At 36.1% G+C, this 61,352-nt stretch overlaps 2 protein-coding genes and 1 long non-coding RNA gene across 6 annotated transcripts; 1 reads left to right on the forward strand and 2 right to left on the reverse strand.

The window, feature by feature from the left end:
- Nucleotides 1–2,575: 2,575 nt before the first annotated feature.
- LOC120541850 lies at nt 2,576–3,398 on the reverse strand. The gene is made up of 2 exons (XR_005636102.1): nt 3,332–3,398; nt 2,576–3,015 (listed from the first exon to the last, which is right to left on the reverse strand). It is a non-coding gene; the product is annotated as an uncharacterized LOC120541850 (long non-coding RNA).
- A 2,209-nt stretch (nt 3,399–5,607) lies between these two features.
- LOC120541849 (heterogeneous nuclear ribonucleoprotein A0-like) lies at nt 5,608–7,824 on the reverse strand. The gene has a single exon (XM_039773744.1). It carries the CDS (start codon nt 7,719–7,721, stop codon nt 6,810–6,812), a length of 912 nt encoding a protein of 303 aa, XP_039629678.1. The 5' UTR covers nt 7,722–7,824; the 3' UTR covers nt 5,608–6,809.
- Nucleotides 7,825–18,418: 10,594 nt separating this feature from the next.
- spdl1 (spindle apparatus coiled-coil protein 1) lies at nt 18,419–58,806 on the forward strand. Of its 4 annotated transcripts, none has more exons than XM_039776494.1 (12): nt 18,419–18,517; nt 24,791–24,965; nt 26,612–26,788; nt 38,845–39,039; nt 39,120–39,269; nt 39,756–39,854; nt 40,015–40,125; nt 46,651–46,791; nt 47,430–47,521; nt 48,020–48,207; nt 48,575–48,836; nt 58,244–58,806. In XM_039776494.1, the coding sequence occupies exons 2-12, from the start codon at nt 24,798–24,800 to the stop codon at nt 58,395–58,397; spliced, it is 1,737 nt and encodes a 578-aa protein (XP_039632428.1). In that variant the 5' UTR covers nt 18,419–18,517; nt 24,791–24,797; the 3' UTR covers nt 58,398–58,806. The 4 variants fall into 4 exon arrangements, with proteins under 4 accessions (XP_039632428.1, XP_039632431.1, XP_039632429.1 ...); XM_039776497.1 differs by having other exon boundaries at nt 18,438–18,517; nt 24,796–24,965; XM_039776495.1 differs by lacking the exon at nt 18,419–18,517 and adding an exon at nt 18,822–18,993.
- Nucleotides 58,807–61,352: the final 2,546 nt, after the last annotated feature.

Below are 61,352 nucleotides of genomic sequence, written 5' to 3' on the forward strand. Positions count from 1 at the left end.
AAGGTGTGCCAAGTAGCACCTCTGGGGGTCTTTTCTGCCTATTGGTATAAGGAAATTAATTGCTTACACCAAAGTACTTGTTAATTGTATTTTACTTATCAATTGATTGATTTGGATATATTCTGTTTTGCGAGTCTGTGCATGTTTTGATGTTTCTGCTACTGTATGCAACTGAATTTCCCCATGGGATTAATAAATTTTATAATTCTAATTTGTTGAAATGATAAACATATTAAACCTCAAAAGTGATTAATGATTAATAGACTATACCGGTTGCCTTTAAATAGGGCTAATGCTATGTAGATGGGCTTAACAGCGGTTTTGTTTACGCCTCAGCTACCAGTTTTCACCTCAGAATTAAAAATCAATGCAATTATTTGTTACCAGTAATTGAATTAAAGTAAAACACAGGTGTGATTCAGGCCTAGAGTACAGAACACTATAAATACAATTGCACTCAAAATTATTTAACCTCGTTGCAAACTAGGTTTATTAGCAAAATAAACTCACAGGACCAATTTAAATACTCAACGCAACTATTAAAAGTGGTTGCTCCTGATTCAACAAAAAATGCTTCTTTTAATGACTGCCGCAGTCTCCAAATTATTCAACCCCCTGAACAGAATTCCCCATAACAGAACATATTTCCAAATTAGGTGTTGTATCAATCACACCTGGCTTAACTAACAAAGGGCCTTATAAGCTACATCAGATATGCTTGAGAAAGAACACCTCAAATGTCTGGACGAGCCAGGAGTGTATTCATAGCGACGTTTAACTGCACGTTAGAAATATGGGAAAGGCAAGAGAATCGTCCAAAGTTAAGAGATCAATGCCTTGCACACAGAAAGGAAAAGGATATGAAAAAGATACCAAAGGGAGTGAATGTTCTTAGAAATACCATTGGAAGCACACATCACAAATTCAAAGTTAAAACGAATACTGGCTACACAACTTGGATATGGCAGAAAGAGGAAGATAAACAGCAGCCACCAGATTTCAGAGGTGACCAAAAACCCTCAAATGACTGCAAAAGACCAGCAGCAAGCACAGAGGTTTCAGTTTCCACAGTAAGGCACATACTAAACACTGAAGGTCTCCACTATGGACCCAAAAACAAGTCTGCTCCAATATGCTCAACACCATAGAAAAGCCGCAGAAAATTTGGGATTCTGTTGTGTGGAGCGATGAAACAAAACTGGAACACATCAGGCCTATGAATCAGCAGTACATCTGGGGAAGGAAGAACAATGCATATGCTAAAAAGAACCACCTGTCTAGAATGAACCATGGTGGTGGCTTAGTGATGCTCTGGGGCTGCTTTGGTTCTTCTGGCACTGGAAACCTGCAGTACGTACTGGACAAGATGAATTCAATCAAATATTGAGAAATCCTAGTAGAAAGTGTCATGCCATCTATGGAGGAAGCTGAAGCTTGGGCATCACTGGTCGTTCCAACAGGATTCTGATCCCAAGCATACCTCAAGCACTGGAAAATTCTAGAATGACCATCACAGTCACCTGACTTGAAACCAACAAAATATCTTTGGTGGGATATTAAACAGTTGTAGCATGCAAGCCCAAGAATATAAGTGAGCTGGAGGCCATAGCAACCGAATGGACACAGACAGACAATTTTCCTTTTATTAAGGTAGATTTCTAAGACTGTCTGCTTGTGAGGAAGGTACTTCTGTGTTGAAGTATTTTGGATAAACGTTCAAGATTCAAGAAGTGAACCAGAGCAAAATTTCACTACAGCAAATGCCAATGGCCACTTCTTGTAGAAAGTGCAAAACAGAAAAATCAAGACTTGATACATTTGTATAAAGTTAAACCAAAACTTACACAACACAAAATCTACCACTCAAGACAGAAACAGACCATAACACTGTACACACAATGCATATATTTTATCAGAAACAAAATATGCTGCACTGCAAGATACCAAAAGTATTTTCAAAACCAGTCTTTACATGTACCGTGAGTGCAGTGAACAGTAATGAGAAAGCAACAAAAACCAATTCTGCACAAGAAAGATAGCAGCCATAGTCCTGTATAGTTCCAAAAGTATCCAAGATTAGAACAGGACAAAACTTCAAGTCAAATTGTGTAGTAAATTTTCATTTTGGTCTTTTATTAGTTTATTCATATTGTATATGCTGGTGTCTATATATTCTTGCTTAGTAGACTGAACAAAAAGCAGCATTTATTATGCACACCGGTTAAATGAAGTCGACCACCATCCTTCACTGCATAGTGTCACTTCTAAAAACAGTGGGTAAATTCACACTCTACATGGCAAATATTATCAGCCACTGGCACATTTACGTTTAAAACTACTAAATCCACTTTAATCCTTATGAAATACTCCAAACTTTATATACATTTAAAAAAAAAAAACCCCAAGATGAAGAAACAACTTTACATCAGCTTAAAAATAGTTACCTTAAATTGTATAATGCAATGATAAAGCGCACTAATTAAAATCCAGGAAACCACTGCATAATCAACATAAAAAATTTTATTTATACAAGTAACAACTCGTTGCAAATTTAATAAATCAAACTGGCCACTTATTGGTTTAAAAATATATATTTTTATATTTTCAAAATTTATATAAAACAGCACAATCTATTAACATCTTAAAATGATTCCCATCACTAAAACCCAGATTAAAATGTTAGACGCAGTTTAAGCCTTTAATTCCAGTAATTTGCTTTAAAAAAAAAAAATTTACAACAAAATTTAAAAGAAAAATGTTAACACAAGAAAATCAGTAGCTTGAATAATTAACAGGTATAACTGCTACAGTTTATAAGCTTACAAAAAGACCTATTTACACTAAATTATTCCAAGGAGGACATTCTATGTGCAAGCGTGCAAAGTCTGCCATGTCTGCTGTTGTAACTTTTCAAATCGTGCTTAAAAATGTCCTAGGAGGCCTAGACGAGAACGAAGTTGGAACACAATGCTATACTGAAATCTGCTCCAGATGGAACTGATGTGCAACAATTTCCTGGAGGGGAAAAAAAAAAGCAAAAATCTTCAAATCAATGATGGTCAGTAAGGTAGCTACCAAAAAATCTCTTTAAGGGTAAATCATGAAGCAGTGCTATTAGCAAGAGCATCAATCTCCCTCCATTCTTGAATGACAGACAAACTAATACACTACTATTTAGGACTATCTAGCAAATACTTAAAACAGTAAGCATAATTTAAAAATTAAGCCCCAGTCAGTTGTGCCAACTCAAAACATGTCTGCAATTTACCAAGAATGAAACTATAACAACCATGAATGGTTAGAGAAATCTATTGAAATTATCCATTCTTACCTCATTTCTTATGACTCGAGAAAGCAGCTTTCTTGGTTGATTGTTCAAGTATTCAGTCAAAACTAAAATAAAGATGGGCATAAATTAGTGGAGACTGATATTAAAGAGCATCAAAACACGGCATTCTAACAAAAATGCAACTACTTGATGTATAATTCATATCATTCCCTCTATGTCGGCATGTTCTCATGCCATAAAGGAGTATGACCACGGACATTAGACTTGCCTGTGCATTCTTCGAAGATGGAAATCTGGTTACTTCTCACCACAAAGCTGTTGGGTAAATCCCTGGTGACAAAGAAAGCATATTAGTCCAGGATAAATGTCTTTTCCAAGAGAATTACATCACACCCAATTTAAAACAATTTTAAAAAGGTCAATTTTCTCAACAAAGCCAAAAATAAGAATTATACAGATATGAGATTTCAGGCAATTCCTTTAGTGGTGGTTAAGAAATAAAACGCAGCACTAGAACTAATTACACCCAAGCAGATCAAATACAGCTATTTCATCAGATTTGATCAGACAAAAACCAAATGAAGTCTAGGCTGACATTTGATTTGTTTGTCAACTCAAGATGGCAACTAATCTCAAACATACTGGAAAAAAGTTGCCACAAAAGTTTTTGTTTTTTGTTTTTTTTTTTTTTAATATAAATAAAAAGTGCTATTACCATGAACAAAATGCACTCGCAGACCCAACAAAGGGCCATTCTTACCCAGAAAATAAGAAGCTCTTCTATAATGTGCCAATTACAAGTCTTCATGGGTTCAACCAGATTCAACAAATCTAAAGACATCTGACATGATAGGAAATGGGGAATGAAAAAAAATACAAGCAGCAATACTTTAAATTGAAGAAAGCACTAGATATTACAAGGTATAGATGGGTTCCATTTGCATTGCATAGCCAATTACTTTCAATATTTAACAATTAAGTACTAGAATTTAAGCTATCAAGTTCAATCTTCATTTTTTTAAATTTTTAATAATTCTTACTATGGTTAGTAATTGTGTGAAGTCTAGCTTCCCATCTACAGATTCAGTAATAAAACTTGAACACTATTACTGCAGGTATCGCCTGTTGGGGCATCAAATAAATATGGTGCATATAAACGAACATGGAGGTGAAGATAAGAGTTTAATTTACATACCTAGAGTTGCAGGATCCTAATCAGAAACTTTTCAGTTCTATCACAATCTCGACCCCAGGTACTGAACAGGGTCCCAGTATAAACAAACTTCTACAGCTATTTGTGAAGTACCAGGCTTATAAATGAATACCTAAATATAGGAATCAGAAATAATCATGAACCCCAAAATCCATCCATTCTTCCACGAGTAAACATCGTAAGGAATTGACAGCACACTAATGCTTAAGTTGACTCTGAATATTTCATTAAAGACGCTGCTTATTCAGGTGGATCACATAAAACACCCCAATTCACTGCAGCAAAGTGTTGAAATACTTCACACATGAAAGAACTATTAAGGGCAAATGCCCATAAGCCAGAGACAACCTTGAATAAAGCTGCTAAGCATCACACCCAGGCATGTTAAACATGAGGTGCTTGTAAACACAGTACTGCATTTAAAAACCTTACAATAAACCTAAGCAGTGTGGGGAGATAAGGGCTCAAAAACCATTAGTAGTGAAATAAAAACTCATGGACCGGGTCTAAAAAGATTTAAAGCTTCACTGTTCTAGACAATGGAGCCAAATAAAAATACTCCAAAAATGCTGGTTATGAGGGAGTCCTCTGTAGGATTGAGAATGCCAGTGAAATTAAACAGCCATTAAGTTGGAGACCTGCCATCTTGTAATTCAGTAAGAAAACTGGTCCTGGATCTAAAGGAAGCAATTCTGGAGTTCTCTTTATTTCATTCTAAGAAGGCTAAAAAATAATAATAATAAAAAAAAAAAAACTACTTCTCAATTCTTGACATATAAAAAAAAAGACACCTTAAAAAGATTGCAGCAGCAAAGCCTCAAAAAAAAGGGGGAAAAAATTATAGCTCATCATTTACTACTGGATAGTATGATAAATTTATGCCACTTCAGAAAATTTGCATGACTTAAAAGTCCAATTAAGGCAACATTAAAAGTAATAAAAATTACCCAAGCTTTATCCAACGATTACATTTACCAAATAACCAAACAATTCGACAAAACATGCACATTTCAAAACCTAAAAAATTAGACCTTACCTTTCTTTACATATAAGCGACTCTGCCACTCGCTGTCACTAAACCAGCACGAAATTAGGATAACCTTGATTGGTTTCATTATGAATATTTATTTAAAAAAGGAAACATACAATTATACCAGTTTTAACAATGCTGAAGTTAAACTGTGCACCAAGAAAGTACAATGAAAAGGCATCAAAATAACTAATCTGAAACTCGTGTCCGTGGTCGCCAAAGTCCATTTTTGCAGGACATTTACGGGAAAATAGCAACCTTGGAGAAACACCTTAAATATAAACGAGTTTTATATTCACATTTGCTATCAACATAAACCTTTACAAGATTCATTAACGGTTACAAGCATACATAACTTACGTACATCGTACACTAATGTATATATCCGGAGTCAATACACCCACCCTCCCCCAAGTTACCAGTCAATAACCCTTACAAGATCCTGGTGCAGGTTTTTTATATATATCCTAAACACCGTCCTCTTCAATAGATCGCCCCTTTAGATCAGCATGGTCATGAAATGTGTCCATTGCAATGAACATGTAGGACTCCACTTCCACTCCCACCCAAAGGAAAAACGGCCAACAAATTCAAAAACCGTTCAAAAAGATACAATACTGAATTAGACAGATGGGAGGGAGTTGCATAAAGCATCGGAGCATTTCGTTGATCTCCATATCAACTACATGTTCACTGCATTTGACACAATCCCGGACTAAAAAAAAAAAAGAAACCAACATTGCTCAATTGCGCAACAAAATTAAAATTAGACAAAGATAAAACTAATACAAGAACATATGCTAAAAGAAAACCTAAACAGGACTTTCACTACCAAAAAATGCAGTCAATGTATACTGATACGGAATCATAGAAACAATTCTCATCCGACTCCAAACTAAAAATGAAAAGAAGAAAAAAAAAAGTTTGGAGTGAATTAGAAGGTTTTGGAAGGATAGAAAGGACATCTAAATACCTATTACTCCGTAATGTTTAACTGTGGTAATGCAACAGTTAGATGTGGCGTAAGGCAGGGTTTGCTGAAAAAAAGATCTTCCTACCTATCCGAACCAGCGTGGGTCTGAGAGGCCGACTTTCCTAGATAATAGATTGAGATTCACAGTGTCCATAATTCTGCGAAATATCTGAGCGAATGAACTGAAGTGCTGCTGCGAGTTCTGCTTGCGGGATTCCAATAGGATCATAAATTTCTTACCGGCTAAGGAGACGGAGATGCTCGATGCACGGCTGTGGACTGCAGAGGCGGTGTGGATCTCGACTTAGTAGGAGCCGCCATAGCCCCCCCTACTGTAGCCGCCACCTCTCGAATATGGAGCGCTGCTTCGGCCAGAGAAGCTGCCTCCTTTCATCGCTCCATAGCCCGAGGACTGCTGCCCATAGCCGCTACCAAAGTCACTGTAGCCATTTCCATAACCTCCCATTTGGCTGTCGCTGTAACCGCCGCCATAGCCACCGCTGCTCCCATATCCACCACCATAACCGCCATCACTGCTGCCATAACCGCCACCGTAGCCGCCGCCATAATTGTTGTAACTGCTGGCTCCTCTTCCACCGGCGTAGCCATTTTGAGACCTTCCCGCTCCGCGTCCACCTCTGCCACGACCACCTCCACGAGTGGCTGTGGACGAGGCAGCCTGCATCTCCTGCTTAGACAGAGCCTTCTTCACTTCCACCTTATGTCCGTTGATCGTGTGGTACTTCAACACAACGGCCTTATCTGCAGAGTCGTGGTCATTGAAGTAGACAAAGCCGAAACCTCTTTTCTTCCCGGTGTTTTTGTCACTGATTACCTCTGCTTTCTCGATAGAGCCGAACTGAGAAAAGTAATTATTCAGGTGTTGCTCATCCACATCTTCTTTTAGGCCCCCGACAAAGATTTTCTTCACTTTTGCCAGGGCTTCTGGTTTACCGGCATCTTCACGTGCAACAGCTCTCTTCAGCTCTACGTTATTACCGTCTACCACATGCGGACGGGCCGCCATAGCTGCGTCGGCCTCAGCTGGAGTCGAGTAAGTGACAAAGCCAAAGCAACGAGAGCGCTTAAGCATCTGATTTTGGACCACCACACAGTCGGTGAGTTTTCCATACTGCTCAAAATGCTTTCGCAGTCCATCATCAGTAGTCTGGACATTCAACCCACCGACGAAGAGCTTGCAAAGTTGGTTTTCCATTGTTTCCGTTATTTCCACAGATACCCTGCGCTAAATTCCCTCTCTACAGCGTTGGCAGTGTAGATCGTCGAGCAGCTTCGTTTTTGTCTATAAATCGCAGCCTTGCGTGACGTAAGATCTCGTATCTTGGACCACCCTCTTTTAATTCCCGCGGCATGTTCCTGCTATTTGATTGGACAAACTTACGTCATTTGCTTAGGCCTTTACAGCGAGGACTTTTGTGAAATTTGAACCGTTTTGTTCTGCTTTTTGTTGCAAGAAATTAATTTCAGCCATTATCTAAAATTATAGTTAGGTTTCTTTTAGTGGAGATGTTATAACATGAGAAGGATAATACTAACGTAATTTATTGCGAATTGTTTTGCCATTCAAACATAATTGTAGAACTGTGTTTATTGGCGCTTTTGTCATTTTTAGAACGATCTTTCAAGTTACATGGTGGCCATTTTTTCTCAGTCGTTTCAGTGGGCCTGCCAGCGGCACCCTGTGGAGATGAGCGCTTTATAAAACAATTTTACATGAACGCATGAGCAAAACTCTAAATGGACATTTTCCAAAAGTCTGGAAAATGAAACCCATACAAATTGTTTTAATTGTAAAAAATGATTTTTATCTGCATGCCGGAATTGAATTTAAGGGTATACCTAGAATGTTTCCACCACTTCACATTTAAGTGCAAAATTGGAAAGACGTTTAATATTTAACAAATTACGCAATATTTATGTATACAATATGTCTCCAAATCAACATACAAATATTTAGTCGATCTTATTTTTGAACATATATGTAAAGAGGAAAAAAAAAACATTTACTGCCTTACATAAAAGTTCTGTAGTTTTTGGCACTTGTTAGTTTTTTCCTTTGGTGGCTTGTTGTGTATGCACTTTTTTTGCTGCGTCCCTATGTAGTCCAGCAGCATACTGACATCCCAACGCCACTGTGGCCTTCTTTCAATGTGCTTGATATCCTGCTGGAATCTTTCACCCTGCTTTTCACTTACCACGCCCAAGATTTTCATGTAAAAATTCCACATACAAAGCCAAAAAGTGCACTCTGAGACCCATGTTGCTACCCAATTCCTTAATTCATAATTTTTTCACAATTTATCACTTTGATCTTATTTTTACCTATTAACTTAGAAATGACTTCCCAAGCCTCTCATCCTAGGTTGTTCATTGCACCATTAATATCTGCATCAGATATTCGTTTTCAAATATCAAAACCAGCAAAAATTTAGCCACAGACAAACCCGGAAATGTTCATCACAAATTCATAAACTAGGCTGCATCTTTTGATAAGGTTTTGACAAATTGCTTCAGTAATCCAAGGTTAATATGAAACAGTGATAGTAGCACTTTATCTGGATCCACCAAGCTAGGTCTGATGATGTTTTTGGCACCTAGCTGTAGTTTTTTTTTTTTCTCCTAGTTGGCCATTCCTTCTGAATCCAATGCAAATTCTGGTCTCTGCTTTCCCACTCACAGAGAAAACATGGACATTTTGAAAAATGGCTTCAAATGCTGTTGCCTGCTGCTATGAGTCATCACCGTGTTTAATTACAGCTATATTTTGCCCTTATTATCATAAAAACTTTTTTGCTTAAACATTGATTTTACTTTAAAAGAATATTAAATTCAAACAAATGATCATAACATAAAATACTAATATTTGATTAATTATAGTGCAAAAACAACAGAAAAACTAAAATAAAAACAAATGTTTTTAATTAAAGAATGTTGCGTGGTGGAGGGAAATAGTTTTCATTTTTTAATTCAGTACTCACAAATATATACAAATACATGAAATAATCAAAACAATTTTTCAATGTATACCTTTGTACATTATAATCTGTACTTATACAGTACAAAATCACAAATGATCTTCTCCGGGCAGCTGATATGGGACTTTTATCAATTTTTGTGCTTCTTGACCTCAGCTCCGCATTTGACACCCTATCCCATCAGATACTTTTGAAATGACTAGCTAGTTTTGGAGTCTGTGGCCTTGTTCTCCAGTGGTTTTCTTCCTACCTCACTAATAGGAGGAAACTTGTTCAAATAAAGGGCTATAAATCTGAGAATACAGTCGTTTTTTAGTTCTGTTTTGGGGCTGCTTCTTTTTCTCATTTATATCTTGCCAACAGGTAATATCTTCCGGCACCATGATATTAAATTACATTGTTATGCAGATGACACACAGCTATATCTATCCACTAAATCCACTTCTGTTTTCCCTCCAGATACTCTTATGGCATGTCTTCAAGACTTAAAGACATGGATGACTCACAACTTTCTCCAACTGTACAGCAATAAAACTGAGGTGCTTCTCATTGGTTCCAAATCCACACTTGCTAAGGTTAACCAGTCTTCTATTTTAATTAACAATATTAACACAAACATCTCTACCCAGGTGAAGAGCCTGGGTGTCATTCTTGACAGTACTCTCACTTCTTCTTCTCATATAAGTAATGTTTCTCGGACTGCCTTCTTCCATTTCCAAAACATTTCTAGACTTCGTCCTGTTGTTATCCAACACAGTACTGAAGTATTGGTTAGTGCCCTAGTCACTTCACATATAGATTACTGTAATGCTATTTTATCTGGCATCCCACAAAAACATATCCATAGTTTACAACTTATTCAAAATTCTGCTGCCGGGATAATAACCTGCTGTTCTAAATCCACTGAACATATTACACCTATTCTCTCTCAGCTTCACTGGCTCCCTGTTAACTACAGAATAAAATACTAAATACCACTCTTAACATTTAAAGCTCCCCACAACCTTGCTCCCCCCTACCTCACTGATCACCTACAGATTTACACTCCCTCTCGCTCCCTCAGATCCTCATCTGCAGCTCTACTTTCTGTACCTCACATCAAACTCAGTTCTATGGGAGCGCGAGCATTCTCTCATAGTGCTCCTCAATTCTGGAATTCTTTTCCCTCTCATATTATTCAACTTGATTCAATATCACATTTTAAAACTATCCTCAAAACTTATCTTTTCAAACTGGCATACCAATTGTGAATTTTGCACTGTTACTGCCTGTTATCTTTGTTTGTTTGCTAATTATTGCTTTTTAATTTATCATTCTCTTTGTTTTTATTTTACTAATGTTGTTTAATTTCATTGTAAGGTGACCTTGAGTGCTAAGAAAGGTGCCTATTAAATAAAATGTATTATTATTATTATTATTGCTATTGTTATTATATTAGAGTTTGATGTATTGGCACAAGTTGCTTTTAAATAGTGTTTATTAGGAAATTTGACAAGATTTAAAAATAAAAAATTAATATTATAAAACATAAGACTGCTAGAATGTTTTGACAATATTTTTAACCAAAGGGTAGCTCAGTAGTTTAGTCATTTTATGTCAGACTAGACTATGTAATACCACTACCTCGATCTCAAATGTATACATGTATATGTTGTAAAGTGCATTTTACTTTGGTTTCTAAATAAATAGCACAATGAAGTATTGGTTATCACTGCTACTTTTAGTCCCAATGTCCTGGGATTAAATATGTGGCATAGATGAAACCTGTGCACGCTTCGCACATCTTAGTATCTTAATTACCTGAGACATAAATGGCCTTATTTTCTTAATATCTGTATGGATATGAATGGATGAGTGACTGAATAAATGAATAAGTGAATGAATAAATGAATGGATGAGTGACTAAATAAATGAATAAGTGAATGAATGAACGAATGAATGAATGAACAAACTTTTTATCTAAATTTAATGCTGCAATAAAACTTAAAGAAGAAAATATTTTAATCTGGGTCTTCACTTTCTGTATCTGAATTTATTTTATGGAAGTCACTAAGTATTTGGACCTTTAGAAATTTCTGTATATTTCAGACAACTTGTAATCTTCCAGTAGCCAGTGTCGGTGATAGTTTTTTTTACACCCTGGGCCAAACCTATTAGTGCGCCAAACAACTGTTTGGTAGCTAACCCGTTATGACCCGCGATATAGGTGAATGCCTAATTTGCTTTAAGGGTGCTGCCGGCCCTGCCAGTAGCACACTACTTTTTTATATAAACAAGCTAGAAACTTCATCAAAAGTAACCTGCACAACTTCCCTCATCTTTCATCAGTATCTATCCCCAAAGAATTATTTGCAAATATTGATGGGAATGCAGTTAGTATTTCTAGACTCTACTTAGATGTGATCTATTTAAGATATGTTGATAATCTTAAAAGACAATAGGAATGGGATCTATCAATTACAATTTCTGATAGAGAATGGAATTTGGTCATCCCTAAAATGCATTCTTTTTTTATTCTGTCAAAACATGCTGTAATTCAGGTAATATTGTATGTCATATGCCTAGAGGGAAGTTGTGATACAATTTGAGGAAGTCGGAAGTGGCAGAGAGATATTTAAGAGTGGTACAGGATATGTACAAGGTATTGATCTATTTTAGTCATGCTATATATACTGTAAATAGTAAGTGCATTATGCCATTGTGACATTCTTTTGAGTTAATAAAGTTAATAAAGCTATTGAATTAATAAAGCTATTATAATAATCCTGACCTGCATGTCTTTTTCTATATGAACAACTGTAAACTTACTTTTGCCTACCCCTGTATATATACTGTGGATACTAGAGAGCGTCTTGCACCCCAGTCCTATCTAAACAATACAAGTACTGGGTTTAAGCAAGACTCTTATTTTTCTTTTAAACAGGCTTTACTTAAAATAAATCACCATTATTAAGGCTATGTTACCTAAGGTTACTAGAGCCAGCAATATTTAACTGTCTTCTTGAGCATGCTTTAAATTGCTAGTGTTTATTTATTGTATCACTCCTGAAATGCCCAATTATGTTGTTCTGTAATGAGCAGGTGGATATGACATTGCCCCTTAAGACTGTCATTTGCATGTGTATCAGAGCTTTGTGTAATTTGTTATCTGAATGCATTTAATTAAGCAAAGTCAAGGAAAAAGTAAATTTAAAATTAAATTAAAATGAAAAAACATATCCTTATGTTCTCCCCGTGTCTGTGTGGGTTTCCTCTGGGTGCTCCGGCTTCCTCCCACAGTCCAAAGAAATGCAGGTTAGGTACATTGGCGATCCTAAATTGTCCATATTGTGTGCTTAGTGTGTTGGTGTGTGTGTGTGTGTGTGTGCCCTGCGGTGGGCTGGCTCCCGGCCCGTGTTTGTTTCCTGTCTTGCACCCTGTGTTGTCTGGGATTGGCTCCAGCAGACCCCCGTGACTCTGTAGTTAGGATATAGCAGGTAGGATAATGGATGGATGGATGGAAAGCATAATTATTAAAAGGGATTGTCATAATCTCTTCTGTGTATTTTGGATTTTTTTTGTGTATCATTGCTCCAGGGGAGCTGTACAATGGCTGACCCTGCACTCTGACCTCCAAGGGTCACATAAAAAGATAGCTTTCCCTCAGGGATTAATACAGTGTACCAAATACCAAAATTATGATATTTTATTATAACAGTATTTTGAATAACTAATGCAACAGCATTGTTTTAGCAATACATCACTTTTTTGCTGGGTTTTGTCATGGGCAACAGCATTTAACTTATTGTTGCCATGTACAGTTGCCAATCATTTCATACATGCCTTGTGACCTCATATCACAACACAGTCACTTCAAAACAGCATCCATCTCTCTCTGTGTCAAAGTGTTATGGTACAGCCAGACTTGCTGCTCTGGCTCAAGGTTATGCCTTGTTTATTTAATCTTTTTTTTGTTATTTAAATACGTTTTCATATTTTGTTATTAATTCTGTTATTGTTTGATCTTGTCTTTATGGAACGTTATGATTTTAATTTATATTTTATTGTAGTTTTTCTTTATTTTCTATTTTGTATTATGTTAAGAATTATGTTGTTTGTACTCTGCCCTGACTCCTGTATGTGGACTCTAAACAGGTAGGGTCAATTAATTAGGCAGCTAATGTACTGACCCCAGCAGTATTTAAACCAAAGAACTGAGATCAACACCTTAAGCATTGCGTCTTTGTGTTGTGCATCTGAAGATCCACTTCAGTTTGTTTAAACAATTTTTTTTTATTCTCAAACAATACATTTTTCTAATTGATTGTATATTTTTTACATTTTGTGTGCATTGTACAATTATGATACTTTAATTTTGCTAATACTTAAACAATAAAATATTACATATGTAATAGATAATCATTTGTTATTCTACCATGACTCCATCTTTGTTTTGAGATGCAAGTGTTGTGCTTCTGACAGCGTTCCCCATCCCTGACTGAGGTTCAGATGCTGTTTTTATGTTAATTCTGTTTATTTTGTTTATGTTAAAGTATTAATTATTTAGTTTCTATATGTCCATGTGTATTCCGTTCTGTTCCATGTGGGTTGTTGGTGGTCCCCCAAGAGGTGGGGCCACCTGCTCATCACTGTCAAGGGACTTCCATCAGCCATATAAAACTGGGGACAATCCACAGTCACTTACAGTTCATTGAATGTGCTCATGGTAGGGGTAGCTCTCCTGTGTAGTTTGCTATTTAATTGTTTTGTGAATGTTTGTATTTTTTTACCTTAGTGCTCTGTTTTTTAATATACTTTGGATTTGTGATTGGGACTTATTTACTTTGGATTGCCTTTGTCTTTTCAGGCATTTCCTGCTGAGTCTTTAGTGCTCTTCAGAGCTTCACTGTTTAAAACAGGCAATAACAGGGTTATTGGTGTGAGAAACCTTACCAGAATTGGGTGATGTTAATAGTGGTGTCCCTCAAGGGTTAGTGCTAAGACCATTTCTATTTTTAATATACATAAATGATCTGGACACAAAAATAACATTGTGTACTGTGAGAGAGCTGAACAGCCCACAGTCTTAGAAATACAGCTGCTGAGATTTTAACTTTAACAGAGCTAAGGAGACCATTATATTAGAAAATATTTTAGAAAATTTAAAATGTATGTATCAATGCTTTTTAATGAGGTTAAAGTACAACATGTTGAATTAGCTAGCTTTAAGTTATATAAGAGTTAATTAGTAAAGGCTTGTACCTGTACAATATTTTTATTTCTCCCAAACAGCTAGAAAACTGCCTGTACTTATCAGCTCAAGGCCACTTTCTTTCACTTGCAGCATCCTGGCCCCTGCTTGCTCAGACACTAGCATGGGGCGAAGACAAGCCAAGAATATTGTCTAATCGAGTGTACTAAGAAAGAGAAAACTAAGTGTTATTGTCTTAGAAATGCAGCTGCCTGAATTTTTCAGCCTTGAGGAATGCTGGTGCAACAAGTTACTTTTCATTTCAGTGGCCCAGTATATCATGTGTGGGTCCTCCTGATTCCGACTTAATGAAAGGAATTGATTGATAAACAAGTCTGACACACCTGCACAGAGTAAGGAGTGATGTGGGCAAGTTTCGTTTAGATGATGGACATTAGTGGTCTTTGACATTAGGTAATGATGAAAGAATTAGAAGGAGTATTTTGCATAAGAAGTAAGAAATGTAATATATATCGATGCACTTTCTAGTTTAAGCACTTGTACCACGGTCAATTCTCTTTGTTATATTGCTGTGTAATAATGATGTTTTCTGCATCCCCATATGGACTCTGAAACTGCCTTCTATAAAGAGAGTGAACATTTCTCCATGACACTAGAAAGAGTAGTTGTCACCTTTTCCTCCTATAAACATTCCATCCACTGAAGTACACCACTCACTGAAAGAGTAAAAGGTTTGAATACTATACTTTAGGTCAAGGCAGTCATACAGATCTGTGTAAACACTCATAATATATACTTTAAACTAATAATTTCTCTGTAAATTGATACGCAACAAAATCATTAAGGTACTATAAGTACAAAAAAGACTTTTTTACTCTTTCTTGTCATCTTATAAATATTATATGAAGAACACTATTTCTTAATAATGGAAAGTATGGAAATCAGCATGGCAGCCCAGCAGTTAGGCCTGGTGTCTCACAGCTTCAGAGTCATGGGTTAAAATCTTTTGCACATTCTCCTGTGCCTGTGTGCCCTTTTACACCTCATTTTCTAAAGACATAGGTGTATTAGACGTAATTGGAGATTCTAATCTGGTTACTTATGACTGACTGTGGGTATATACTTTAAGTGAGTGTGTCTTGTGATAGATTGGCATGACATCCAGAACTGTCTCATGTCTTGTGCTGAGTTCTGCCAAAATAGGCTTACATACCTCTCAAACCTGAATTGGATTAAGTGGGTTCAACAACAAAAAGAAGAAAAGTTGGAAATATTTAGTCACTGCTATTGAAAAAAAGGCTTTCGTGGAAAGTGATCAGTAGTTCTACTGCACCAAAGATGTCCTTATAATCAAAATTACACTAAGTAGTTCTACTACACTAAAGATGTCCTTTTAATCAGAATTATACTGTACATCGTGTAGCACAACCAGACACATATGAATTTAAGAAAAATGCAGAATGTGTAAACATTTTCAAGCAATCTACCATTTAAAGGATTTTGTAAACTGAACATGCTATAAGAATTTCTCCTTTTATGTTCATGGATGTCCATCTTATTTTTAATATCCATGGCTTTAGCATTGCAAATTTTGTCACAAACTTGACTCAGAGACAGAACGTTTTGGGGCAGCCACCTATGTAATTGGTATCCTGGCTGCAAAGTCGTAAAATTGTATACAGCACTGGTCCAAAACAGAACTGAGGGATTAGGGAAAAGGTGGAGGCTTTTAAAGGGGAAGGCAGGAAGTGAGATCAAAGAGGTCGGGCTCATGAAGGTCTTCAGCCATAGGTTCGAGCCCGGACATGACATCACAGGGGCCGGAGCCGGCAAGGACTCCATTCATAGGCTCGGTCTCAGAAGTGACATCAAGAAGACCAGGTAGAATCTCCCGTGAATTGTCTGCAGGAAAGGGAGAAAAAGAGTCAGTGCACTCTGCCACATCCTGGTATGACTCGGAACTGCCCTTACTCAAGCCCTTTAGCTGCCTCCCATGCGCACATGTGTAACAATATAAAAACATTAATACTGTATTATCATTATGGTCTCAAAGGGGTGCTAAACACACACAGACATGCAACTTGTGTCAACCAATGACCACTTAAATTCTAAACAAGCTACATTGAATAAAATATTTTAATATTAATAATAATCATTATATAAAATAACATATGGATGTTCACATGACTACAACATTTTTTAGGTTTGTAGAAAATATCTAATTTAACTAGAAATTGGCAAAGCAAACTTTTATGGGACCATAGAGTTTAAGATCACTTAACACATTTGTAAATGTGACATAGAAATTATCCATCTTTCCAACATGAAACGTGTGTAATCCACTTAAGGGACATACATGTAGATGTTGTAGCTTATCCCAGTAGCACAAAGCACAAAATAGGGGTACCAACTCATTTTCAGGTAAATACATGTTTACACCCGCACTGACTCATATGTGGCCAATTTAAAATTGCCCAATCTAGCTTGTATGTTTTTAAGAAGTAGGAGGAAAACCATACCTGAAAAATATCCATACAGACAGTGCCTGGAGCGGAAATTCTATCCTACAACTCCAGATCTATAAGATGAAATCTAGACAAGGAAATTATGTTTTTAACCTAGACTTTTAATACAGAAACCAGTTCTTAAGGCATAAAATATCAATTCACTGAGTTTGACAGGATGGCATTAAAGGTCACACCTCTTTGTGCTTATATCTATTTTTATTATATTTTATTACAACATATTCATATATTAATATTTACTGTATTTTATTTGTTCATTTTTGCACATATTTATTTCTAATTTGTTGTTTTTCCTTTTTTCTTGTAGTTTTTTTTCTTTAACTTCTTGCAAAGCACTTTGAGCTACAAGCCTTGTATAGAAATGTGCTGTAGAAGTTTTACTAAGGGAAGCAGTCCTCTCAGTCCTTCTAGACAAGACATTCTCTAGTATCTTAACATCGTTATTCAAGAGTGAAACTGGTCCCTATGATGCACATTATAGTAAGTCTTAATTTGTCTTTGGAAAAATAGTTAGTAGCACTTGGTGGAATGTTTGGGTTAGAGTTTTGCTTTCTTTAGCTTCTTCAAACATTGTTAATAATAATTGAACCAACGTAGTTGAAAATCTTCTATCAAACTCATCTGGGTAGCCATCAGGGCCTGCAGTTTACCCACTTTTGAGTGACTTTGTGGCATCCTGTATTTCTTAAAGAGTCTGTGTTTTTTCAAGTTCTTCTGCTCTGAGTATAGTGCTGTGATATTTCTATTTTATCAAAATACTGCCATCTATCTCAAGATTCACTAGGCCAAAAGTTTTGAGCATAGTCACAATTATTATTTATTTTGGACAAAAATAATAGATCTCAGACAGCCTGGGTGTTATAATCACCCTTAATCTATTAATGGTAATATTTGGTGTATATTATTTAAAAAAATGGCATTAAAGTACATAGGGGTAAGTTGCTTGATAACCTGTACCACACTATTAAATTACTATATTGTGCTTAACTGGAAGAATTACAGACAACCTTCTGCAACTCAGTGGGTAAGTCATGTCATTTTCAAACTGTTTAATTCTAGTTAGTATAGGGTGCAAGGCAGGAATAAACTCTGCAATTAACAATCATGATATAGTAAAAAAATAAAACTCGTACGACATAATTAGACCGACTGACATTCTAGCAAGACTACAAATCCCATGACGCTCCGCGACAGAGTTTGAGTTTTAAATTGTAAATCTCGCGGTAATTTGCCGCGTGCTGGAGCTGAATTCAAATTCGTCGGCTGTTTGTTTGAATAGAGCGTGGAAAGTTAGAGAAAGGTAAAATTAAGCATTTGTAAAGTAAGTTTTGATGTTAGCATAGATATGTACAATTGCATCAGCTTAGACCTTTAGTCAAATATAGTTGTTAAGCTTTTTCTTAAATGTTATTGTTAACTTGGTTCGTTTGCTTTTGTGTCTGCTCTTATTGCTTTCAGCTCGTGATTAGTGGGGTGGGGTGGGGGTTGGGTGTAATTAGATAATGTTTTGATGCGTGTATAAATGATATCTAAATTTAACGCTACAGGAATAGCACTGCAATTGTCGCTGACATTTGAGACATATGCCTTGGAAGTATTTGTATATCTGATTGGTTTTGGGTTGTTTTGTGTCAACCTATTTGGCTTCTGCGATCGTTTGTAAAGTCGTCAGCCGATACTTAAGTGTTATTTTTTACCTACAACAACTGTGAAATTTTAACTCATCCATCTGGTTTTAACTCCACTTCCTCCATCAGAGAAGTACTTGAAGCTGCAGTATGTACCGATATCGCCGAACACAGTGCACCCTCACGGGGCTAAATGAAAGAGCATAATTAACAAAACATACACGTCGTGGGAATCTGAGAAAACCACAGCACCCGGAGAAAATCAGCGCGCAGCGCATAGCGATTAGAACCATCTACTAGGCGAGCACTAACTATCTTTCTTTAATTTTTTTTTCCAGATATTTTGTCTCGTTAGCTTACAGCTTGTTCCAAGCTGAAGTTTTAGGTATTGTTTAGTGCCTGTCTTGGAAGATTGGAGCATAGAAAAATGTTTTTATTCTCCTTTATTTGCTTTTTAATTTACTATACAATGAAAACTAATACTAATAATGTAATAAATTGATTATATCTTAGGGTGTTGTTTTGCACTCCGTACTGTCCTTATTTAGCGCCAATGCCTGCATACATCATCATCAAACATTTTCCAGTATCACAATGGAATATCAAAGTGACACTTGTTTTAATGCTAATCTACTCACAAGTGTTACTTCCCATAGTGCAAATTATTACAGATCTAGATGAATACACTGTATGGTCTAGAGAACGGACAGTAAATAAGATGCAATAATGGAACAGATTAAACGTAACATCATTTATTAGATGTCTTTACTCGACTTATTAAATGTATGTACAGACACACTTATACTTAAAGAGCAAGCTAAACAATTGCTCTTAATTTGTGTAATTTAAGATGATTTGCATGCTAGCATAGTTTGCATGTGGTTTGTGTTATCTAGGAGAGAGTTGTACTTTGCAGTCTTAAGATGCGGTCTTCCTTACAATTTATTTTTAATAAAGGCATTTTGTTTCCAAATTTAGTCTTACTTCATTAACTGACAAAGATGAGTCAATCCTGACTAATGTAGTTTTGTATAATATATGATTAGTTTAAAATACATCAGTGCAGTAATCTTTCATCATGCTGATTTATTGAATAGTTGCTTCTTGTGTCGCTCTTTTTTTTCCTCCCAGCGCATTTTTATCATCAGCAAAGCAGTTTCTTTCAGATAACATTTTGGGTTTTTCTTTAAAAATGCTTTTTTTTGTGTGACAATTTTATATCTAGTACATTAAACAATTAATACATAAGCATGCATTTTTCCTTGAAGTGCTTATCTAACATAATGAAGAAAAAAATGTGTAAGTATATAAAATATAACGACAAAGGACAATATTACACCTGTTTTTAACTTTTGTGCAGAAGAATACGTTGGTAATGCTGTAGCAGTTGTGGACACTATCTTCTCAAATCTTAGTGTGACAGATGCTAATTTGATGACATAGACAGATGGTCTGAGATTACTATTGCCCTGCCAACAAGAGTGGATATATTCCAAGTGTCTGATATTGTGTTTTTTTTTTTCCCCTTTAGCTGTTTCATTGTGCAATGATTAATGTTTTGAAGACAGTTGATGTTTTATTAAAATGTAAACAACACATTTTAAAAGTGAGGTGGTATTTTTAATTGTAAGAAAGGCCTCTTTAGTGTAAAACAAAAGAAATGTTTTGGTATCATGCTATCCGACATTTCAGTTTTTTAATTATTTCAGATGTGTGTCAGTAAGGATTTCAGGAAAATTGGTTATAATTAGGCCAGTATTAATTGGTGGTGATGATGATGTGGTTTTTGGACTTACTGATCACACCTTGCTTTACAAAGGCAGACCTGTGTCAAAGGTAATGTTTACACCAAATGACAACAGTTATCGCTCTTCCAGTTATTTGGCTCGCAGACATAGTTAATTAATAATTGTCATCTGGATGCAAATGAACGTTGATTGTGTTTTTAAAGTACCGTATATAGATCAGTAGTACTGACTCCAGAAAGGTGCCATATCTAGCATTCAAATTCTGTGATAATGCTTACAATCTATCATTTCTGTGTACCTACAGTATCAATTTTGGTAATGTTGCTTCTGTAGAACATGACATTCTTATGACTTGTGTATCATTGCTTTAAATATACATGTGAAATTTATAGCTGCAATAGATGTTATACATAACTAAAGTGAGACCAATATATATATTTTTCTCCATTATGCCTCATTGTTTTAGACAGTCCGTGTCATGTCAGCAGCCTGCTAAAAGCAGGCTGTGTATAAAACTGTTGCATGAGAGAGCCTCAGATGGCTATAACAAACACTGCAGACACTGAAAATGCTTTTTAAAACTTTAATGTTAAAGCCAATTTTAACAACAAAAGGATAATTTGGAAATATGACAGTTATTTTCCATTGTGTTTAATGTGCAAAGAAACCATATTTTGCTTGCTGCGATAGCTGCTGATCAGTTTTAACATTAGGTAGCAGCAGTAAGTGAAGGATTTCAAGTTCAACAGTGCATTGGAACATGACTGGAAGAATTGTTAACAAATGTGGTCTTAGTGCAGCTGTAGATCAAAGAGCAGAGCAATGGGGTAGGAAAAAATGTGTGAAGGCATTGCGAAGAGATGTTTCCAAGAAACAGAAAAATTTTCATTTTACTAATGTTGAAACAAATCGCAAATTTGAATCTGCTAATCCTGGAAATAGATCAGCACTGCATAGCGTCTCTAGAATAACACAATGCTGAAGTTAGTGCAAGGTGGAACATTAGCTTTACATTCAAAAGGTTTGACCAGTATGCAGAATATATTGTTAGTTTCTTAAGCTAATGCTGCAAAGATAGCCATAGGGCTGTTTATATTTTTTCTCACCACTGTTGGCATCTATTTTCCTAAGGCATCACTGTGTTTTCTTGGAAAAGTTAGTTGTACTTATCAAAGAGGGTGCATGTACCCTTGTCATCCATCTTAGCCTTTTTCTCTTATTAACGACTTGTGGGTCTCTTGTTTCAACATTTTGTTTGCCACTGAGTTTACCTCTGCATCAAAATAATGGTCCTTGCATCTGGGACACTGTTTCTAATAGTGGCAACACAATATGTGGTCAATCCCTCGGAAATGATTGTTTATAACTTCTGAGAGACTGCTTTTGATAATTTTGACTATGAAGTAGTAGTGACCAATGTTCCCTATAAGTTGCTTACGTCTGGGGGTGCACAAGCACACAAGATTTTTCAAGTAGTGTGCAAAGGAGTTAAAAAATCCACTTTAGACAGCCTTCCTGGAAAATGTATTGCAGCAGTCCTCAAGAACAGGAAAGGAAAGCATGGATTTGGACAGCTGATGAAGGCAGTGATTTCCACAAGAAAGTTCCAGCCTTTATTGGTCTTATAGAATTCCAGTAAATTAGGGATGTTTCAAATGCTTTAAAGGAAGAGTTTCTGACATCCAATTGGACCAAGTTAATATTTTAATCAGAATATTCTGAGAACCGGCAGTACTTACCCTGTCTGCTTCAAAAAACCTTTTCTAAAATAGAGCATTCGTAAGAATAGAAGGTTGCAAAAAGCCATATAACCTGCAACACATGCATTGGGATGACTTAATGTGTTTATGTACTGCTGTACACTGAATTAGTCCGAGTTCAATGTTCTGTTGCAAACAGCGTTTTCATTGCAAAATAATTATGTACCGTCCACTTCATGATAGTTAGATAATCCAGATTTTAAAAAGATGTGGGTAATATGTAGAGACAAATGTTCTGTTGCAGTCGGCCTTTTCAAAGCAAATTGATTATTTACTGTCTAGGTCATGTTAAATAGCTGAATGATGCAGACTTTAAAATATCCAGGTAATTTTGTTTGTTTACACAAACATTGAAGTCAAAATAGTAAAGAAAACAAGATTGTCCTACCTTCTACTTCTGGATCAGTACTCTGGGACTGTGGTTTTCAGATGGGCAACCTAGGCAGTCAGCTTCTTCTCATCCTGGTCTACAGGGTACCCAGTTTGATCATCTACTTCTCATCCTGGTCATTGGCATTAGGTTGAGGAATTTTGGGGTGGTACCTTTAATATGTAAGGAAATATGTTTTTTCGTATTTTCCTTTAAACATGAATATTGGCTTTTACAGATCTGGAACTCCTAAGTAGCCTTTGGGTGCAGTGTTATAATTTTATATGGATAAGTCCCATATTACATCCAGAATAATTGCTGAATTTTCTAATGCAGTGTTTCCCAACCACTGGGTCATGACCCACTTTTGCGTTGTGTGCTGCTGCTGTTGGGTTTGTCAGTAAGTTGCAGTGTGTTGTGGTTAGGACCTCAGTGGCCATGCTGAGCTGCCCTGACCCCCATAGTGCTTTGCAATATTTATCTATCTGCGCTTATGCTTATTCCCAACTCCCCAGTTATGACATTTGCGCATCTTTCACCACAGGGGAACTCCTCTGGCATTCACACTCTCTTCACTACGAGAGACCACCCCGCTTGTGAATTATGAATAAAACAACTGGGCCGCAAGACCGTAAAGGTTGAGAAACACTGGTCTAAAGTCGTACACAAGCTGTTGCAATAATTCACCTTCTGTCTATTATAATTTCACATGTAAAATCAATGAGCCTGAATTTACCATTTCCATTTTTAAAAATGTATCTTTATTCAGATTGCGCTATTGTCTGTGGTTTTGCAAGTGCTTCAACACCTTTGGGCAAGATATCATTTACTTCTGGGAATGATAACTGTGCAGCTCTGCTTGTCAGAGATTCACTCATATCAGATTCCTCTCCATGCCTGTTCCTACTTTGTCCAATCTCCCTGCTGTTTCATGACCATTATTTTGGTAGACTTCTCCTGGTTCATCTTGCATCTCTCCTTCCCTTGGCAATGTCATACCTAGGAGTAATGAAAGTATCCAAGGCCAGCACTTCTCTGGTTCACTGCTAGCACTGAATCATGTCTTATTTTAACTTATTGCAAACTGCATTGCCTTTGCATTTAGGCATCCCAGGTAGTGAACTGAACGTTTTTAATTTTGGGATTGTTTTCGCTACTGCTTAAAGTAGTATTTTAAAGTGGGTGGTATTTAAAGCCCGCAAAGTTTCCTCTAGCGAAGGGTACTCGCAGAAATAGTGCCTGGAAACCAGTTGAGAGTTATAGAACGTATGCTGATCACATCTTTCTTGAATATATCACCCAGTGTCTTTTTCCTGTGCAGGATTCTTCCTACTCTTCACGCAGCAGCATCCCTGTTTGTCCGTTATTACCTATCAGCACTGAGCTGATATAAGGATGCATGCACCATGTTAGCATAGCCTACTATGTAGAGCATTATTATCAGTAAATAAAAAAAATATATATATGGGTCAGCTAATATTCTTTTTCTACAACATCACCAAATTTCAATCAATTCAGTCAAAGCGTTTTGAGATTTTTCCATGAATCATGTCACCTAATTTTCTTTGCCCATTTTCTTTTGTCTTTCCACTCTGTGAGGCTGTTCTGATGGTGTTGGTCATTTGCATAAACTGGCTACCCCACTTCTCTGAGCAATCACTTATTAATGCTGAGCTGATAAAGAGATGCTGTGTGTTAATATGCTACATTATTGTCAGCAAATATAGACCCAAAAAAGGTGCCTAATTTTCTTTTTTCTATAATGTCACCAAATTCCAATCAGATCGGTCAAATCGTTTTTGAGATTTTGGGGTAATTAGTTATTTTTCTGTTTTGTGGGGGGTCAGCTCTGAAATATTCATATCTAAAAATGTCCACTTTGAAATCCATACATTAAAAATTTATTAAAATTCTATAAGAGAGAAAATGAATTTGTTATAAAAAGAATCCATCTTTAAAGTGAAAGATTCATCTTTATAATACCATTTATTCTATATCCAGTTGTGGTTTATCAGTTCCTCTTCATATGTATTTAACAATTTAATTTTTAAAGTTTTTTTTTCCCAGCATAGAAATGTCAGCAGAGGAGCTGTCAGAAGTGCAGCGACTGCGCTGTAAACTAAAAGAGACGGAAGAAGCATTGGAAAAGGCAGCACAGTATGGCTTACAACTGCTTGAGTCGCAACATGAGCTGCAGAATCAGTTAGAGGAACAGCGTGCAGAGATGACCAACAGTATTGAGGTACATTATGCTATGTTTGACAATTTTAGACACATTATTTTATCCAGCCACTGAATCTGCTTAATTCTTTTTTAGGTTTGCATGTTTTTTTTTTATTGGTAACTATTTTATAGCTAAGTATTTTGTATTTTTGAATCTGTAGTATAATAGTTAAGCTAAAGAAAGATAAGTACAGAAATAGAGCAGGAAGACTTAAAATGTACTGGCATCTAGGCATGATGGAAAACTACTGTAGAATCCAGTTGAGTTTGTTTGTGTGAAAAGACTGTACACTGTTGTAGCATAAATTGAACACTCTACAATGTACTTAAAACTGTTTGGTATCACAGTAGCCAGAAATGCATTGGTTACAAGACAAAAAACAAATCTTGATAGATTGTTGGTCCATTCCATTACATTTTCATGTACACATTCCTACTTTCCTGTATAGAACCATATTAGACCTTGCTGGTTGACCTAAATTGCACCTGTTTGGTATATAAGAAAAGAACCCACATAGAGTGTGCCCAGGCTAGGATTTGAACCTGGGACACTTTGAACATTTGGCACACATTGTGCAGTATATGGAAAAATTAAAGATGTGAAGCATTCCTTTGGTGTTTATTTGCTCTTAGTTTAATAAAACATAGGAACATTGCATCAAAGTCATAAAGAAAATGTCATATTTTTCTGGGCAAAGTGTAAGGTGAGTCCTAATTTCTCTCATATACAGCATAAAGTCATTATGCAAATAACTTAAACCTTTAACAGAAAAGCACTTCATAAACCTTTCGTTTTAAAGTTTGTATACAGAAATAACTCGGTGAGTTATTTGGTGAAGCAATTGGAAGTGCCATTTTTTTTTTATATAGTTATGCTGGGATTTACTTAGTTGATGTGGACAATTCGTAGAATACAAGACAAAAATATGGCCTTGTATATTAAGAGAACATGATTACTAATTTAAAGTTAGTTTTCAAAAAATATTTTCTATATTTTTTGTAATTCTGCATTGTTAGTATTTAAATACCATGCTTAAATCTTTTTTTTTTTTTTTTTTTTAAGAAAAAGTTCTAATGGAATTTTGAAGTATTTAAAATGTTTTTGACTGCTGAATTTTACTCTGTTGTATTTTTTTTCCCCTATACCATTAATATTTTGGTTTTGAATATACCAGCTTCTTGTTCAATTTCACTGAAACCCTGCGTAGCCCTGCAAAAAATATCAAAGGTATAGAAGTAAAACATAAATGTGTTTGACTTCAAAAAAATAAAATGTGACTCAGTGACTCCCTGCAATAATTCGGGGATGTGGAGTGAACAGTGAGGAATGATGGACATTCTGGACATTAAAGGATTGAGGCCAGAGCAGTTTTAGATTTATCAGCATGGTTATTATGGGCTCCACTTTTAATGATTCCCAAGAAGTTTAAAAAGGGGGGATCAAAAGAGTTTGGGGACAACCAGCATACTTAAGAAAACCACAATAATTGTAATTAAGCCATTGCTGCGTGTCTTCTGACTAAAATGTTTGATTGTATTAAAAAATAAATAAAAGGTAAGCTATGGAGTGAGTGGAATCTTACTGTTCCGACGCTTGTAATTGTACAGTAATTGGTAATAGAGTGCCTTTATGTAGTTATCCTGACTCATCTTGTCTCCTTGCAGGTTCTAGAGCAAGACAAATATTCTTTTCAAAGAGAAGTTGAGCTGAAGAATCGAATGTTAGATAGTATGGCATCTGAATGTGAGAGCTTGAAACAACAACAAAAGTTGCTCTGGGAGCAGCATGAGACACAGTTGAAGATGAGCCATATAAGAGAAATTGATGAGTATAAAAATAAGGTAATTTTGAAGTATGCATGAATTTGGTAAACTGAAATTTACATTTCTAGTGCTATACTGGTGCAATCTTTTTTTTTTCCAAAGATAGAAAATATGTTCTGCTAGATGTCAACCATTCAAAGTGAGTAAAACCTTTTCAAGGAGTAGATTAAGACAAACCGCTGGTTTTGAGCAACACATGTTCTCAAAATTTCTGGTTAACATTTACATGTGTGTGAACTATTAATTAAATTCACCAACAAACTTTGCCATAGCAGGTGAAGTGAGACCTGATTTAAGGCCATAGAAGTGAATTAGGTAATCATAACACATGAAGTCCAAAAGATTTTAGCACTAGAAACCACCAGGTCATCCTGGGACTGATGTCTGCATTTGTGGTCAGTCACTGTAAGGCTGGGTTTATACTTCACACCATCCATACAGACATGCTGCTACACAAGCAGTGTACTGTTTATATTTGTGTGTGTACTTACTGTAAATCTGGAGGATTCCACTAAGTGACAGTGTGAGGTATCACAGTGAGAAAACAATGTTCTGCTTTGCTGTATTGAATTGCCTGAAACATCCATTTAAATTCCTAGGACACCTTGCCAGATATCTCTGAAAAAGATGGATGTTTAATGATTGCATCCATCAGTACAGGGACATGCCCATTACAGCAAACATTGGGCATGAGGTAGAAACAATCCCTGGACGGGGCATTAGCTCATCGCAAGGTGAATACCAGCACATACATACAGTACACTAGTGTCATTTTAACATCACCAAATCCTCAGACGTACATGTCCTTGGAAGGAAGCCTGAGGGCACTGTGGAAACCCACAAGGAAAATATGCAAACTCTAGGCTGGGAATGCCAAAGACGTGACTCCCTACTGCATGGCAGCAGCACTACCACTCCTTCAATGTGCCGAGCCCCTTGTGCAATTATTAACAGTATTAATTATTTAAATGAAATTAATGATTTATCTGTAAAATATATGCTTTGACATATTTCATCATGCTAGTGATATCAAGTATAAATCTAATCATTCTATATGTGCAGAGAGCTGGAATATAAATTTAGTGTGTTTTGTGTGGCAATCACTGCCTACCTACAGGAGGAAACCCCAGAAGCATGTAGCGATTAACAACTGTGTCAGTTTTAAGATGTTTACAACGTTCTACTTTAATAACAAAATAACTATGAGATTAAAGTTGAAATTTCCATTTTAATCATGAAGTATACCTTTTTTCTTCACTGTGTCCCTAATTTTTTTTTTCCCTTGGCTCAAATATACTTTTGTACATTCTGATGCTGTTGTGAAGGTACAAAAAAAAATGGCACAGAAGATGGTATGTGAGACTTTTAAATATATTACAATGGGGACTATGCAACACTTGTATTGTCTATGCGAGAAATAGATGAAGAAAAGCATCATGAATACATTTGTATTTCAGCATTTGTTTGATGATTTGCTTCGCCACATTGAAGTATTCATCAAACATTGAAGCACGCACATTAATCCTGTAGGATCTCCAAAGTGGCTTGCTGTCGCATGTTGATAGTAAACAGAGACTCTGACGTCATGTTCCAACTTGAACACACTGCGCCCCCTGATTTTTATTATTTTATTTTTTTTAATACACTGGTACTGCAGTTTGCTCACCTATCGTGTTAATTTATGAGGGTGTACTCGGGTTATGCGTCAAATGAACGCTGGGAATGCGTAGCAGCCATGATGCGTGTGCATACACGTTCTGAGTGTGAAGTATAAACTGGCCCTAAGAGTCCTGGTCAGTGACCAAATGGATTACCTACTCATTAGGTTATTCTTGTGGTGTTTCACAGATTACTTCACATAGAGTACCTTTCATTTCTCTGCTGTATAACATGGGTTATTCGGCAGCTTTTAACTTAAGTAAATTAAGTGTTCCAGTCCTCTGTTTGTTATTGGTGCTCTGTCCTGTCTCAGATGCATCTGTACAGAGAAAACAAAGATACAAAGAAATATAAGTCAGTTATATGTATATCAAATGATAGATACCTGCCTCATGGAAATCATTTTGATGAGATATAATATCCCACTAATCTTTGGAGGTTTACTCTTGTTTTGATACCTCAGTCTATTTATGGATGAGCCTTGGACAGCTGTGTGTTTAACTTGGCTTTGATCCAGAAAATACCCTGAATACTTTAGCTTCTAGTTCAGAGTCAAATATATAGCAAGAGTTCTATAAAGGCCAATTTATTTTAGAGTATCATGTCATGTATTTGGAACAACCAGCTTAGTACATTTACATTGATTTTTATTTTCACAAATATACCAAATCTTGGCTTTTGTGTACGTTGAGTAGGAAGTCAACTGGGAAGTTGGGCCTTGCATATAAAACGTACTTACACACCTAGAAACATTTGTAAGCCGTTCCTTACACAAAAGTCAGAATTTATAAAATATGAACTTGATGTGAAAATTGGTTTAACCTTACTGTAAATTTTGACCATCTAGAAGTTCTGCACAGACTTTTTTGGTGTTGGAATTTTAGTGACATCAGGCGGCTGGATTGTGAATACAAAATCTTGTTTCATTGTACATTTTAATGATGAGTCATTCACTGTTTATATCACAGCCAACTGACATGTCCTCTAACTACTGCTGTCTTCAATTATGGTACAAATGCCTAATGCATTGCTTAATGTTAATTGCCTTAGTGTGTAGCCTGCCTATGTTGTCTATACCTGTAAATAGATGCTTCTCTGTTTGACATAAGTGGCAATTGTAGCAGTATAAAGGAGTTGGCCATCGCACAATATGACCTTGAAGTCTACTACCCACGCTACTATTTGATAAAATAATGGAATCATGGGTTCAGCTAGGCCAAGTCGCAAAAACATTAAGACACATTTCAGCATGACATTATTATCAATATATATATAAACAAGAACAGTGGTTTAGAGAAGGCATGTCAAACTCACTACCATTGGTGGGCCGCTTCGACTGCCATACGTGCGTCAGTGGGCCGCACTGTAACAAATACTATTATACAAAGTTACTGTATCTTTCCAATACTGAAAACTTTAAAAAATGTAACAAAGTTTAAAGAAAAGCAATTTATTTCCATACAATCTCTGTACAACAGCTTACAATTAGCCTCTTAGCTAAGTCCTTATCATTGTTATATTCGTTATATTATATTCATTGCTTATATAGGAGTCTTACAGTGTGAGATTTATTTCTTTTGTCCCGACACTTGGGATCACTTGTTAGTAACCAGTTTGTCAATATCAGACTTGAAATCTTGTGCAGCTGCAACTTTTATGAGGGATGAAAGGTGCTCGGCAGTAAGTCTTGAGCGATGTGGGGTTTTGGTAGCTTTCAGTAATGAAAACAATTTCTCACAAAGGTAAGTGCTTCCAAACATAGACAGTACTCTTGATGCCAACTTCTGGATCTGCACATACGAGGGTGGCAGGTAAGCATACAAGCCTGGCACACCAACTTTGTTGTATTTTGCCATCAGAATAGAATTTTACTGCAGTTCAATCAATTCCATTTGAATATTCTCAGGCGCATTCTCAACGTTGTAAGAGTATGGTGACGTAAACAGCACAAAGTCCTGTTCGTGTGAACTGAAATCGCGAAAACACTCACTGAAATCATTGCTCAGTAATACATGTTGGAAAACAAATCCTTTTTTGCATATAGCAAGTATGCCATTTCTATAGAAGGGTGACAATGAGTTAAATTCCAATGGATGTTTTTCAAATGTTAACGAGCAATAAGGAAAAGGTATCACTTAAAACCAAACAAAAACAGCAAAAAACAGTTTGAGGAATGTTCGAAGCAAGAACATTTTTTTTTTTTTACAATGTTTCTGTTTGGGGATCGTTGTGCAAATGTCCACAACTGAGCTGTGACCACAGAACTGCTCTGTGGATGATTCATTCAAGCATTTCATGGTCACTTTGTTGTAATGAAAGTATCTGCTGCTGAATGTACTTTGTAGTAACGAGATTTCTGTGGACTCGTGTCATATGGGGAAACTGTCAGAAACATAAAAATACTTTGTTGTAATACTCTCTCACCGCTGTCTCTCCCCTCTCTGCGCTGCTGCAAAGCCCCGTCCGCCTAGCGTTCTGAAAAGTGTCCTCAGTGAAGGGGGCAGCCTTTTTGCTGTAGCCCTTCACTGAGTGAGAGTCCGTTGCTGGCAGTTCTCTCGCTGCTCGGTAGTGGGCCGAGACCGCAGCCTAGCACTTCAGTTGCGACTTCGCGGCTGCAACTATACTAGCAGATGACGTTTCCCGTACCGTAATGCCATGGGAAAACGTGCTTTTTTCAGAAGGCAGAAGTAAGAAAAGTCAATAAGTAACGCCGAAGATGCAGAATGATTCAATCACAAACGACAGTAATCATTTTGTACAAGTTTAGTGCTAACAAGGATCTGTCATGCAGGCCGCACAGATTTCTGTTGCGGGCCACCGCGTGTTTGACATGCCTGGTTTAGAGGATCCGGTTTATTAAATATTTTGTTACTGCTTTTTCGTGGGGAAGACTTAGTATGAACTTTAGGTGTGGCAGAATGAGAATAGGGACAGTGTGGGGACTGTCTAGGTAAATGGTATGCTCCTTCAACTTCAGGAATTGATTTATGTAGAAGAAATCAGTTGTCTTGTAAACATCAGTCACTGCATTCCTCTAAGTGCTCGTTAATACTAATATGCATCATCGTCATCATGCGTCACATGTTCCCAGTGTTCATTTGACTCATCCTTTGCGCACATCCCCAGAAATTAATGTGACGCGTGCACAATGTTGAAAATACCAGCAAAAAGTCGTGGGGTGCAGTATGATAAAAGTCAGAATGTGACGTTAGAGTGTCTGTTTACTATCTACATGTGACATAAAGCCACTATGCAGATCATCTGGGTAGTGCTGGGAGGTTTACCAGTTCATACCGAAAACCATTTTTTATTTTTGTTATGATATGGATTTTTCTTATACCGCAACACCGGTTTAAATAGCCTAAACAACGTTTAGAACATGCCGCAGTGAGAAACTGTTTAAGGGGGGACCTTTTTCTCTGCTACACCACTAAACACGCTTGCAACGGAGTGAATGCGTTAATGGAGGGATTGAGCAGTGAAAATGGACAGAGAACATTCCGAAACTGAAGCTGTAGTAGACGGTAAAGTTGAACATGATGACACAGAAGACCTTTTGCCGAAAAAAGCAGCCGTGTCTGTTGTCTGGAGATACTTTGGTTTTAAAAGGTCGGATGTGGACCAAACAACTGCAAATGCTGTTCAGCTAAAGTTGTTGCACCCCCTTAGTTGCAAACATGCTTTGGAGTACCATGAATGTATGGAACCAAGATTGGCACCCTCCACATCCTCAGGTAAAACTGAAAAATCTAGAGGACACTCAAATCAGACGTCACTTATAGATGCATTTGCTAGAGGTACTGCCTACGATAAAAAAAGCAAGCAGTGGATCGAGATAACCAAAATCATTACAATCCATATAGCTAACATGTCAGTGGACAAATATTGTCAACATTAACAGGAAGTGTAGTTGGTTTAAAAAAATATTTACTATTCCTTTTCTAAGACATGTTCAGTGCAGTACAAGTTTTGACAAGCACCTGTGGATATTTTACTAAGTCAAAATGCCTGTTTGGGTGGTTGAAAATATGTTGTCAAAATTATAGTTTAAGTTTGCAAAATTTGTTCAGTAAAAAGCTTCTATATTTTGACTGCAGCTGTCATGCAGTGTGATTCCTTCTCTTCATTAGTGCCACCCCCTTGAAAACTATCATTTTATGGGATCATGTAAACCTGTATTAAAACTTGTGTGCACATTAAAATGTGTTTTTTGTACGATGTGCAATTCTCATGACATAGGAATAGGTTATTCTTATCCAGTGTACTGCAGTAATTGCAGTGGAAAATGTAGCTAACATCCACTCATGCATGAGAAAAAAATACCATTGAATACCGTGAAACTGGTATACTTTTGAAAAATACCGTGATATAGAATTTTGGTCATACCACCCAGCATTACCTCTGGGATCCATGTGCGTGCTTCGATATTTGATGAATGGTTCAATGTGGTGAAGCAAAATGGCGACATACAAATGCATTTGTGGTGCTTTCATATTCAAGAGTCGCATATTCCCTAATGTAATGACACAGTACATTTTAACCCATTCGGCCCAGGATTTTCTGTTTTTATGAGAAATTATTTTGTGAGATTCTACCTTTTGGGGTGTCTAGGATGCTCAAAAATGGAAAAAAACATAAAAATTATCACAATTATATAATAACTGCCAAATACTGCAGTCTTGGTGGGGAAAAAATAATTAAAAGTGGAGCCACTTACTATGTGGTGCGCACAGTGCAGAAGTGTCTATTTTCACTTCCATGTTTCACGAACTGTATGGCAATCTCTCCAGTCTGTGCTAATAGTAGCTTATCTAGTTCCAGCGGCTGCAAACATGTCTGTGCTTTACAAAAACAGCTACATATGTATGTACTACTGTAGTAATAGGATGTCAGGGCCGAAAGGGTTAAAAGTCTTACATAACATCTGTGCCGTCATCCTTTTTTTTTTTTTTTTTTTTTTTAAAAACCTTCACAACAGCATCAGAATGTACGGCAGCATATTTGAGCCACAGAGAAAAAAATTAAGGGCTTGGTGAAAAGGTCAATTTTGTGATTACAGTGATCCCTCACTATATCGCGCTTCGACCATTGCGGATTTTAAATGTAAGCACATCTAAATATATATCACGGATTTTTTGCTGGTTTGCGGATTTCTGTGGACAATGGGTCTTTTAATTTATGCTACATGCTTCCTCAGTTGGTTTGCCCAGTTGATTTCATACAAGGGACGCTATTGGCAGACGGCTGAGAAGCTACCCAATCAGAGCATGTATTACGTATTAACTAAAACTCCTCAATGATATAACGATGTGCTTCCCGCGCGGTGCTTGATTGTTTGCTTTTCTATGTCTCTCTTACTCTCTCTGCCTGATGGAGGGGGTGTGAGCAGAGGGGCTGTTTGCCTAGAGGATACGGATGCTCCTCTAAAAAATGCCGCTATATCGCGGTGCTTCGGCATACTTAAAAGCACGTATTGATTTTTTTGATTGTTTGCTTTTCTCTCGCGCTCTTTCTCTAACATTCTCTGCTCCTGACACGCATTCTTTGAACAGAAGGATATGTTTGCATTCGTTTAATTGTGAGAAAGAATTGTGATCTCTGTCTTGTCATGGAGCACAGTTTAAACTTTTGACTAAAGGGTGTTATTTCATATCTAGAGGGCTCTAATAATGTTAACTGTATGGGAGAGTTTATAAGGGCTTAAAATATATAAAACTAACCATACAAACATATGGTTTCAACTTCGCGGATTTTCATCTATCGTGTATGCGATATTCATCTATCGCAACCCCCGGGATCGATGAGGGATTACTGTATAGTGAAAATTTCGGCTTTATTCTCAAAATGTACACTTTAACCTCGTAGTTTACATTATCAGTAAAGTAGACCGTTGTAAACGTCATCTTAAAACCGATCCAGTTGTTAATCGCTACATCCGCTGGAGCATGCGTCGTGTGAAGTATAAACATGGCCTAAGACATGCAACCAAGTGCTAGTTTTCATTTGTGGTGTTTTGGTTTTTCCCTTGGCCTGCATCTTTGTGGGGTTTTTTTTGTTTGTTTTTTCTTCCCCCTTTTGGCCTCTAGACTAACTATATGTATTACTGATACAAAGACAGGGTGGGTATGTGCATGCTTTGCATTAGTAGGAGATAAAATAATGTATTTAGTATAGGAGTGGGAATAGATTAAAAAAAAAAATGATAATCACATAAATGTATGTGATTGATTAATTGCATCTAACCATTAAAACATGGAATTACACAATTAATATATAAATTATGAATTAAATGCACACTGAATGTATTTAATGTATTGAATGTAAATTAATGTAGAATCACCCCAAAGGAGTTAAAACAAAAAATTGCATACTTTAAACTTAAACAATGACCTTAAACCTGAACTTTTAACAAAATACTACTTGAGAAAGTACAACCTGAATCTGAATGCCTTCCTAAAAGACAAGAAGGCAATAAGAAACCAGGCCAATGCATTAATTATCTAAATGGCATAGGAGATGAGACATGTGTCAAATTAAAAATGATCAAATGAATACACTGCTAAAGACTAATAGAAAAAATATGCAAAACTTGTGTTAAAACCTTGCCAATACTATCCTCAATTGTTCATCACCATCAACAACTTGATGATTTATGCTGTACAAAAATGTTTTTCAACTGGTGCATCTTGGAAATAAGTGTAGTGCACCTGGGTCATGACCAGAGAGAAACACGCTCCATAGGTGGTCAAGACATTTCTGAGGAGTATGGGACTACCTGGAGAAGCTTACATAAAAGTAGCTCTGTGATTGCCGTTTTGCAGACACAGCACTTGGAGCACTTTAGCAGCCAGGAGACTAGTGGTGCAACGATCCGTAATCCAAACCGATTCCTGTCCACGGTTTGGTACGCACGTGATCTGAAGATCTGAGGAAAAAAAAAAAAAAAACTTCCACTGTATTGTGTGCGTGTCTCTCGCGCACTAACTCAACCTCTCTCACGCATTTTCGCTCGACTTTTGTCCGGTTTGCCGCTTCATACGTGTGGTCATGGCCAGCGGTAGCAGTTTAAGCAGAGGAGCTCGACAAACCTCCAGCATCATTTAAAAAAAAGTTTTAATCAATAATGTAACTTTCCCTGCAACGTCAAAATGCAGCACCAACAGGAGCACACACATCTCCTCAAAAGAAGTCGTCAATGGCGGAGCTTTTTGGCGAGACCTTTGCACAGAAGAACATGGTCAGCAAGGCTTTTGCTGACACCATCAAAGAGGAGGTGGTATCCTATGAGGCAGCAAGTGGCATTCCAGTCGATGGTGATCCACTGACTTGGTGGAAAAGCAACGAATGTAAATGCCCTCGCCTTGACACAATGGCAAGACACCATCTTGCTGTGCCTGGCACTTCAGTGCCTAGCGAGAGGGTGTTTTCAACAGCAGGGGACATAGTTACAGCAAAGAGATCTACACTTCCCCCAAAAAATTTAGACATCCTCATGTTTTTGGAAAAGAATTTGAAATTATAAGCTCAGGTCTGCTTTGCTTTCTTTCTTCGTTATTAATAATGTGGACATAAGCTAGTTTTTATTTCTCCATGTTCAAAGTAAGAAGCAATGATGCTTTAAATTGCATTTAAAGTTGTTTTTTATTGTGTCCACATTAAAAGAAATGGTTATCATGCCCTATATTGCACCTTAATTTGTATTTATATAATTGAGTGGAATGAGTCTTGAGTTGAATGTGTTTTTTAATGGGCAAAAAATACTTCACCAAATAAATGGAGAGTTAAATTTGAGTTGAGGTGAGTTAAATACAGAAGTACTAGAGACTTATTTTGGTTTTTGTGGCACTCGGATAACTTATGTAGCACTTATGGGATATGACATTGTTTAAATCTTAAAGAAACATGGAAAAACAAGCGTAAAATTTTACCTTCACAGCTTTTCTCTAGCAATGTACTAGGACTGCCATAAACTCTTCCTCCCCATCTCCTTTTATTCTACTCCTCTGCACCTATGTCAGCATGTACAAGTCAAAAAAATGAGCACCAGTGCTACATTTTGACATGTAGTGTATCATTGTGAACCTTCTAATATGAAATTTTAAATCTTTAAATGTGTGTGTGTGTGTATGTGTATATATATATATATATATATATATATATATATATATATATATATATATATATATAGTAATCCCTCGCTATATTGCGCTTTCGCTCTATCGCGGATTTTATATGAAAGCATAACTAAATATATAACGCTGATTTTTCGGTTCTGGACAATGTGTTTTTACTTTCTGTACATGCTCCTCAGTTGGTTTGCCCAGTTGATTTCATACAAGGGGCGCTATTGGCGGATGACTGAGAAGCTAACCAATCAGAGCACGCAGTTAAGTTCCTGCTTGCTGAATGCAGTGTTAACCAGGAAGTCTCGTCTCGCTCATTCAGCATCAACGTGTTTCGCTGTGTAAAGAGTTGTGCTCTTTTGTGTTTATCTTTGTGCATAGTCAAGCCCTTCATTATGGCTCCAAAGCGATCTGCTACTGCTTCAGGGGCCATGCCCAAGCGCAAAGCGGAAGATGTTAATGATTGCGAAAAGGTAAGCGTTTTGGATTTGTTGAAGGCTACGATTCTTTTTATTTAAAAAGTAGAAAAGGAATATAAGATCTATGGCCGCAGTGTCCTTTTAACCAGGGTGCAAAACAAGTTGTAAGTGGATGTAATAAGGCAGTAGTCTGGATGGAATCTGCTTTAGGGATTTGGATTGAAGACTGCCAGAAGAAGAACGGCAGTGCTACACAATCGCCTGAAGTGGCTCCTTTAAGGGCTGTAACGCTCTCCTTTGTTGTGCAGTAAAATAAAACTCATTGTTATCGGACAAGTCATCGTGTCATTGTTGGTGAGTAACCATAATTAGTTTTCTACTTACAGTACTTAGTACATGTACGTACGTTTAGTGTCACTGTACACACACATTTACTGTATACTATTTTTGTTGCATTGTACGTATTTATTGCTGGTGGAATGTCTATCGCAATGGCTGTAACGTGATATCGGAGACACTATCTTTTAAAATATTTAAGTTTTACTGTATATAAACAGTGTGTTTATATACATAACTTCAATGAATCTTACCTAATATCTAAGAGAATACAAAGGGATTATGCTGTATAACTCTACGGGGAATATTTATAAACAGTGTGGGAGAGTTTATAAGGGCTTAAAATATATAAAAATAACCATAGAAACATATGGTTTCTACTTCGCGGATTTTCACCTATCGCGGGGGTCTGGAACGCAACCCCCGCGATCGAGGAGGGATTACTGTACTGTATATAGTCATGTTCACCCTCAATGGCCTCTATTCAGCCACAATGGGTCACTGCTTGCAGCATTACCAGCCTCCCACTGAGAACTAGAACGGGGCAGCCATGTGTGGTGGGCTGGCAATGAAACTTCCCCACCCCCCGCTCCATCCAACCTGCGTTCAGTCGGGAGCAGTAGCAGCGGTGTAGTGAGTGGGCAGCAACCCGCCCCATCAAGCCCCCATCCTGCACATGAGCGATAGGGACATTACACTGCGCGAGCTGCGAAATTGCCCCCGTCCAGCCACCGCTTGCAGCATCCCCAGGCCGAAGATGATGGAGTGGCAGTTACTGCGGCGAATGCTTCGCAGCTGCGGCCCCATTCGTAGGTCGGATGGGGACTACCTGTGTGTGTGTGTGTGTGTGTGTATATATTACATCAAAATGCCTCCCTGACCAAAGCACTGCCTGAGGCATTTGCCTTTTTGTTGGTTCTGGATGTGACAATATTTTTTAACATGTTAAACGGGCCACATTAATCAAAAAAATTTAAATGTTAACTTTCCCAAGCCTAATTTAATAAAATTCCTGTAACAAAAGCATCCTCTGAGGTTATGTGAATTGTATATTTTATTTTGATTCAGCTGCTGAGCAGAAAGTAAACCTTGCTTGTACCACAACTGCAATAATACTGGGTGACCTAGGTACATTACTCTTAAAAATTTGCATGTACAGTATGGTAAGTTTATATGGTTAATTGTATTTTAGGGCCCCGAAACCCATCCCCCTCTCAAGAAGTCTGTCCTTTCTCCTTCTCCCATCAGTCATTTCTGATGTGAACTTATAAAGGTTGGTGGGGTGGAGTGTACTTTCTTTAGTCAAGTAAGGTATGCACAGGTTCATCCCATCTGTAGTGGATAGTCAGACATGTGTTAAGTTTGGAGATAGTTTCCCGAATTCTCTGTTAATTCTGCAGCTGCAGAAGTACATAGATGTTATGTATGACACCAGCATAAATGTACATGTACATAAAGACTTGATTTCCATTACTATCCATGTTTAAATATAAATATTATGAATTAATGCTGATTTTATATGCTGTTTTCTCAAAAGCTGGAGAAGATGAAGGCTGACCTGGAAGAAACACAGCTGAGTGAGAAACAGTTACGCCATAAACTAGATGTGCAAAGTGAAATTCTGAGTAGTAAGACTGAAGAGCTGCGCACTCTTTCAGAGCGTGCCCATGAGACCATGTCCTCTGAAATGCTGGACTTACAACTGGAGAAAGCAGAACTTGAAGATGCCAAGGTAAAATGGTAGCAGCTTTTTATTCTTTAAGTGCATATGAAATAAGATATTTAATTAGACTAGTCTTCTTTCCCAAAAAGGCTGCATTAGAACATGAAGTGAATGAAATGCGGTATCGACAGCAGCAGCTTGAATTAACCAGTACAACTCTTCAAAGACAAGTTGAACGACTGACTGAAGAGAAGGAGGAAAGGGAGAAAGAAGCGGTTTCCTACTTCAATGCTTTGGAGGTGATATAGCATTAATTGTTAACTTAAATTTAGTCCAAAGAGTAATTTTAGTAAAACAAGTGGAATATGACAAAAGTAAACAAATGTATACATTTACAATTGTGCAACATAATTATTTTTTACGTTCTGTTTCTCTGAGCCAAGTTTAGAAAATGAACCGAATTACTGGAATTTAACAGTATCAAACTTAGCAAATTTAAGCACAAATTTCAGTTATTAGAAATTAATTGATTTTTTTACACTTTTTCCAAATTATATTTTATTCTGTAGGGAGATAACATGATTGGAAAAATCATTATTGTAAAATTGTTCACTTCAAATACTACATTTTCTAGGTAGTTGTATTTCAGTCTTTTTTTTCCTGTATTTGTCACAAAGTGCTATATTTTGCTGAGATTGTGTCATAGGTATATGGATATTTTCTACTTTCACTTAAAGTATAGCAATGGTTCATGTTGATGTATTTCCTTCAATTTTGCATTACAGAAATCTCGAGAAATAAATGAAGACCTTCAGATTCAATTGGATCAGGCTTTGCGACAGGCTCAGGACCCAAATAGTAAGGGGAACTCTCTCTTCTCAGAGGTATATAATGTTTTTTTTCTTATGTGTTCTCAATTAATTACACCAGAGTCATTTTCTTCCTAAATTTTTGAGTGGTAAACTTGTAATTCTCAGCAGTGTTGTTTAACATTAGTGTAAGTAAATTATAAAATATCTATACGTTTATTCACTACTTTTACAGGTTGAAGACCGCAGAGCAGAAATGGAAAGACAATTGATTAGTATGAAAGTTCAGTATGAATCTCTGCAGAAACAACATTCTTACTCCAGACAGCAGCTGCACAGAATGAAGGTATAAATCTGTTCATCCTATCTAAGCCTCTATAGTATTAGCTAAAGGTTAACTGGGATCATTGACTAGACAATGAGTACATAAATGGAACAGCCGCACATTAATAAGCATTTATATTTTTTCATTTTACATTTGTTTAAAGTTTGTTTAGGAACATTAAAGCCAATTAAGATTTTGTGACTAAGTTTTAAGAGAGAACTCTACATAACACATGGAGATTTATAAATATGAAAGTAAGTAAAATAGAAAATATGTCATGTACATCTTTATCCAGACAAATTCAAAGATAGAATATAAAATGTAAGGTATCATTTTAGTTATGTACAGATAACTGCACACTAATATAATACAGAAAGCTCTGCTATTACAGCAAATGAAAAGAGAAAAAAAGCTGTGTTTGTTATGAATCTTACATTTTTTGTAATTCTGAAGTCGTTTATAAAAATATACCCTGAGAAAATTTGTAGGGTCAGAAATAAAACTGAGTGCTAAAATGACCCAGGTGTCTCTTCTGCATTCCTACGCAATTGACTTTTTTCCCCCTGTCTCAGTTAAATGAAACTTGGCTTCTCACAAAGATTCCCTGTTTCAGTTTTACACAATGTTGCACTCTTTCGTCTTTGGTTATAATTAAGAGATGCAAAACCTTAAATTTTATACTGGTGCTGTATGCTATGAGTAATGAAATTAGTAAAGTGGCTCTTTGCTGGACTATGTCTAACATAATTATATTTGTTATATTAAAATGCAGAGGACAAACAGAGTTGGTAGTTTTAGCATAACTAGTGTTGTCTTGTACTATACGTGGTGTGTTACATATAGTAACCTGATCTCCTAATGGTCTTAGTTTTCTATGTACGCTATTTGGTACATCTAGCAGATTTTCCCCCAAATATTTTTTTTACACATACCGTACATTTTTATCTTTAAACATTTAATTTCATCATTAAGTATATTCCTTGCTAAATGAATATTTACAATTCTTGTAATTTACAATTACAAGATTTAGTTTCAATATCCCCATACAGTTTTTATTTGTGGTACAGTATTTGTTCAAAAAGATACGATTTAACAACCCTTAGCTTCTCTCTATTCAATCTCAAAGCAGTCTTGTACTTTGACTACCTGTTAACAAGTATGCAAAACTGGCTATATAGGATATATAATATAGGATCATTCTATTCTGGCAAAACATTAGCCTGATTTTTGGAAAATAAATTGTGGACTTTAATTTATTGAAATGTTTTTTTTAACTATTTCTTTACCAATCTACATACTGTACTGCTCCTGAAATCCCTTATACCCTTAAAACATGATGGCAATCTGTGTGTGCTTTATCAGAAGGTTTTTAAAGCCAAGGTAGCCTGTTTACACAGTTGAATATGTTTGTTGCTGCCTCATTAAATTCAAGGGGATTTAGAAAGCAGGATCTTCCCTCTTCTTGTTTGTTGTCGGGATAGTTCCTTTTCTGACCCTCTTCTATAAGAGGATATTTTTTGTAAGGTTTGCACTTGTTATGAAGCACTAATGAATTTTTTTATATACCTGTGACACATTGTAATCTACCTGGACTGAAATTACCAAATTATGATCAAATTTTTAATATAAAGGTTTGGTTTTGGGTAGCTTCCAATTCTTAATTTATAAAGTTTGTTTTGACATCAGAAATGCAAACACACATCTGTAATATTTATCTGTAATATAACAAATCACTACATGCTTTAGAATTCAGTGGTCCTTTTTTTGAGCTGGAACCTTGTTTATACATCTTTGTGTCCAATTGATTAGTAAAGTCTTAAATTACTAACCATGATGATGATGATCTCTGTAGAGCTGCATGACTTGGTTCAAAAATTATATTGTATTATTCTGAAATATAGCAACTGTAATTTCACCACTAAAATAAACATAATTTAAGTTAACATCTCACACCACTGCTTAGTCATTAAGAGTAAAGGCAAATAAAAGCATAATGAAAAATCAAACTGAAAAAGGATATTTTGAAAAATTTGTAAACTCAGTTGTTTTGTAATTTACTAACTGATTTTAGTTTTATTAAAGAGGCTACTGATTGGTTAGTCTTAATGTGTCCCACATGTACATTTAGAACAGAGCAGCTCCTAATCAGTGATGTACACTGTATAGTCACTTTACACATTCATACTTAAAAGAAAAAGGTTACTGTCTTGTTACATGAACTAAAATGTAACAAGTTTTTCATGTTCCAAGTAGCAAAAACAATTATTACTAATAATTGGTGGAATATTATTTAGCATGCCATTGACAGTAATGTACCAGCTTCTGACGTTCTGCCCTAAATAGTGACACTACATACATACTTTCCAAAGGCAGTAAAAATAAATCTTACAAATTAAAATTAAGGATGTGTGTCAGTTTTTCTAAACCAATTATGTCAGTACACACTGTATGTGTTGAGCTGGGTGCCAATCTTTCTCAGCAGTACTAAGTGAAAGTGAAATTCTTATACAGTCAAACGTTGATTATTTGTCAGGGGTCGGGACCAAGGTTATGACAGAAAAGACAGATAATAGAACAGCTAGTTTAAAAATGATGTACAGTTGATTAATTTAGCAAATAGTCATTATTTATCAAACAAAATGATATTAACAAAATATAGTATTAACAAAATTAATGAATTCATATAATATTGTAATGACCAGCATAATAAGCAAATGCAACTCAGTGGTACTGGTATTTTGTGCATTTTATTTGAAGTCTTCTTTCCTTAACAAATGGTGCCCTGTCTAAATACACTATTATCTAGGTTATGGAGCACACCTCCAAAATAAGCTGCCACTTTTTTTTTTCTTTATACCTCAAACATTCCTTTTTATTGTCTCCTGACTCCCAACTCAAAACTTCCTTCCGTCGCATTTTTCATTTTATAACTTGTCACTTGACTCCTAAGAGGTGTGTCTGCCCCTTACAGAACAAAAACCCTTCACATAGTCCCATCACTTACAGCATTTATTCCACCCTTTCTGCTTCTGCACAGCATATAACCAGCTGCCTTCATGTCACAGTATATTAACAAAATATAGCAGAATTTAGAAAGAAAATTACAATATAGAAGTAAATTAACATTAATTCAGAATAACATTACAGTCAGTGGTTTCCTTTTTCGATATGTTTTTCAGTTACGTCGGCATCACGCTTTATATCATTCACTGTTGTTCTTCCTACTTTGTAAATTGAAGCAATAACTTGAAGCACTTTGGCTGTTTCATAAATGCTTAACAATCTCAAACTTTTGCAACATTTCCAACACTACACGCATACCACACGGGCAAGTGGGTAACTAAGAAGAATGAAGGAAGGCCGTTATTTCCGAAGATTAACAGATGGTGAACTGACCTAGTAATTTGCACTTACACCATTCAGTGGACTAAGCAAGGTTAGCAAATGCTGACATCACAAGCACTGAACACTTGTCTCAATGGCCGTTAATTATGATGCTTCTGGATTTATAAAATGCACAAGATATGAGCAGGACAGTGTGAGATAAAAGCAGTGGTACCACTTGCGTTTCACATTATTTATGCTAGTTTATGTTCGCTTTATTAATTTTCTCTAGTATGTCATATTAAAGCATAACTGTTTTCTTTCTAAGCCGCTTACATCAACCTTTTAACTGTTCCATATTGGCAATCCTGTGCAGAAAATAAATTACTAACAGCCTGGAGTTAAATTAAGTGGCATTCCTTTTTGTTGTAGTACTGTCTCAAACTCTTTTTGGAGGCAGTGATGAGGACACATGAGCCATTGCTTGCACTGCCACACTGAGGCACTTCCCTTGTGGGATCCTGATACAAGTCTCCTGCAGAGTTAATCTGAGAGCACAATACAATACTGAGGGTTTATTCATTCCAAAAGCACTAAATAAGGTGTTGTAGTACCAGTGGCAACAGTCTATAATACATGTTTTGACAATTTGACAGAGGCAAAGATTTTTAAAATCTTGTTTCTTTTAGGCTCAGAGGCCTCATAGACTGCAGTTTTCCTCAAATACAGAAACATGTGAATAGTATGCATGCTGACACTGGGCAGCAGTAGTAGTTACTGAACGATCTTGCAGGATTTTATCTCACTTGTCTTGATTCACACATCCATACTAGCTGTAGCAAAGTTGCAGCTTTAAATAAAGCTATCATGTCATGCAGCTTTAAAATGCATTCTCTGCCTCACTTGTCTTCCCTTAGCAGTAGGCTGCAAATACCATCTTCCACTGGATTTAATAATTTAAAAAAGCACACAAACAAACATATCTACTGTGTTGAACCCCACAATTGAGGAAATTATTAGATTGCAAATCTGTAGTTTGCGAGGGAAAATGTAATTTTAATTTGTATGTTTCTGCTAAAGAATCGTTTAAAGTTTCTTGTGTAAATGCAGTGCATTTACAGGCTCTCTTTGTACAATGTGGATACAAGAGCCTAATGTAAATGAGTTGTTTATGGACATAGTTCCAATCATTTACAAAGGAAACCATTGGCAATGTAAGTAATCAATTGTCAGGCCAAAAATATCAGCTATTGGCACAAGCCTGCTTAAAATTTTGCTTGGATTATCAAGACAACTAAAATGTTAAAGCAATATTTTATTTAGTCAGTTTTATGCATGCATTTTTAAGTATAAAACCATAAATGAACACCTTTGCCTTTTCTGTTTTAGGCATTGTAATGAGAAGTTGAGCAAAATGACACTTTTTATTGGCTAACTAAAAAGATTATAGCCCCAGGCCCCTACTTCAGGCAAGACGTAATCCTAGGCATTCTAAGGCATCCCTTCATTTTGTTTAAGGCAGCCTTAGGATCATTTTTTTTTTTTTTTGCATCATCATATAGCTATTGATGATTTCTCTAATCTGTTAAAAATTGAATAAGGTTATAAAGTGCTGATTATAAGCCATACAGTATAGAACACCTTAAGTGTTTTATTTTTATTTATTTATTTATTTTTTTGCCTAGAGAACCCAAAAATGAATAGATATTAAAGACCGTGGCAGAGTTCCACTGCCATAGATAGTAACAAAAACCCAATATATGATTTCATAATAAGTTATTTTTGAGTTACAGGATTAACTTTACTCTTTATTGCAAAATATGTACATCTTTTTTTCCCTTCAGGCATATGAATTGGGTTATGGGTGGTGTCTATGGTGTGGTATGGGTATGGTATCAACATTACACCATGTAATTTTTATTGAATTCTCATAATTAGCTTGAACCCAACTTTCAGTATTCTTTATTATTTTGATGTCTTATGTCCCAAATTTTTATAACTGAAATTAAGGAGAAACTCCTTCCTAAAATGCATTCCCATACTCTAAATTTCCTTAAGGTCAGGTACTTGAGACTATGTCATCACTTGGATAGAAGAAAAAGGATGGCCTATGAAGCACAATCTAATCTGCTTGGAATGCTGGATACTCTTTCAAAGAATGTATTTGATTCAAGTTTTATTTAAATACTTTATTCTGGAACTGCCTACTTCTACAAATGTGAAATAGTAGTACAGCTTTATGTGAAGTGACTACAGTATTTATTTTGACTTTTGATATTGAAATTTTTAAATTGTGCTGTACTACTTAAAACTACACAATTGTTGTATTCATAAATGACTGTTCCTTTCTATTAAACTGTAGGATTACAAATAGAAAACTTACAGTACATGTGGTAAACTTATCAATATGTAATCAGTGTGTACATTTTCTGATGTCAAGCCAGCAGCAGCAGGTCTATGTAGTTTGAGCTGTAGTCATATTTTTTTTAATAATGCTAAAGATGTTACTTTTTTAAAAAGTCTATTTTATATCCAGAAATATTTTTACAATGTTTGTGGAAATATGTGATAATGTACATTTGTTTATACCCATTTGAATATTTAAATAAATATTTGATTTATCTTATTGTAGTTGTTTTTTTCCAATAAATGTCATAATTTTCTGGTATTTAGAAATGTTTTTATCAGAAAAATGTGGCATCTCTAATGACCCTTAGTGAAACATGCTAAGAAAATACTCACTTGCTTATATGTAGGGTTATTTTATATACAGAATCTCCTTCACAGTGATTTAGAAACTGTCATTTCTTTGATTTAACGAATGACTGACTCAATAGACCATTTTACTGATTTTTTTTTTTTTTTGGGGGACCCTGCTTGATCCTACCATAGGTGTAATAGAAGTATAAGCCTTTCATTGGGAAATATGTGATAATTAAAATTTACCATACTGAACCGAAAATATTTACCTTTTGGATAACATTGAAGTCTTTAAATGAAATGCTCTTGAATATGAGCTTTAAAAAAAAAATGAAATGTTAATGAGAAATGCAATGAGCTACAATGTTCCAGTCAACAGGTTTGTTGACACATTTGTGCTGATGCAGTGATAATGTTGAAGTACATCTCCCATTCCTCCACCAAACTTTAAACTTTAAATTAAGGATGTTGTTAGATTGTGGTTACACTCTCCTACTTTTATATTTTGGTTTTGTTCTTTAGGTTCAAATTGCCACCTTACTTCAGCTAAAAGGTTCTCATGCAGATGCAGGGCAACTTGAGCGTCTACAGACAATGCTTAATCAGAAAAATCATGAAATAGAAACATTGATGGTTAAACTGCATCATCTTGAAAAACTGGAGGTATGTTGTTGATATTAAGTTCTTTTTTTTTTTTTTGCTGACTTTAGCAAACAGGGTTTCACAAAGTAAACTATTAAATGCCTGCTGTACTATTTCCACCCCTACCCCTTAAGTCAGGGGTTTCAACTCCGGGCCTGGAGTGCTGCAGTGGCTACAGGTTTTCATTCTAACTCTCTTCCTAATCAGTGACCAGTTTTTGGTGTGTTAGTGTTTTTTTTTTTTTTTTTTTTTCACATTTTCAGAAACTAATTTTAAATTTTTCCCTGGTTGATTAATGTATGATAGCTTTATTACTTGTTTTGGTATATTTGTTCACAATCTACGGTAGAGGTTTAAAGCAATTCATCTTTTAATATTGACTCATGTCTTTTTCTGGTATTTTAATATCTAGTACTGAATTTAATGTGTTTATATTCAAAATGGCCAGGGTATTTTTTCATGGGGAAATGGTTCTGGGATATATTAGATGCAAGGTATACAAAGTATTGATAAGTAGTACTTAAAAATGCCTAATATTACCTTCCACAATTTCATCATTGTTATATTTTAAATTCAGTTTAATTACTGAACAAATCTGGACATTAAACTATTCTAATAAGTACATCTTCATATCTTAAGTACAGTATCTCCTCTTTCAGCTGAATCACAGAGTTGAACCTTCCACAGAGGTGGAAAATGAAGATGGCACCTACTACACAGACCTCCTCAAAATGCAGCTGATGAATTCCAAGTAATGTATCTTTCTAAATATAGAAATTTGCTAATACATATTATTTGTTCTTCTCTATCTTGGACTTTTTTTTAAGTTACTGCTCATGTGGCATAATCTAACCGCTCCAGAGGCATGATATTTCACAACTATCATAGGAACGATATATGTGAAGTTTAAATATTCACTCCCATTTTCTCAAAACATTCAACGGTAACTTGTGAAATGACCCAAGATAAATGTGCATTTTGATTGATTAATCCCCTGTCCAAGACTGATATCTGCCTAGGACTTCACCCTACTTGTAGAAACTTGGGTGTGATTCTTTCTGACCCTTTAATAGACAAGATGGGCCTTTTTCAATCCATCCATACATTCTTTGATTCCTCTTGTACTCAGTTTTTAGTTGGCAATTGACTACCCTCTACCCCAAACATACTTTTTTTGAGTATACATTGAGCTTCTAAGTTTCAGCAGCAAAATTACAGTTGATGTACTTGTCTTCTGTTTTGAAATTAGGAAAGAATCAGACAGACTGGGTAATGAGTTGTCTCTCCAGCGAATGAAGGCTTTGGCTGAGAGTCAGAAGGTTCTAGAAGTGGAACGGAAGCTTTTCAGCAGTGAAAAGACACTCAAGCTCTTTCAGAGTGAAAATATTAAGCTACGTGTCCAAGTGGATGAGCTGAGGATGAAATATGAACCACATGGTAAATGTATTGCAGGTCTATTTGTTGGTTTATGATAAATTATTGAGCTACTTAAGCACTAAGACCTGAATGTATTTAATGGGGTTAAACAGAAAACTTTCGACTGTAATGTTAATCGTGTTTTGCTAAACATTTTTGATGGCGAGTGTATTTGTCCATTTCCTACATTGTGTGCAGTTATTACTGGTGTTTTGAATACATTTTAGTGCATGTTCATGGATGTTTTGCTATAAGAGAATAGCAATGCAATACCCACAAAGAGATGCCCTTGTATTTTCATTTCACAGATTGCCTATCTAGATTTAATATACTATATTTAAATTTCTTAATATCTTTGTATGCATTAATTAACGATTGTATTTTTCAGAAATGAACAAGAGTCGCATTCAGAAACGGAGAAGAGAAAAACTGCCAGTTGATATCCAAGAAAATGGACCAACTCAAGAGGATACGAAAAATGTGTGTAGCACTTCAGTACCTACCATCTTTCAGTCCACTGCATCAGCAGAGAGCTTCATTAGTACACAAGAAAATATCCAGCCCTTAGAAGCTGAAAAGCAGTTACCCCGTGATACCAAAAAGGTCAGAATATCTGAAGAGCCACCAGCTACTGCAACAATATCACCCAGGTCAGTTCCCTATGCCATAGTGAGCAACTCACGGCCATTACCTTTCTTTCTTCGCTGCATGAACTGTGTCCTCTGTTTCCTCTTTCTCTTTCTGGGCTTTATGCAAACTGCAGTTTCTAACTTTATCTTGCCCAGACTGACCCTGCCTTTCAGGAAGGCAATTAATAGGAAGAACTTGCGCTAGCTATCATGGGGAAACCACTAAGAGCAAAATTAAGAAAATATATTTCAGCTGTCAAGCCCAAATGTGAAATTTTCTAGTTTAGCATATTTTGTAAAAGTTTGTAAAATTAGAAAATGATGGATATCAAATAGAAAGGACACTACTTTTTAGTGATAGTAAGAAACTGCAAAATTAATGTTAGCAACTTTAAACTCGTTAATAAGCTATATCATTTTTTTTGTTCTAAGAAACTATGTGTAGGCTTAAAATGTTTTTCCATGTATTTTGTTGAGTGTGTCCCAGAGAGACTCAAAATCCAAATGTCTTTGTTTGGGAATGTGTTTAGACAATTTTTTTTTTCTTCATTTAAAATTGCTTGGTTTTTCTTAAATTCTATTTTAAATTCTGTGCTTCTATTAAATAGATGTATCTTATAACGCCACAGACTTAAGCACTTCTACAAAGGACAGTTAATATTTGTAGTTAAACAGGATACATGTTGTAGTTATTTTATCATTTTTTTATGTAATTTCTAGAGTTTATAATAGAGTGGCATTTTGAGTTTTTTTTATACTGTTTAGAATGTAACTCTTTGGTTCTTAAAATTGTGGTGTTAGTCCTGTTATATGGTAAAGTCTTATTAATATTCTGAAACTGTTAATAACTAGGGCTATACTTAAATGAAAACAGAAGAGTACCCATGAGTATGGGGCTAGCTAGGCATGTGCAAAACAGTAGTTATTCTATAAATGAGTATTTTCAGTGAAATTACTGTTTGTCTTTAAAGAATTAAGTGAAAAAATGAACAGTATCTTTCATATTTCTGCTTCTATAGTCCTGTATCTTTATTCTTATCTAGGGAAAGCTATTGAAACTGTATATTTTACAATGACATTTCTTTAGACAAATGTTGCAGTGTTAAAGTTTCAAAATCCCCCTATTTCAAATATAAATTGAGATGATCCGGAAAATCTTTAGGGATTTAATGAAATTGCCAAATGGCCATAGATAATGATTTAAATTTTTTCTGTAAACAATCAATTTCTATGTAAATCTGTATATACTGCGTGTGTGTGTGTGTATATTGTATATACATATACACACGTACTGTATATATTGTGGACACTAGGGGGAAATCGAGCCCACCCTTTGGCACAACTACACAGGCAACAGTCCCAGGTTCAAATTAGCCCTTTTGTTAAACAAAAAATACCTCAGCTGTAGCATACTTTTCTTTCTTTTGCCTTTTCAGTCCCCTGTGAGCTTTGTCTCTCCTCTGCACCTTACTCCTACTGGTCTGTCCCAGGAGTATTTCCAGTTTCCAAACCATTGTGCTCCAGAAGCACTTCTGGGTTTGTCAGAACCACTGTGAAACAGTGGATTTATCTCTTGACGGCTGCCCCTGGCAGCACTAATGGAACCCAACATGGCAGCCCTATAGAACCATACTTCTGATGCTACCCTTTGGGCATCCAAACTGGGGTTCTCCCGAAGGGTTTGTGCCATCCAGCATAGGGGAAAGACATCCTGAGCATGTGAGGCAGTTTCCTACTGTCTCGCTTTTCATTTAGCCTCTGACCAGGAAAGGGACTGCTTTGCAACCCAATTGGGATGCTTCTCTCCAGGTCATCCATCTACTGTGCTGACCTCCAACCTGGGAACGGGATTCCTTTTTGTTGCTGGTGGGATGCCAGTCCTTGTGCACCAGCTGCCATAGTGTCCTTCTACATCCACTTCCTGGCCAGGACAGTGAATGTCAAACCAGCCTTCCTGTCCATCCATTATGGTGGCCGCCTAACCAGCAAGGGTAGAGGGCTGTGCTGGCTGGGACACTGGTCCATCCATCACTACACACACGTAATATATGCATACTGTGTGTATGTATGTATGTAAGTTATAGTATAGGTCTAGGTGATACAGTATATAATTATATTAAATATTTCTGTAATGACCCTGTCAGAATTATACAGTGTATACATATTAGAGAGAGCATTGGTAAATAATTGTTAGTTGTCATCCTCTGCTTATTGGGAAAAGTAAAGTTTTACTCATAAAATTGGGGGAGAAAAAAGGCTTTAAAAACTGAGAAAAATGAATACGCTTAATGTCCTACATGATAGACTCTGACAAAGGCTTCAGTACACTACCACCATTTTCCCAGGGCACAGATGTTCCTGCACCTACCCTGTATAAGTTTAAAGGTCTTTTTGTATTCCATTGGATGAAAAAAATGGATATAGTTGTATGGAAATGTACAACTGGAGAGACATTTGCACATCAACCAGTGTCTTTAAAGATTAAATATTTATAGGTAAATGAGCTGATATTTTTGACTGAGGGGCTTTGGTGACATACCCCATTCAGTTAAGCCCTGTTACACTGTCCCCCTCTAAATCTCACCCTCTTCAACAAAAGGCACTCCAGAGACTGACTAACAGGGCCAGTCCTTGACTGGCACGATCTTGTCCCATATTTTTACAATATGAGAGTTCAGTAACTCTGTTAAAACCCCCGTACATAAATGATCCAGTGCCACTTAAGTTAATGCCCTAAACAGTTATTGGGAATAATACACAATAATACTTTTTCAAAAAAAGTAAAATCTCCTGTAATTATGACAGAGTGCAGATTTTAAATATAAAATGTAAATGTTTTGTCAAAACTAACAGCAGTCACTTGAAACCAGGAAGGTCTATGGGTGAGAACCCAGGAAACTCCCCAACTTAGATATTCTGTGCTGTCATAATTGAAATGGTCCTCAGCCATGATACTTCTGTGTCACTGAAGGCACAAATTCAGCCTTTTCCCAAAATCACAATTTGCCACATCCTTTTCCCCAGTTTTTTCTTAGAAGAGAAAAAAAAAAAAACGCTTAGAAAAAGATAAGTAATGGTTGTTAACAGAGCTTTAAGTCAAATTCTTTATAGTGGAAGGAATACATACACAATGTCTCCTCTTAGCATGGAGTCAGAACAGGTGGTTAAACAGTTTCTTCGTAGAGGATAAAGAAAATATCAAAATATTGTCAAATACTGTATAACAGTCTTTCATGTGATGTAGGGAAAAACGGTTTGTTTATATTGCATTAAAACTATTTAATACAAATATTAGGTACTGTGTTTCAGATTTTTCCCCCCAGGTTCTTTATATCCTTAGTGCTTTTAGACTGTCCTCTTCAATTTAGATCACATGTTTAAAAACTGCTTTTATTCTGAATTGGAAATTGCAAAAAGGTTTTTTTATTTAGTGTTTGGTTAACCATTTCTTTAATTTAGGTTTAGGGTCTTTGTTAGGATGGAAGCTCATCCTGTGACAAAGTTGAAATCATTCTGGTGAAGGCTTTTGTACTAGCGCCCAGTGTAGGCAGGGATTGGCTCCAGCAGACCCCCGTGACCCTGTAGTTGGGATATAGCGGGTTGGATGATGGATGGAAGAAATTATGATGCTATTGATGTTAAAAATGACCCGATAACTACTGGCTGTTAAAGTGGTACCACAATATTAACTCATTGTTGGGGTTCTTCACCTTATATTTGTTAACTTGTAAATTAGTTTACATAATAGTGAGAATATTTAAACGAAGGATCTTATACAAGGAATACACTTATCTTTCAAACTATAGGGTTTTAATTAAGCAGAGTTTTCACTATAAATGTGTTCTTGGCTTATTACTCTACAGTTGAATCAAGCAATTTGACAATGTCAGTTGCATATTTGTGAGACGGACCCATGCCCACCAAAACTCATTTTGATTCATGTCTTTGAACAATTTCCGATTACTTCTAATGGAAACTTTGTGCTTGTGATAAAAAGAAAGGTCTTTAAATAAACACAGTGGACCTTTTTCAGCAGGTATTAGTGTTTTATCCAATTTGTTTTTTAAAATTAGTTTAGGACATTTATGCATCATGGAAGTAGCTTTTAATGATGTGCACACATTTCAGCAATGATAATACCTTATTGTCATGGTCTGGGACCCTGTATTAGTTAGCTTTCCCAGAACCTGTTACAGGGAAAAAAAATGGACCAATTCTAAGAAACAAATCTGAATGGGATGCTGCTCATATTTATTTTTATTTTTGTCATCTTGGCCATCTGACCTTATCGTACTTACCTTTAGAGACTTAGAATACAATATATACAGGGTGAGCCAAAAAGAAGCACATTTCAAATGTTTATTCTCCAAAAATGCTACAAAATAAAATACATTTCATTACGACACGAAAGGGTATAAAAAAATTTTTTCCACGGTTTTAAAAATGTCTTTTTTTAAGGTGGTGGCCATCATTCGTGATACACTCTTCGAAATTTCTGAATGTTCGCATGACTTGTTCGGCCATTGAAAGGGAGTAGGATTTTGTTGCAAATAGCATACTTGAGGGATTCAAGGTTTTGAGGTCAGTGTGTGTGTGCGCCTTCAACTTGAGAGAGCCCCACAAGAAGAAATAGCACGGAGTAAGATCCGGTGAATGCCACCCAACATCGCCTCGCCGCACAGGGTGATCGGGTTCCCCGGAAACATTTCCTGCAAAACTTGCATGGATCTTCGCATCATAAGAGCTGTTGCTCCATTAATTTGAAACCTGTCATTCATCACATCCATTTTTTCCAGCTGGGGCCTCAAAGTTTTGTCGCTTTTCAATGGAACTTTCTGAAGTGACAGTTGTTGTTCTCTCTTCCCCCATAAAGGGCCTACAATGGCAAATTCTGCAACAGCGCACCAAACTGTAACACGCTGGGCAGGGGTCTCTGAAGTTCAGCCCATTAGCGAACACTTTGCTTATTTACACAACCATTCAATTGGAATTGTGCCTCATTGCTGCACATGACAATGGCATCTTGATGAACGGTTTGCAGAATGTTTGCACACAACTCTCTCTCAGTGAGTTCCTACACTACTATTTTGTTTGGTTGGAAATTAAGGTCCTTATGCAAAATCCTCCTCAAAGACATGTTGGAAATACCTAAGGCAGAAGCATGTTTGTGCGCTGAACGTCTAGGAGACTATAAAATTCGTTTGTACAGCCTGAGGCTGGCCTGGAGATGTTCTGGTCAATGTTGTACCAGTTTGTCTAAATTTAGCCACCCACTTAAGAATTGTTTTCCAGTTTGTAATGTCACCATTAGGAGGAATGCTGAAGTGTGTTTGGAAGGAGTGTTGCATAGTGATAATGGATTTGTTGATTTTGAAGAACGCTTCGAGAGCAAAAGCATGGTGTGCACTGGACCAAGGCATATTGCCAACTGAAAACTACAAGGGATCGCCTATCAAAAGGACTCCCCAACTCAACCCACTCAGCTGCCTCTACCTCATGCAGTGACCTTGAGAAATGTGGTAGTTCATTTTGGCTCACCCTGTATTAGGACGATACTTTTCTACTGAATACGTATTTTGTTAAGCTCAGTTTTTATTATTGCTTATTCATCATTATTCTTAATTTACTTGTTTTGCTTTTCACTATTTCTATGACACCCTGCAAAACACTACATTCTGTATATGAAAAATTGGCTTTAGAAATAAATGCTGTTGCATTTATAAACACACATTCAGTGAAACTCATTTAGACTGGGATGATCTGCAGCCAGTTTGTTAGCATGTCTTTAGAATAATGGAGGAATTTTTTTTTTTTTTTTACTGAGCGGGGTGTCATCAGTAAGATAAACGTAGCATAGGTGGGAATATATGAAACATTTCTTTATGTGAGAAATTGTGTTGTTTGCAGTGGAACCATCCTCATTTAAGTATTTTTGTAGGAACCATGTACACTTTATATTTAAAAAGCACACCATGCTCTGGGTTCAAATCAAAACAGTATAGTGATTTTTGGTAATCAGTGCTCTAAGTGCAAAGTGAATATTCCAGTGTCCTGCACAATGAGATGGCCTGTAAAGCACTAACTAAAAAAAAAAAGTTCCATGTCTGTGTGAAAAGTATTCTGTCTTGCTGCAAGCTCTGCTACTTGTGTATTTTACAAAGTCAATCAAATAAATCCCACTGTATTTTACAAACATCCTTTTGCTAAATATGCTACAGTATTTCCTGTTGGTAAATGTGCACTTATAGAAATGACAATGTTTTGTTTAAACACTTTATTTGTTTAATCTGCTACAATACTTCATGGTGCTGTGGTGTTATTCTTTAGTCAACCTTGTGGTCTTCCATTTTCATCCGTTTTGTAAATTCTTGAAACCATCGTCTGCACAGAAGGTATTACCTTATCAGTGTCACCTGATTCAAGTAAAATTGCTCACTTTAAAATGTAACAAATCACAAAGCACTTTCCTTCTAATGCTGTACTGATTCTGATCAACTTCAAATAAAATGTAATTCTTGACCGCTAACTCACAAAACAGTCTTGGAACTTGCATCCTGCTACAGAGCTACATTATAAATATGCAGAGTCCATTTCTAGTCTGATAATGCCTTGCATAATAATCAGTTGTTTATACGGCACGAATGTGCATCTTGAAGCTGTATAGCTTCACCACAAAAGGCTTGACCACTAGTTAAGACAGTTTTTTGTAAAAAAGAAAGAAAATAGGCAGTTGAGAAATGATTGCAGAACAGGAAGATACATTAAGCTAAGTTGAAAATTGAACATTACATATTTTAGCAGAGGTAAAATTACCAGAGGAATTTTGATATTCTCGGTAACATTTGACAATATCACCTACAAGCTGAAAATGTAAACTAAAATCTTGTTTTTAATGCATATGGTTGTCAAAAACAATTTTGTAATGTAAAAGTAAGTTTTAGTGTCTTAGACAAAAATAAAATATGTACAGTTTTCTAGAAATATTTATTTACACATTGTGTGCTATCTCAAAATTGTTTTGGGTTTGTTTACATGGCAGTAAACAACACTACTGTTGGGTCACCCTCCGAAGAGATGTGACTGTTATTTTAATCAGTGTTTAGACCATGTTTCAGGAAATAGTACTACTATTGAGGAGATGTTCAATATCGTATTTATTTAAAATGTCTTGCGAAGGTGTGGCTTAAAGAACATTATTTTGAAAGTTTTAGGATTGTTTTGAGAAAGTTGTGCAAATGGTGAAGGGAAAGTGTTACAAAAGTGTGTCAAGTATGTTGAGGGTTTCAAAGAGTGCAAAGCTATGGTAGAGTGTGTGGATAAAAGTTGGAATTATGAAGTCCCGACTCCTTTACAATTTTGATGTGACAATATATTTAAATGTGAATTTCCTTTTTTTCTTGCATTTTTAAGAAGGTTCATCATAGAAAGAGCTTTTTGTAATGTAGTGTGTTCCTGTGATGCTTTTAGAAAATGTTAAAGCACACCTTTACTTACTTAATGGAGGAGTAAGATTCTCAAATGTGATATTAAATAACATTAGCTCCAAATGAGTAGTATCAGGCATGTGTGAAATGTGTTATGGATTGACTTTAATTTAATTTGAATTTGTTTGCAAGGATTTTTTTTCTAATGAATCTAAAAGTGAGTTTTTTTTTTTTTTAAAGTCTGCATTTCATAATTAGCTATATAAAACACTCAAGAGTGATAGGAAATACTATTTGTTTTCAAAATTGCAATAGATACCACACAAGTCAAAGAATAATATCTTCATTTGGCTTATTAATCTAATGAGCTTGATGTTTCATTGGTATAACAAGGAAGAGCATTTTTGAATATTTAAAGTGCAACACTCCCACGTCCGAGGGATTCCACACAGTAACATTATTGGGATCTTAACCTATTCCCCATATTTGTGTGTTTAATTGGCAACTATAATATGGGCCGTTTGGGGTGGTTAAGTCTGATGTATTTTGTAAATGTCTTGCAGTGGACTAGTGTCCTATTCAGAACTGGCTCTTGCCTTTTTTTTTTAATCATCTGAACCTATTACTATAGACCCAGAAACTAGCTTATGTGGACTGAATGGGTGGAGGAATTATACCTGGAGTTCAATTTATAGAGTTCTTAAATTTCTGTGAAACTTTAATTGTAGTGGAATAAATTACATACATTGTAGAATTCTATTGGTTTTGACTGCAGCAGGCAGCATTATACAAACTGTAGACCAATAAAGCTTCGATTTAAGAGACAGTAATTGACATTTTTTTAGTTTATATTGTGCAAGACAGGAGTTCCCTAATGTTGACTGGCATAAATCTTATACCATGAAGATATTGTATTCACAAATACTTCAGGTTTACTGGTTTAGACAAACATCAAATTTGCCCTTAAAGTTGGAAGCATGTAAAACATTGGCAGCTTCAAAAGAAAAGGCATGTCATTTGTTTTAGGATAGTCTCTTTGTAATTAAAAAACTGAAACAAACACAAAAAAACAACACTGCCTAAACCGTTAATGTGATTATAGGTTAAAAGTAAAAATGTTCTGTAGTGAATTGTCAGGACATGCACCTTTTTATCACAGCTCTGGTGTGAATATCATATGCATATCGATAGAACAGGATATGGTAAATGTCAAATGAATTTTTTTCATGAAAATCTACAACTCAATCATTCCTTGTTAGACCATGTGGTGGTAGCTTTCCATTTGACTTTTGAATGAGAAGCAGCAAGATTCTACAAAACATTGTGGGTTTCCTGCCTTTGTTTAATCTGTTTGTGTTACCTTTAACTAGCAGTTTATGAATTCCAGTAGAGCTATACAAGAACTGCTTGATTTTTAGCACTTTGCCTTTCTTGTTTGTCTGTTTCTCAGCATGTTCTGCTATGACTCAATCTTTTTACTTGACTTTCAGCTAATATGAAAACTTCACAATGTATTCTAAATTGTTTCACCTATTTTTTAATTTTGAGTAATAAAAATAAAGATCAATTGTATGTAATTTCTTTGCAGACAATTCTTTTACAACTCAAATATACCGATAGATGTAGGCAGTTTTTTTTTTTATTTTTTAGACTTTTACATATAGAAATAAGGGAGGAATATTTTATATTTTTAATTTTAATAGTGTAAGATTTACATACTCAACAATTGAACTATGTGAGACTTAAAATATGGCATTTATTGCCAATAGTAGGTTTTACACACATTGTTTTCTGGGATATTTCTGTCAGAGTTGTATTGTAATCTGTCTTTTACCTTGCTTATAGCAAAGTTAGTCTTTGGTTTCAATAAAACATTTTAGTCAAAAATAGCTAGCTGGAGTATTAAGGTAGTAATAGTGAAAGGTGGTAAAATTAAAGTTTAACCATTACATACTTCAGGTCTGTATTTTAAAGCTCAATATGGATTGAATGGTTTGCCTGTAGGTCTTCTCCATTGGACCATAAAATTGGGAGCATTAATGAAGCGGAAAGAGGAGCAGAATACAAGATGCCTGAGAGGAAGAAGCGTGAGAAGACATGTTCTGTGATCCATGTTCCATCAAAGCCTACTTCTGAGAGCCAGTGTGCTCAGCAGTAAAATATTGTCAGTATGCTTCATTCATCTTTGGGTACTGTAACAGGAAAAAATGGTTCAGTTGGGAGAAAAGTGGAAAGAAGTTTAAATTAAAGAATTACTAAATTGGTGCAATGTTTTATTATTGTAAAATTCACTGTGACAAATGTTTAATATAGTCATCATTTCAAATATTATAGTAAAAGTAACACTTTCAGTGAAAGAAAGCTCAAACATTTATGGGATAGGAACTTTTGTTTCCGGTTACAGCTTTTACTACTGAAAATTAAAGGATTTCTATAGAGATTAATTCCTCAGTTTACCATAAACAAATTGAACTTGCTGTTCATAATAAAATGAAATGATTTGAAAAAGTCTGGTCTTTGCAAATATTGTACATGCAGCCAAGTTAAATTAAAAGGTACATGCAAAATGTAAGCCTAACCCTTGCATTTTTTTCAGTGACCCAAAAATCAGTACTTGAGTAGGTGCACTCATCTGTTATCTAAATTAATTTAAATCTTTGACTCGTACTAAGCAGTCTCTTGTCTTTACACTGTGACATGCATGTTTTGTCCAAATGCATTTTCTATGAAAATGTAAGTGTGCCGTTTGTGTTCAACTTTACTTTCAAATTTGAATCCTTCATGCAGAGAAGTGTGTAAAGTGCAAATTAAATTAAGAAAAAACAGTTCAAGAGAGATTTTGACCTTAACTGTAAATAAGTAATTTGTTTCCTTTTATTCTGATATGAAAACCAGAGATGTGTAAATTAATAAAATTCCATTTGTTGCTACTAATGAACTCTAACAAGGGGAAGAAATGGAGTATCAATATGAATCTAACTTTTGACTAATATTTGCACCACGTTTAGAATTTAAGCTTTTAAGATTCCTGTGTCAGTTCCTGTTATGAGTAGTAGTAAATGGCTGGAGATTGTGTATTAAATTAAGATTCTTATATAGTTGCTGAGGACCTAACCTCTTCACCAGCATTTGTAATTTCACTTTTAAAGGACCACAATTTTTCTGACCACAAATTCAAGGAAATACTGGGTTTTCATCCATATATCCTGGATTTTTTCCCCTCAATTTACTACCATGTGCCTTGAACCAGGCATTCCCATGGTGAGGGTGGGGTGAGTGGGTTTGAAAAATTGACAAAATTAATCCCAGCAGGATGTGAAAGCAGAAGAAGGATTCAGTTGTAATAAGAATATTCAGTTATGAGCAAACAAAGTAATAAATTTTATACAGCATTAAGGGTGAAACACTTGGATAAACAGCTAAAGGAAATGTAGAAAAATACTTGTACTCATAAAAATAATGTAATGGTGTTGGCAATTAAGTTTGATATCCCCAGGCCAATCCCGAGTCATTGCTAGCTCCATGGACACAAACCTGGCAAGCCTACCACAGGGAAATTTCCATTTCTTGTGTGGATATTAGTTTGAAATCCTTACAACAATGGCTACCTAAAATAGTGAGTAAATGAGCAAGGATTCTTTTGGTCCTACAAAATCTAACAGGTTCATGCTGTACCCTCGTTAAAATACCCTGCCATAGCGATTCCTGATCCTTCCCCTTAACTGAACACTTGCGTCAAAGGCAGCCTATGTGGCTGCTGTGGACTTTCTTCATATTGGGATGGTGATGCCCCTAGTTGAGGCAAGTTACTCGTGCTACTTATACAATCCATTTATTATAATTTGGGTTCTCTGGGAGGCAGAGCCCCCTGCTCAGTATGGGGAATATAAAGGCTGGCCCTTTACCTGTACTTGCTTCCTTTATGGACCAATTTAGAATGAACAATTAACTTGACATCTCTTTGGGCATTAGGGGGAATTCCAGGAGAATAGAATGTGCAAATACAGTGGCTAGGATTTTAACAAGGAAAGATGTGTTTAATAAAAATTATTCAAAATGAGCCAATAAGCAACAGTAAAGAAATGTTGTACATACACTGAATTTTATATAGTAGTGATTAGAAAACTTGCAAGTATTGTAGAATTAAAATTTTACATATTTCCTCTATGCATTTTTCTATAAAGCAAAATAACTTTCTAATACGAAACAGTTTTAATGCCTTTCCTAGACATATTACATTATTCCAGTTTATTGAAAAGTGGTGTAACAAGCAAATAGTTAAACACTAGTCAATATTTTTTTTTTTTAAGACAGCACAGTACAAATTAATGTTTGAAGTTGGTTCTGTTAATGCAGTCTTAAATAAGATGAAAAAATAATTTGTATCCTATTTAATTCAACCAATTACCTACGCAGACCGGTTGATTTACTTGGGATGATGTGTTGCCCCGAGTAGGGGAGTTGAAGTAGCTCGACAAAGGCAAGGTCTCGATTTCACTGGTCAAGTTCCATCCCTGCCCTCGCCTGTAGTCATGAACGTTGGATAATTATCGAAAGAGCTAGATAGCGGATGCAAGTGGCAGAAATGAGCTGCTTTCGCGGGGCGTTTGGGCGCCTTAGAGACGGTGAGAAACGCAGAAATTCGTGAGGCACTCAAAGTAGAGCCGTTGCACCTCCGCATCGAAACACACCGGCCAGGCTTCTAATCAGAATGCCTCGTGGCGTGAAAGTATTTCAGGCATGTCCAGCCGGGAAGAGACCATGGGGCCGACCCACGACGCGTGGAGAGACTGTGTGTCTGTCTCTCTCTCTTTTTCAAAGAGGGTCTGGGAACGCCTTGGTCCTGGAGGAGGGGGTGGAAAGGGCGACTGGGCATCTTTGCTTCGATTGCGAACCCAACGTTCTAGGCGCAGATAAATAGGATAAAATGGATGGATCTTTTTTCATTAATCCCTTTCGTTTTTTACTGCTCAAAAGAATGATTATTAATCGCACGTCTCACACGGTCTCCAAATCCGCCCCCACCCCGGTCATGTTGCATTTAGCGGTCTGATGTCCAATTGGTTGCTGACAGGAACAGTTCATGACTGCAGCCTGAACACCCCGCCCTTGA

The sequence above is a fragment of the Polypterus senegalus genome, chromosome 13 (assembly GCF_016835505.1).
Source record: "Polypterus senegalus isolate Bchr_013 chromosome 13, ASM1683550v1, whole genome shotgun sequence".
NCBI classification, from domain to species: Eukaryota; Metazoa; Chordata; class Cladistia; order Polypteriformes; family Polypteridae; genus Polypterus; species Polypterus senegalus.

Excerpts from the sequence above, each read along its gene's own strand:
- LOC120541849 (XM_039773744.1), bottom strand. The coding sequence starts at position 7,721 with ATGGAAAACCAACTTTGCAAGCTCTTCGTCGGTGGGTTGAATGTCCAG.
- spdl1 (XM_039776494.1), top strand. The coding sequence starts at position 24,798 with ATGTCAGCAGAGGAGCTGTCAGAAGTGCAGCGACTGCGCTGTAAACTA. Across the intron at positions 39,040-39,119 it reads CAGAACTTGAAGATGCCAAG|GCTGCATTAGAACATGAAGT; the intron begins GTAAAATGGTAG and ends TTTCCCAAAAAG. Across the intron at positions 46,792-47,429 it reads ATCATCTTGAAAAACTGGAG|CTGAATCACAGAGTTGAACC; the intron begins GTATGTTGTTGA and ends CTCCTCTTTCAG.